General features: G+C 35.7%; 2 protein-coding genes and 1 non-coding gene across 3 annotated transcripts; 2 read left to right on the top strand and 1 right to left on the bottom strand.

Moving 5' to 3' along the window:
• Positions 1–31,075: 31,075 nt before the first annotated feature.
• On the top strand, positions 31,076–37,550 carry LOC104104547 (E3 ubiquitin-protein ligase MBR2-like). The gene is made up of 7 exons (XM_009612657.4): positions 31,076–31,277; positions 32,766–32,836; positions 34,027–35,154; positions 35,897–35,947; positions 36,738–36,812; positions 36,888–37,025; positions 37,111–37,550. The coding sequence occupies exons 3-7, from the start codon at positions 34,114–34,116 to the stop codon at positions 37,240–37,242; spliced, it is 1,437 nt and encodes a 478-aa protein (XP_009610952.1). The 5' UTR covers positions 31,076–31,277; positions 32,766–32,836; positions 34,027–34,113; the 3' UTR covers positions 37,243–37,550.
• A 4,948-nt stretch (positions 37,551–42,498) lies between these two features.
• On the top strand, positions 42,499–54,643 carry LOC104104548 (nicotinate phosphoribosyltransferase 2-like). Its single transcript, XM_070185689.1, has 15 exons — positions 42,499–43,059; positions 44,342–44,489; positions 45,060–45,179; positions 45,318–45,452; positions 45,545–45,606; positions 46,796–46,871; positions 47,843–47,944; positions 49,098–49,214; positions 49,570–49,628; positions 50,442–50,616; positions 52,801–52,935; positions 53,045–53,143; positions 53,231–53,339; positions 53,974–54,086; positions 54,386–54,643. Exons 1-15 carry the CDS (start codon positions 42,890–42,892, stop codon positions 54,461–54,463), a joined length of 1,698 nt encoding a protein of 565 aa, XP_070041790.1. The 5' UTR covers positions 42,499–42,889; the 3' UTR covers positions 54,464–54,643.
• A 422-nt stretch (positions 54,644–55,065) lies between these two features.
• TRNAR-UCU (transfer RNA arginine (anticodon UCU)) lies at positions 55,066–55,138 on the bottom strand. Its single transcript has one exon. It is a non-coding gene; the product is annotated as a tRNA-Arg (tRNA).
• Positions 55,139–72,089: the final 16,951 nt, after the last annotated feature.

The following is a 72,089-nucleotide window of genomic DNA, read 5'->3' as shown; positions in this document are numbered from 1 at the left end:
CAGTTAAAAGACTATGATATCACCATTTTGTATCATCCCGGGAAGGCCAATGTGGTGGCCAATACCTTGAGCAGAAAGGTTGTGAGCATATATTCCAGTTGGTGAGAGACTGCTAGCATAAGATGATCAGGATTTGGCCAATCAGTTCGTGAGGTTAGATGTTTCAAAGCCTAGCCGGGTTCTTGCTTGCGTGATTTCTTAGTCTTCTTTGTATGAGTGCATCAAAGCGCGTTAGTATGAGGACCCCCATTTGCTTGTCCAGGTGATGCTAAGGAGGTTTCTATTGGAGATGATAGGGTATTGCGGATGCCGAGTTGGATTTGTGTGCCCAATATGGATGGGTTGTGTGAGTCGATTCTTGATGAGGCCCATAGTTTGTGGTATTCCATTTATCCGGGTGCCGCTAAGATGTATCAGAACTTGAGGAAACACTATTAGTGGAGAAGAATGAAGATATATATAGTGTAGTATGTGGCTCGATGTTTGAACTATCAGCAGGTGAAGTATGAGTACCAGAGTCCGGTCGGTTTACTTAAGAGACTTGAGATTCGCGAGTGGAAGTGGAAGCGTATTACCATGGATTTTGTTGTTGGGCTCCCACAGACTTTGAAGAAATTCGACACAGTGTGTGTTATTGTGTATAGACTAACCAAGCCTGCACATTTAATTCTGGTTGTGACTACCTATTCTTCAGAGCGGCTGGCTCAAATCTATATTTGTGAGATTGTTCGTCTTCATGGTGTGCCGACGTCCATTATTTTTGACCGAGGCACGCAGTTCACATCGCAGTTTTGGAGAGTAGTGGAGTGAGAGTTGGGAACACGGGTCAAGTTGAGTACATCATTCCACCCCCAGGCGGACCGACATTCCGAGCGTACCATTCAGATCTTGGAGGATATGTTACACGACTGTGTTATGGATTTCGGGGATTCTTAGGATCAGTTTCTATCGCTTGCAGAGTTTGCCTACAATAACTTCTATGAATTGATTATTTAGATTGATCCTTTTGAGGTCTTATATGGGAGGCGGTATCGATCTCCAATTGGTTGGATTGAGCCGAGGGAGGCTAGGTTGTTGGGCGCTGATCTGGTTCGAGATGCCTTGGAGAAAGTCAAGTTGATTAAGGATCGACTTCGTACAACACAACCTAGACAGTAAAGTTATGCCGATAGGAAGGTTTGTGATGTTTCTTATATGGTGGGTGAGAAGTGTTACTCAGAGTTTCGCCCATAAAGGGTGTGATGAGGTTCGGGAGGAACAACAAGTAAAGCCCTCAATATATTGGCCCCTTTGAGGTGCTTAAGAGAGTTGGCGAGGTGGCCTACAAGCTTGCATTGCCACCTAGTCTATGAGGTGTTCACCTAGTGTTTCATGTTTCTATGCTCCGCAAGTATTATGGTGACTTGTCTCATGTTTTGGACTTCAGCACGGTACAACTAGATGGGGATTTGACTTATGATATGGAGCTGGTGGCCATTTTGGATCTGCAGGTTTGAAAATTGAGATAAAAGAATATAGCTTCAGTGAAAGTTCAGTGGAAGGGCCAGCCATTTGAGGAGGATACTTGGGAGATCGAGTGGGAGATGCAGAGAAGTTATCCACACTTACTTGAGACTCCACGTATGATTCTAGACCCGTTTGAGGATGAATATTTGTTTAAGAGGGGGAGAATGTAACGACCCGACCAGTCATTTTGTGTATTGTAGTCCCGTTTCCCTATTTATCGCTTCTTCTATGTTCATTTGTAGTTATGTGACTTGCCTAGGTGGTTGGATTGGGTTCGGGAAGGTTTTAGAGTGAATTTAGATACTTGGTTCCAAGGTTGGAAGCTTAAGTTGAAAGAGTTGGCCAAAGTTTGACTTTTATGTGGATGACACTAGAATGGTGTTTTGATGGTTCCAATGACTTTGTAGGATGATTTTAGAATTTAAGAATATGTGCGGACATTGATTTGGAGGTCCGTAGGTCTTTTTGGCTTAAATTGGCAAAAGTTAGAAAGTTGAAGGTTTGGAAGGTTAAGAGGTTTAACCGAGAGTTGACTTTGTTGATGCTAGACTCAGATATTGATTCCGGGAATTGAAATAGGTTCGTGGTGTCATTTGGGACTAATGTGCAAAATTTGAGGTCATTAGGAGTTGATTTGATATGGTTGGACATTAGTTTTAGAAGTTGAAAGTTCATTAGTTTTATTGGGCTTGAATTGGGGTGTGATTCATGATTTTGGTGTTGTTTGATGTGATTTGAGGCTTTGACTAAGTTTGTATCGTATTTTGGAGCTGTTGGTATGTTTGGATGGGGTCCTGAGGGCCTTGGTTGTGATTCAGATTGAAATCGGATTGAGGTTTGGGTTTATAGAAATGTTGTTGGTTTCAGTTCTGGTGTAATCGCACCTACGAGGTTTGGGCCGCAGGTGCGGAGCAGCAGAAGAGGCCATTTTGTGCGCAGGCGCGAGGAATTGGGGAGGCTTCCTAGGAGCGCATGTGTGAAAGGACTTCGGATCCGTGAGTCCGCAAAAACGGAAATAGGGCGTAGGAGAAGGGTCGCAGGTGCGACGTGGTATTCGCAGAAGCGGGTTTTATATTGGGCAGCAAGTTTCGCAGAAGCAAAGGATTTAGTGCAGGTGCACCTCCGCAGATGCGAAGTCATGTTTCGCAGATGCGGAAGGTCAGGACTTAAGTAAAGCTCGCAGGTGCGAGATTTTGACCGCAGAAGCGGTGATTCGATCACATGTGCGATTTCACTGGCAGTAATATATTTCGAAGGGTTTCGTGGTTTTTCTCATTTGGAGAGTTTTGAGACTAGGCTAGGGGCGATATTTGTGAGGTATTTTGCTAAAATTGAATAGGTAAGTGACGATTCATCATTTTTATTGATAAATATTGATTACCCATTGATTATTACACCTAGTTTATATGATTTTGAAGCAAAATTTGGGGATTTATGCTTTATGTATTGGAGAGTGAGAATTGAGGATTTGGAGGCCAATTTGTGGATGGAATTGGATGAATTTAGTATGGTTGGACTCGTAATTTAATGGATGATCAGATTTTGTGAATTTTGTCGGGTTCCGGGGTGCAAGCCCGAGGTTGACTTTTCGATTTTGATTAAAGACCTTAGTTTTATCTTTTGGAATTGTTCCTATAGCTATTATTGATGGAATTAAGTTGCTTTAGCCAGATTCGAGTCGCTCAGAGGCTGATTTGCGTGGCAATGGTTTGTTGGAGTATTGAGTTGTGCGCTTTGAGGTAAGTAACATTTCTAAACTTGGAATTGAGGGTAACTATCCCTGGAAAATAAGTTATTTGTCTTGTGTTGGGGTGACACACATGCTAGGTGACGGGTGTGTGGGCGTGCACCATGATAATCATGATTCCGGTTGATTTTTGTATCATGCTGCTATCTAGTCTTGCTTTATCTGTGTAATTCTCACTTGTTAGAGTAAGTGAATTGTGATTCATGCTAGAAATCATGCTTAGGCAATGTTCTTATTCAGTTGAGACCTATTGAGGCTATTTATGTTGTATTGAGTTACATGTTTTAACTATATTTATGCACTCTGTCATGGTTCTTCATTCGCATATCATATCTCAGTCTCTGTTCGTCATTCATGGTTGCATCGCATGATATCATTGTTCTTCCTTATGTGGAGTTGTTGGGCCGAGTGATATGAGATTGTGAGCCCTTGAGACTTGAGAGATTGATGACTGAGGTAGGCCTTATAACTATTTTGATAGTGGTATTGTGGATCGGGCTGCACGCCGCAACAAGTCATATTGGCTTTATAACTATTATGTGGATTGCCTGCAAGCCGCAACAGGCCTTATTGGCTTTATATTAGCTCTTGGGTAGGATCCGCCCATCCAGAGTCTGACATACCAGCAGTGAGCACAAACACATTGATATATATATATATATATATATATATATATATATATATATATATATATATATATATATATATATATATGTGCTTTGGTGAGGGGCAATGATGCCAGGCAACCGTATAGTGCTGAGTGATTGTGTGTGTGATGAGTGGGTAATTTGGCAGTCAGGTTGAGTATTTACGAAAGTGTGAGTACTTTGACATGCATATCTGACATGTAGGCATATGAATGTACCATTCCTCATGCTAGCTGTAATTGACATGTTCCTATCAGTGTTGGGCTTTAATCGTTGAACTTGAAAGCATACCTAAATTTTCTATAACATGAACGAGTTGATTATGATGATTTCTCTGAGTTGTTTATTGATTTTGTCATCATTAAACTCGTGTTGTCATTATATTGGACTCTGATTGTTTTCTTTTGAGCTCGTCACTGCTTCCAACCCAAGGTTAGTTCTGTTACTTATTGAATACATGGGGTCAGTTGTACTCATACTACACTCTGCACTTAGTGTGCACATCCAGGCACATCTAGACGTGGTGATTGCTAGATCTGTACTTGTACCTGCTTGGCGACTTCAAGGTAGCTGCTATGGTGTCCATAGACCTTGACTCTCTTTCCGTTATTTCCTTCAGTACCGCTCTATTGCTGTCACGACCCAAACTGATGGGTCGCGATGGGCACCCGGTACCTTACTCAATCGAGTACCAACATAATCGTATCTTTTTTATTACCTCATCATAGGTAAGTGGGCCAGAAGGAGAGTCATGATATAAAAAGAGTAAACATGGGGGAATACCAGACGTAAAATGACCCAACCTGATATAGAATCTCATACCTGTGACATGAGCCTATAAGGCCAATGTGATCCATTATATACTTAAGACATAGGCCGACAAGGCCATACAAGTATCCGTATACATGACATATGTATACAAGCCTCTAAGAGTACATATTTATCATAAAGGTCGGGACATGGCCCCGCCATACCAAACTATACATGTCTAAATCATACTGATCAACTAGTAACTCCGGAGCAAATGGAGCGCACCAACATCTTCCGCTGAGCTGATAGCCTACTTGGAGGACTCTCGACCGATGTATCGGGACCTGCGGGCATGAAACGCAGTGTCCCCAGGCAAAAGGGATGTCAGTACAAATAATGTACCGAGTATGTAAGGAATGAAAATCAGTAAATAATAGACCTGAGAGAAACATGGAGTAAAAGACTCAACATGTAAGTCTGAATAACTCTATGAATCATTAATATTTACAATGTCATGCATATGTGTATAAATGTCATACCATGCCTAGGTATATGCGTTCATAACATCATCAAGCCTCTGAGGGCATCCCATCATATCATCTCGACCACTGTGGGCAAATCATCAACTTATACCAGCTGATCAGGTGGTGGTGCGTATATAACGCCGTAATCTTTTTCCATATCCCATATACATATAATATATGCGTATATAACGCCATATAGTCATGGGTCAATGTACATGTATAAATGAATGAAATGCATTTGAAATACGTCAATAAATTCTCTCGGAACGTCATAGGACCATTATGCCTCTGATCAATGTCATGAAATAAACTTTATCAACTTACGTATTTTCTGAGACCCATGAACATATGATAGAATAATAAGACACATGGGGAATCAAGAATATAGACACCCCTAGTATTTCTATGAATAGAGTCATTTATGAAAGTTGCGTATTTTGCTCGTTTCATTTGTATCGTTTGGACCATGCCAACAGGAAAGAAGGGATAGCTTTAACATACCTGAATCGATTCTCTTGACAATCCCTCCAACACATGTCTTTTGCAAAAATATGTAACGACGGATCGAAGTAGGAAAATATTCGTGTGATATTCTTGAGAAAGATTGTACTGTGCTCCCTTACAATTTTCAAATCCCGATGCTATTACGCAGTATAACCTCGTATGAAATTCTTGGAGAAAATTTCGTTGTCAGAAACATTGTAAAGGATTCATTATGAATTCCTTGAATTCCATCTGTTACTACATGTAATCATAAGCCTTAATTTTGTGGTTTTGAGAGGCCTTTTATATAAGTGGGTGTGGAGCCCACACTTAAAATGACTAAGCCACACAATCCTTTAATCGTGACACCTTGCCATATGACTCAAGAGTCATTTAACTGACCAATCTTGCTGCCATGTTGGGGACTATTCCACCTTATCCAAATACACTAATTAATTAGTTAATCTTCCACTAAAATTACAAATTACCCAATTATCCACATAAATAAGAATTATCTCAAATTACTTAAAATACTACTCACTTTTAACACACTTTATATACCCTACTATCACAATCATGTGGTGCCTCTTATGGCACAAGTCCATAAATACCGGGTATTATAGTTTAGATCATATTTTATCCCAAGATGTCAAACTTCGACGAAATTCATTTTTTTCGATTTGCTTACTCTATTTCCTTCACGAATTTACTCATCACTTGTTTGGAATAGCATAATTCTTATAATCTCAAAATAATCTCATTCCCGAACTCACGTCGATTATCTTACGATGAAACTTTAACATACAGAAATGCGGAATGTAACATCTCATTTCCCAGCTGTCATCAATTTACTTATGTGTACTTTTACGTACGAAAATATGAGGTGTAACATCATTCCCCCCTTTGGAATATTCGTCCTCGAATGTTGACTGATGCACTTATCATTTTTATAACTTATGTCTTCCGAATATTTTAGTATTTTCCTTTCCATCTAGGCAACTGTTCTGTGAATAATTCCAAAGGCCAGGGCATTCCCCCCTTTAGGCCTCTTTCTCACACCATGACTTGTGGTCGGAATTCTTCCAATCTCGTAACTATTGCTACCTTCTGTTATGCAGTATGTACGTCTTTGTCCTTGTATGTGCGCCTATGCGACTCTTCTCTCCTTTTCCCTCAAGTTTTTAGCCAATCTCTAGGCCTCACTTTGTAAACATATACAAAGCTTGACAAGATGTCCCTTTGGGCATCTATAGGTATACTAAAGTTTTTCGCTCGGTACTTTGTTGAACTCACGGATATTGCTATATCTTATTTCATAGACCTGGTTATCCATCCGTATGACTTTACTGCATCTAGGTAGGTCATACTATACAATAACTCTTACTTCGATTTATCGTTGCTGAGGTCTGCTACCAAACTCCAGGTTACTCTCTTGCTGCTTATCATGTATGTATAAATCTAAGTTTTTTAATGCTTCCTAATTACTGTTTATCTTAAGAATGCCGGATCTCATCTCATACTGTTGAACTTTTATCCATCCATTGTTGATTCACCTCAATGTTGATCTACAATTTACCACTGATAACTTGACCTTTTATGTAACACTGCCGCTAGGGCTCACGTCGCATCGAGGAACATTTGAAATGATTAGACTGATCCACCTGGGGGCGATACCATGCTTCCATAACCATATTTCATAGCATCCCAATGTGATTCACCTTACGTGGGTATTTTAATCCTGTACAATTCATGAAATCCCTTCAAATCATCACTCAATCGAAGGCCCAAACGCCATCCTTCATTTATCACAATTATACCATCATTCTACTACCAGGGCAACATTACATATCTTTTAAATGCTATTAGTCTTAGATTCTTTTGAGTTCATTCAGGCTATACTGAGCTTTCTATAACTTAGAGAAACCATCAGCTCTCTTATTTTCATGGGCGTAATCCTAAGGACTTATCCATTCTCATCACCTTCTTACTCGCCCTTTCTTATCCTTACTCCTGTCTTCCTAAAACCTTGTCGCTTTACCATACATCATCTTGTGACCTACACATATTCATTTATACTACTCGCAACCTTCCTTCAACTTTCTTGCACCACAATTTTCCTTATGTTATTTTGGAACATCAACCGAGACATCACATCGTCTCAACTCCTCTTTACTCTTTTAACTAGACCTCTCGATACATAGAAACCATAGGTCGGGAGGTATGACACCAATGATACCGCTATCTATCCTGGATACTGAATCCCAATGCTTCTAGTCCTCTATCTGAAGTATGGATTATTCGCAACCTTCTGCATTTGAGTATCTCGTACGTTGTTCACCTTTACCTTACTTACCTTAAAATCTTACATCATATCTTCTATCTCTTCATGACCTCGCTTGAACACATGTATAATTCACATTCACAACTTGAAGCTCTATTATAATACTTGCACTTTTGGTGCATACACAATCCGGTGGAAAGTTCATACTGACTTCTTATGAGGCTGGTACTCTTCTAATTGGCTTTATCGTAGAGACTTTATAGAATATGGTTGTTGTACTATCTCTCTTGTACCTCTGATATTAGGGGTCATTCTGCAATATTCTAATCATGAGGTCTATGATTTTCTGGGTCCAACAATCAGACTCCTTATTTATTTAGTTAATGTAACTCTTTAGTTTCATCTTCCCTCTGATCAGCATATATGTAGGCTTAAGTTATCTTCCGATCTGCGGCTCATGGTATTAGTTATTACTTTAGCCTTTCATAAACGCTATGGAATATCCATGATACCATCATCTAACAATTCAATCCCTTGTCTATGACCTCGACTCAATTCTTTCTTTTAACTTATACTAGAGTCTTCTACGACTGTATGATTGTCAACTTATATGCTGCATGGATAATACTCCGAACTCTTAAGTGCATTCATAACGTAACTAACTCTGGATCTTTGCTCAAATAATTCCTTTCATTCCTTCTCAGCTTGCTGCCCCCTTGTTGCGTGCATACTTAGCTTATCTTAGTTAGCACTCATGCCGAAATTTTCGTACAACTCATATGATTTCGAATATTACTTTTGATTTTACTTCCCATTCACTAGCAACGGTAGGTGCCACTTTCTTATGGAGTGCATACAATGTTGTAGTGAGACTGATTTTACATGGCCATTTCTTCTTCAAGTTACTATGCTTAGGTTGAAGCCATATTTCTTATTTTCTTAGCTAGTCTTTCATTGTAATACTTAGGGAGGACCTTCTGACTCTTGTAAAGCTGTGAGATTTATTACATGGTATACTCAACGGAATTTTTGATGTCTTTCCTCGTCTATAATTATCTGTAGTGACTTATTTCTACGCCCTTGTGCTTGTAGGGTTGCTTCTGAACTGATATTTTGACTGTCTTCCCAGTGGCACTCTCTTTTATTTCCATAACACTTATACGTTACCTTTAACTACCCCAACTCCTATTTGAATATTTCTCAAGGGTCACGATTTCATTATCTGCGAGACTGAATTCCCCATGTTGGGATTCAGTATGTTCATCTTGCACAATTTGTTGATTTGTCTGTATCCTCTTGTCTAGCCATAACTAGGCTCTTCCTGGATCAACTACTAACTACTCGTTGGCCCACTCTCATATCAATATTTCGTGTAATATTTCTTGGGTTATTTCCTTTGTCTTAACTTACGTCTCGCACAAGCTCCTTCTATGTCAATAACATCTTGGGAAGGAACCCTTATTTTCTCTCCTTGACGTCGTGTTTGCATAATGTTTTGGAATCGTAGAATATCTGTAGGATTTGAATAAGTGTAGTCTCATCCCTTTTCTCATTCTTATTATATTCTCCCTTTACCATTCCATAGTTACTAGGATCACTAAATTCTTACTTAATGTCACATCACTCCATATTCCCCCCTTTAGGGGAGTACTAAGATTTAGTGCTACGATGATCTACGTATAGACGTTTTACCTCTTCATCTTTGGCATTTTTTCACATCATCGATGATTCTTACTCACCTCGCGGTAATTCTTCTATACCAAGGATAACAAATTTCCTTACTCACGAGGGTGACACTTAGTATAACTGGTACATACAGTCCCTTAAGCTTAACTTTGCTCACATTGCTTGCTTTAGGGAAGCGTCTTCCTGAATGACCATTCTCTGAATTTCTCATGAATCTTATTCTGTTGTCCATTCTATTATCGCCGGAACGAAGTCTGAAATTCTCATGATGTCGACCATTATCAAATCACTCCATCCCTAATTCATGTTTAGTTTATCTTGTTCACCCCATACTGATTTCTATTACTCTGGGGTCTAACTTTTCCTTCTGGTATTAGCGTTAGAGTCACGAAATTATTTCTTGAAATGAGGATATGACTTTATGGCCTATACTCTTTTGTTGTCTCAAGGCTTGTCACCTCTCGTCTTTTCCCTCACTTGACTATAGACTCTGTAATACTGTCATCTTTTTTATCTACCGTTGTCATCCATGTATCACATCTTACTCATAATGTTTCATTAACTCTCTTCTTATTTCCCGCTAACATTTATGTCTATCACTTTATTCTAAAAACTCGAACAAGACATTCTTTTGCTTTTAGTTCCCCTTGCTCCATCTACTGGCTCTTCGGTTTGCCTAACATTCTTTCTCTACTAGGGACGGGAGCTACACTAAGGTAATATTTATCCCTTCAAGGCTTCCAGTGCCTACCTTTTTAGTACTCATATTTAGCTGTACTATTCTAGATTGCACCATCTGGGTGTCTCACAAGGAGATCTATTATCACATTTGCGCTATCCTTCGAAAGTATCAACTAACACAAACAATCCATTCACCATTTTGGGTTACTCTAACCCCAGCCGGATCGTGATATCTCGTCCTTCTCTTAAACTACACCTGTCAGCCCCCATAGGGCATAGCTGAAATGGGTGTGATCAATTGTATATACCTCTGTTACTGTTGATGGTAACTCAAAATGCTTATATTCCTTTACGATAATCTTCATTAGCTGGGTAGCTCGTACCCTTTTTTATTTTGCTTCCTTTACTAGCTGAAACTTGTGTCTACCTTCCGATTATATTATTTATTTTTACCGTAAGAGTGGATAGACATTCTTGCCTTAGGGATCCTTATCAAGAAGCTTACACATCTTAGTACACACATGATCTGTTGAATACCTCATATTTATCCATCATAAGCATAATATAAAATTTGAGTTCCTCTGACTCAACTCTTCCACAGCTATATCTCTTACCAATCGTCTTTCTAGATGTATGCATCATCATATTATGAATAAGATAGAGTTTAGGAAATTGAGTTCTTACAACCGAGTTCTACCACACGATCTAGAGTAAGAAGAAAGAGTGACCGTCCTAAATGACATGTAGCCTCTTGCTTATAAGTATGGTGCACAACACACCCATAAACAAGACTCTACTAGACACGACTTGTAGACTCCCTAGGATATAACTGCTCTGATACCACTTTTGTCATGACCCAAACTGATGGGTCGCGACGGGCACCCGGTTCCTTACTCAACCGAGTACCAACGTAATCGTATCATTCTTATTACATCATCATAGGCAAATGGGATAGAAGGGGCGTCATGATATAAACAGATTAAACATGAGGGAATACCCGGCATAGAATGACCCAACCTGATATAGAAACTCATACCTGTGACATACGGGCCTATAAGGCCAATGTGATCCATTATATACTTAAAACATAGGCCGACAAGGCGATACAAGTATCCGTATATATGACATATGTATACAAGCCTCTAAGAGTACATATTTATCATAAAGGTCGGGACATGGCCCCGCCATACCAAACTATACATGCCTAAATCATACTGATCAACTAGCAACTCCGGGAGCAAATGGAGCGCACCAACATCTTCCGCTGAGCTGATAGCCTACTTGGAGGACTCTCGACCGATGTATCGGGACCTGCGGGCATGAAACGCAGTGTCCCCAGGCAAAAGGGATGTCAGTACAAATAATGTACCGAGTATGTAAGGAATGAAAATCAGTAAATAATAGACCTGAGAGAAACATGGAGTAAAAGACTCAACATGTAAGTCTGAATAACTCTGTGAATCATTAATATTTACAATGTCATGCATATGTGTATAAATGTCATACCATGCCTAGGTATATGCGTTCATAACATCATCAAGCCTCTGAGGGCATCCCATCATATCATCTCGACCACTGTGGGCAAATCATCAACTTATACCAGCTGATCAGGTGGTGGTGCGTATATAACGCCGTAATCTTTTTTCATATCCCATATACATATAATATATGCGTATATAATGCCATATAGTCATGGGTCAATGTACATGTATAAATGAATGAAATGCATTTGAAATACGTCAATAAATTCTCTCGGAACGTCATAGGACCATTATGCCTCTGATCAATGTCATGAAATAAACTTTATCAACTTACGTATTTTCTGAGACCCATGAACATATGATAGAATAATAAGACACATGGGGAATCAAGAATATAGACACCCCTAGTATTTCTATGAATAGAGTCATTTATAAAAGTTGCATATTTTGCTCGTTTCATTTGTATCGTTTGGACCATGCCAACAGGAAATAAGGGATAGCCTTAACATACATGAATCGATTCTCTTGACAATCCCTCTAACACATGTCTTTTGCAAAAATATGTAACGACGGATCGAAGTAGGGAAATATACATGTGATATTCTTGAGAAAGATTGTACTGTGCTCCCTTACAATTTTCAAATTCCGTTGCTACTACGCAGTATAACCTCGTATGAAATTCTTGGAGCAAATTTCGTTGTCAGAAACATTGTAAAGGATTCATTATGAATTCCTTGAATTCCATCTGTTACTACATGTAGTCATAAGCCTTAATTTTGTGGTTTTGAGAGGCCTTTTATATAAGTAGGTGTGGAGCCCACACTTAAAATGACTAAGCCACATAATTCTTTAATTGTGACACCTTGCCATATGACTCAAGAGTCATTTAATTGACCAATCTTGCTGCCATGTTGGGGACTATTCCACCTTATCCAAATACACTAATTAATTAGTTAATCTTCCACTAAAATTACTAATTACCCAATTATCTATATAAATAAGAATTATCTCAAATTACTTAAAATACTACTCTCTTTTAACACACTTTATATACCCTACTATCACAATCATGTGGTACCTTGTATAGCACAAGTCCATAAATACCGGGTATTATAGCTTAGATCATATTTTATCCCAAGATGTCAAACTTCGACGAAATTCATTTTTCTTCGATTTGCTTACTCTATTTCCTTCACGAATTTACTCATCACTTGTTTGGAATAGCATAATTCTTATAATCTCAAAATAATCTCATTCCCGAACTCACGTCGATTATCTTACGATGAAACTTTAACATACAAAAATGCGGAATGTAACATCTCATTTCCCAGCTGTCATCAATTTACTTATGTGTACTTTTACGTACGAAAATATGAGGTGTAACATCATTTCTCCCTTGGGAACATTCGTCCTCGAATGTTGACTGATGCACTTATCATTTTTATAACTTATGTCTTCCGAATATTTTAGTATTTTCCTTTCCATCTAGGCAACTGTTTTGTGAATAATTCAAAAGGCCAGGGCATTCCCCCATTTAGGCCTCTTTCTCACACCATGACTTGTGGTCGGAATTCTTCCAATCTCGTAACTATTGCTATCTTCTGTTATGCAGTATCTACGTCTTTGTCCTTGTATGTGCGCCTATGCGACTCTTCTCTCCTTTTCCCTCAAGTTTTTAGCCAATCTCTAGGCCTCACTTTGTAAACATATACAAAGCTTGACAAGATGTCCCTCTGGGCATCTATAGGTATACTGAAGTTTTTCGCTCGGTACTTTGTTGAACTCACGGATATTGCTATATCTTATTACATAGACCCGGTTATCCATCCGTATGACTTTACTGCATCTAGGTAGGTCATACTATACAATAACTCTTACTTCGATTTGTCGTTGCTGAGGTCTGCTACCAAACTCCAGGTTACTCTCTCGCTGCTTATCATGTATTAGGGGTGGCAAGTTGGCCGGGCCCGGTCCTAAGTGGGCTTCGCGGGCCCGGTTCTAAGTGGACCGGTCCTATACGGTCCGGTCCTAAACGGTCCTGGGCCTCGCGGGCTTATTGCTGGAACCGGCTCGGGACCGGGACCATGAACTAACGGGCCCGGGTTTAGTGGGCCGGTCCCGGTCCGGTTTCCGGGCCCAAACGGGCCCAACAGAAACTTTCTATTTTTAATTTTGTTTTATAGAAGTTAGAGAAAAAAATAGTAATAAAGATATATAAGCTATATTTGATTTATATACTATATATACATCTTAAAATATATATATATATACTATATTATATATACATAGTATACATCTTATAAAATATACTATATATACATCTTAAGATATATTATAGTATAGTATATCTTATATATATATATATATATATATATATATATATATATATATATATATATATAGTAAGATGTATATATAGTATATCTTAAGATGTATACTATCGAATATGACTTATAAAGTATGTATATATATATATATATTATAGTGTATATATACATTTTAAGATATATATATAGTTATATAGTTATATACACACTATACCATATATACATAGTATATATATATATATATATAAGTTATATTCTATAGTATACATCTTAAGATATACTATATATACATCTTAAGATATATATATATATATATACACACACACACTATACTATATATACATCTTAAGATATATACATATATACATGTATATCTACTACATATATCTAGTATATCTAGTATACTATGTATATGTAGTATATCTTAAGATGTATATGTAGTATAGTATATATAGTATATCTTAAGATGTATATATAGTATAGTATATATAGTATATCTTAAGACGTATATATAGTATATCGAATATAGTTTATATATCTTATGAGATGTATATATATAGTATAGACTATAGTATAGTATAAATATAAGCTTATATGTATACTAAACTATACTATAATATATATACATCTTACTATATATAAGCTATATTCGATTTATATACTATATATACATCTTAAGATATACTATATATACATGTATATCTAGTATACTATGTATATATAGTATATCTTAAGATGTATATGTAGTGTAGTATATATAGTATATCTTAATATGTATTTATAGTATAGTATATATAGTATATCTTAAGATGTATATATAGTATAGTATATATAGTATATCTTAAGATGTATATATAGTATATCGAATATAGTTTATATATCTTATGAGATGTATATATAGTATAGACTATAGTATAGTATAAATATAAGCTTATATGTATACTATAATATATATACATCTTACTATATATATATATATATATATATATATATATATATATATATATATGTATGTATACTATACTATATTATACTATATGTATAGCTTAAGATATACTATATATACATGTATATCTACTATATATATCTAGTATATCTAGTATACTATGTATATATAGTATATCTTAAGATGTATATGTAGTATAGTATATATAGTATATCTTAAGATGTATATATAGTATAGTATATATAGTATATCTTAAGATGTATATATAGTATATCGAATATAGTTTATATATCTTATTAGATGTATATATAGTATATACTATAGTATAGTATAAATATAAGCTTATATATATATATATATATATATATATATATATATATATATATATATATATATATATATATATATATATATATATATATATATATATATATGTATGTATACTATACTATATTATACTATATGTATAGCTTAAGATATACTATATATACATGTATATCTACTATATATATCTAGTATACTATATATATATATAGTATATCTTAAGATGTATATATAGTATATCGAATATAGTTTATATATCTTATGAGATGTATATATAGTATAGACTATAGTATAGTATAAATATAAGCTTATATGTATACTATACTATAATATAATATATATACATCTTACTATATATAAGCTATATTCGATTTATATACTATATATACATGTATATCTACTATATATATCTTGTATATCTAGTATACTATGTATATATAGTATATCTTAAGATATATTTGACAGCCCAACGCCTATTTTTGACAGTCCAACGTTTTTTTTTAAAAAAAAAAAAAAATTAAAAAAAAGGCCGTTGGGCCCGCTAGGCCCGCTAAGGGGACCGGGCCGGTCCCGGGCCCTGGCGGGCCAAACGGTCCCGGGCCTGGCGGGCCCAATCATAGGACCGGCCCACGAGACCGGACCAGGCCCGCTAAAACCGGACCAAACGGTCCTGGCCCGTTTAGCCGTTTGGCCCGTCTGGCCCGCGGTCCTGGGCCGGTCCCGGGCCTGGACCGGCCCACTTGCCAGGCCTATCATGTATGTATAAATCTAAGTCCTTTAATGCTTCCTAGTTACTGTTTATCTTAAGAATGCCGGATCTCATCTCATACTGTTGAACTTTTATCCATCCATTGTTGATTCACCTCAATGTTGATCTACAATTTACCACTGATAACTTGACCTTTTATGTAACACTGCCGCTAGGGCTCACGTCGCATCGAGGAACATTTGAAATGATTAGACTGATCCACCTGGGGGCGATACCATGCTTCCATAACCATATTTCATAGCATCCCAATGTGATTCACCTTACGTGGGTATTTTAATCCTGTACAATTCATGAAATCCCTTCAAATCATCACTCAATCGAAGGCCCAAACGCCATCCTTCATTTATCACAATTATACCCTCATTCTACTACCAGGGCAACATTACATATCTTTTAAATGCTATTAGTCTTAGATTCTTTTGAGTTCATTCAGGCTATACTGAGCTTTCTATAATTTAGAGAAACCATCAGCTCTCTTATTTTCATGGGCTTAATCCTAAGGACTTATCCATTCTCATCACCTTCTTACTCGCCCTTTCTTATCCTTACTCCTGTCTTCCTAAAACCTTATCGCTTTACCATACATTAGCTTGTGACCTACACATATTCATTTGTACTACTTGCAACCTTCCTTCAACTTTCTTGCACCACAATTTTCCTTATGTTATTTTGGAACATCAAGCGAGACATCACATCGTCTCAACTCCTCTTTACTCTTTTAACTAGACCTCTCGATACATAGAAACCATAGGCCGGGAGGTATGACACCAATGATACCGCTATCTATCCTGGATACTGAATCCCAATGCTTCTAGTCCTCTATCTGAAGTATGGATTATTCGCAACCTTCTGCATTTGAGTATCTCGTACGTTGTTCACCTTTACCTTACTTACCTTAAAATCTTACATCATATCTTCTATCTCTTTCATGACCTCTCTTTAACACATGTATAATTCACATTCACAACTTGAAGCTCTATTATAATACTTGCACTTTTGGTGCATACACAATCCGGTGGAAAGTTCATACTGACTTCTTATGAGGCTGGTACTCTTCTAATTGGCTTTATCGTAGAGCCTTTATTGAATATGGCTGTTGTACTATCTCTCTTGTACCTCTGATATTAAGGGTGATTCTGCAATATTCTAATCATGAGGTCTATGATTTTTTGGGTCCAACAATCAGATTCTTGATTTATTTAGTTAATGTAACTCTTTAGTTTCATCTTCCCTCTGATCAGCATATATGTAGGCTTAAGCTATCTTCCGATCTGCGGCTCATGGTATTAGTTATCACTTTAGCCTTTCATAAACGCTATGGAATATCCATGATACCATCATCTAATAATTCAATCCCTTGTCTATGACCTCGACTCAATTCTTTCTTTTAACTTATACTAGAGTCTTCTACGACTGTATGATTGTCAATATATATGCTGCATGGATAATACAATCTTCGCCAACAAGTCCCAATACCTTATCCAAACTTATCCAAAGGCTCGAAATGCCACGAATAACATCAAAATCACGAATCGACGATCAAAATCCTTCTCTTAACTTTCAAACATTCAATCTTCGCCGAATGCGTCCGAATCACAGCCAAACTTCACGTACAAGTTCTAATTAATAACATGAACCTTTCCAAGGTCCCGGAGCACCGCCCAGAGCCCAATAACACTATAATCCATTCCATGTCAAACTTAGCAAATTTTAAAACCTTCAAAATACCAACTTTCGATATTAAGCGCTGAAGCGCTCCCAAACCATCTGATACTCAACCCGAACATGCGCCTAAGTACGAAATCACCTTACAAACCTATAGGAACCTTCAAATTCTGATTCTGAGGTCGTTTAGTCAATAGTCGAACCTTGGTCAACTCTTTCAACTTAAAGCTTCCTAATTGAGATATCCTTCCAAATCAACTCCGAACTTCCCAAATACAAAATCAACTACACATGTAAGTTATAATATATGAAGTGAAGCTACTCAAGATCTCGAATCGCCGAACGACATACTAGAATTCAAAACGACCGCTCGGTTCGTTACATATTCTAAATAATAAAATATTACTTAGAAAATATATTTTATATATTAAGTTTTTTTTATATATATATATAGTATATTCATGACTTGGTGGGATTTGCATTATTTTTTAATAAATTTCGCACTTTTGCTTCTTGGTTATATGATTATCTTTTATTATGGGTTATACTTGTATTTGATGGTTTACCTAGCGGGTTAGTTTATGTGTCATGAACCGGATCATAGGCCCATGACCTACTAAAATCCCGGCGCGGATGTGAAATCTGCCAGGGCCAGCTCAGTGCAGGTGCCTCACCCTGCTCCTCAATGACATGATCCCCCACTAGATCCGCTGGTGGCATGACGGGAGCAACTCTAGGACACCCTATTAAGTTTTTTTTATATATATATATATAGTATATTCATGACTTGGTGGGATTTGCATTATTTTTTAATAAATTTCGCACTTTTGCTTCTTGGTTATATGATTATCTTTTATTATGGGTTATACTTGTATTTGATGGTTTACCTAGCGGGTTAGTTTATGTGTCATGAACCGGATCATAGGCCCATGACCTACTAAAATCCCGGCGCGGATGTGAAATCTGCCAGGGCCAGCTCAGTGCAGGTGCCTCACCCTGCTCCTCAATGACATGATCCCCCACTAGATCCGCTGGTGGCATGACGGGAGCAACTCTAGGACACCCTATTCCTCTAGAAGGAGTTGGAGCTCTCCTTCGGCCTCTAGCAACAGGGGGAGCAGCTCCTCCACTGCTGGGTACATCTGCCGCGCGCGTTCTCACCATATGTTAGAGAGTAAGAGAAACATACTTAGCACAACATCAACTGCACGATGGGAGATGAAGAAAGAGAAGTTTCCTAACACCCTATAGCCTCTCGAAGATAAGTACGAACGTCTCTGCACCGATCCGCAAGACTCTATAAGGCTTGTTCATGGCTTGTGAGACCTATGTGAACCTAGAGCTCTGATACCAAGTTATCACGACCCAATTCCTACTATAGGCCGTGATGGCGCCCAACATCGCCGCTAGGCAAGCCAACGATGAACTATGCATGAAAATGTTCATTTTGAATATTTTAGAGTAATTGATTTTATTTCATAAGAGAACGATTAATAGGTGATTGTAATAATATAAAGTATAAATTAACGAAAGAGTAAAGTAGTGAATTTTGACCGTCCCTTTTTAAATTAATTTATTTATACTTAATAATTTACAATAATTATTTTCAAAGTGTTTCCTAGTAACAAATATGTATTTTTTAATAATTAATCAAGTATTAGTTTTAAAATTAATCGCATAGTATTAACATTATGTAATTACAAATATATTTACAGTTTTTAAGATTATTACAATAATTTTTATATATATATTACATAGATTCTATAGTTAATTTGATAAATTACTCTTTAATTTCAAGTTAATTAGATTATTGTGTGAAATTCGAAAATTAGTGTTACAATTTAGGAAAACAATGCATTTTTATAGCTAATTAATTAAAGTAATTAGTAGTATATATAATAATTATAATTTTTACCACATTTATTAAAAACTATTAAGTTTATTTAAACTAAATTAAAAAGGGGTTAAAAGACAAAAGGGCCACAATTGTAATTCCTAAATCAAAGACAAAATGGCCATTTTTAAAATTATTTTTGGCCCAATTTCTCAAGCCCAGTCCGAAATTACCCAACCCAAACACTCATCTCTTTTCATGTTGGCAATCCAAGCCATCCTATTTGCACCAACCATGGCACGCCGTGTCACCCTCCCTCACCATTCACATAAGAAGCACAAACGTATTGGGACGTTGATCCATTTAATCGACGACTCACATTTATTCTCTGCTTCCTCTTTTAATTTTAATACCCGTCCCCCAGAGACCTAATCTTAACCATACATATTCTTTTGATCTAACGGCCACTGATTTTCCCACTTGAAAATATTTCTAAAAAATCCAATCGCCAAATAATCAGAGTCGTTGATCAACAGATCCAACGGCTCCCGTTCCGTATCTCACCTTTAAGCCTAAAGACTAAACCAATCCCCCCAGAAACCCTAATCATTTCCCCCTCACTCGACCACCCTAATTTCCCAAAATGCTCTCTACTCTCCTCATGCCCTAACCCATCAGTCTCCAAAACCTTGCACAAAATTGTGCAAGGTCATCTCAATCAAAGCCTGAAATTCCTATATGTCCCCTACTATCCGCGAATCCTGCTATTCTTTCCCATTTCGCCGAAAGAATTTAAAAACCAAATCAATCCTAATACCCTAAATTATTGTTACTCAGCTCGTATGTTCTTTCCTATGTGTTTTCAAATCCATGGCATGCATGGTTGAATTTCTTCAGCACCGTCATCATTATTCTTGTCCAGAGGTTAAACGCAGTGACCTCTGGACATTAGGGTTTGATCGTTAGTTCTTTGCCTTTAATGGTCGATCCCTCCTCTCAGGTAAAATGGACCCTGTTTTCCCCCTTTGTTTCTTTCTGATTTTCACTCGATTTGCTATCATCATCTACTATGCATCACTCTCCACAACTTATTTGAATTTGTGAAGTCCTAAGAGCCTTCAATGGAACTATAAATAGAAATCTTTAATGTTCTCACCAACACGACCTAACACTAAAATCATCTACACAATCACTTAAGAGCAATTTTGAGATAAAAAAACCTAGGGTTCCTTACTATTCTTTGCCTTTTCGTTTCTAAGTACTATTGCTGCTTCGACCTTGAAGTTTTTGAGGTCTTAAGCAACTAAGAGATCCTCGTTTGGTCTACTGCCCTCGAAAAGGTCAGTGTACTCCTTATTTCTCTCTTTTAATATGTTGTTGATTTTTCTGTGAACTATAGTTACTTATGATGCTTACTATTAACATGGAAATGTTTATCTTTTGTTTGTGACAATATGTTGTCTATCTATGATCATGTCCTGCATCTTGAATTTTTAATTAGTAATTAATCAAATTATTATGTGATTCCATGTGACTTTCATTTCTGAGTCTAAATAATCTGCACAACTAAAGTAGTAATGTGCCTTGAATGATTGTTCATGCTCACATAAACTTCATAGCCTTTCATTGATGATTTTGCAGTGACCTTTACCTTTATATGTTACTTCTCTATATTATGTTAGTCTTGTGGTTGAGTTTATTGTTTGATAATCATAACAGAGATGAATATGAAGGTTCCTAAGTTCATATTATCTACCATGAGCATGCAAATCTAAGTGCTTAGGTGCTTTTCTTCTCTATACTTGTGTCTGTTAACTTTGAAAGCAACTTATGGGTTGTCACTATGGTATTCTCATGATCTCATCTAATTATTGGTTGAATCTATTGACCTAGTCTTGTTTGAGTTGAACTTTCTTCTTTTCAAGAATACCAATTGCTCTACTGTGCACATTCTGTTAGGATTAAATTATCCTCCCTTCATAAAATAAGTCATGATCATGTTTTGTTATAGTTAACTGGTGGTTGTTTAGTTGTCTCATGATTAGTTAATGTCTTCAGATACATGTTTAATTCAAAACTTACTTGGTGTAGTACTTCCCTGTCTTTAATCTCTTTGAACTACTGCTGGTTTTGTGAAGCTTACATACATCTATCATTAAATTGTCTTCCATAAAAGTAGGACTTAGTTATTCTGTTATAATCAAGTGATAATTGTTAGAAGCTGAAGCATGACCACTTCATACTTAGATACTAAGTTAGACTTATGTTTGAGTTAAACTTGTTTTGATGAGTTACTTCCTTTATTTGTAACTCTCTCTCTTCATGACATGTTTAACTTGATCTTGTAATGTGAAAATCTCCCTTGTCTATATGAAGTCATAACCTCACTTGAAGTGTTGATGTAACTAACTGAATTCTGTATGTTCCTGTTTGATTCCCGATTTCATTCTCTAACCTGAACCACCCCAGTCTTTTCCCTATTGTATTTGAAACTAAACCTAGTCCTTAAACCTTATAAGGTCCTTTGTTGATACTGTCTGAACATGATGACTTGTGTAAGGTTAATATTGTTAGGAGTATGACTCTATTGAGTCCTTAGGAATCCCATATTTAAACCTGTGAACTTGTAGTTATGTTGAGAGTTTAATCATGTTTCTGATATCTTATGTAAGAGTAGCCAATCATAACTGTTTTGCCTGAATCTTTATTGATGAACTTTAAAGTGTTAAGTATTATTATCAACCCATGTATGTGCTAGAATCAAACCAATCAGTTCACAATTAGTTTTCCAGAGACAAGAGCAACTGTCTCTTTGTGTTGTTGCATATATGAACCTTGTATAGCCGGCCTTCCCTTTGAGTGTGCTCTCCTCTAATGTTCAGACCTTTACAATATGCTTGTGATATTTCTACTCCTCTCATGTGTGCATTCGAAAGTCGGGCCTTTATATTCACTTGACATGTATTTTTTTATTTGGTATCAAATGTAGACTGTGTGTTCTTATGTTAGGAAGGAAAGTATATTTTTGTGGTAGGTAATGCTATAGCATTTAGTTTACATTGAAAGGGCCTCATTGGCATTTAAACCTATAAGGAAAATATGTTATTAGTGTTTAAGGGTATTTGGGAGTGAAGTTTAACTCTAGGTTGGGCTGCCCTCCTCAGCACAAGCATTGCCCTAGGTCTTGAGTCCTTTGGAAACTTTGAAGTGTCGGTGGATTCAAAGGGTGCATCGACCTTGAGTAGAACTTCCTCCTTAGCCCTTAATTCATTGACACATTAGGTTCTTTAGGGGTTTAGTGTTTAATGACAACGAAAAATTTTCAGTGTAAATTATTTGCCATGTATAACTGTCACATTAGTATATTTTCCCATAGTATTTGAATATTGATAATTTCTTGTTCCAGTCATCTGTTGATATATGTTTCCTGCATGTTTGAATGTGCTAAAAATATGGAGTATACATCTAATGACTTTTCTTTATTTTTGGGCATGTACATCATTTGGGCCTGCTGAGTTCCTAAAGAACTCAGGCTCAAGCCAACCTTGTTGCATTTTTTCTGGAGGGTTCAGTCAGCTGTAGCTGTATCTTTTAATGCTGGGCCTACCTTCTTGTGGTCCAACCATCAGAGTCCACTCTTCTTTCCCCCATTTCCTTTGTTATTATTTATTGCTTCCTTAATCTAGTTTACTGCTTCATTACTTTTACCTACTGCCCTTGTCGTTTTATCGTATTTTGTTATCATGTATTTAACACTCATATATTAGATCATGTACTTTACCTTCATGCTTTAATATCAAATGAAACATATGCAAGCTTTAAATAATATAGGATTTAAAGGAAATTAGTTAGTAATTAATTATTACTTCGCTAATTATAATTTATTCATATCATTACCATGATCTCGCTCGCTTGCTTTTTCTTTAAGATTTTTGAAGCCCAGAATTTAATCAAAACAGCTCCCCCGTTTTCAGAAAGGAAGATTAGAAAAGAATCGCGGGTTTTACTAACAAGAGGTAAATCAGATTTTTATAAAAAAAACAGTGAAACACTATCGTCCAAAGAATGGATTTCCAAAAGACTGCCTCTTTTCAGATTTTTAAAATCAAGGTACATTTAGATTCACTTTCTTACAAATATCTATTAGAGTTATATAAACACCATATTTCCTTAAATCGACCGCTTCCATAACTTAATCTCATTTTGCAAGCCTTATAAATAAAGGACTACTTTCAAAACTCGTTTAACCTATCTCTAGACTATTTTATAATTTCACAATCCCTCTTAAGTCTTACATACCTTTATATACCCTCCCTTAGATATATATAGTAAGCCGTGTTTTTAATAGTACTTAGGCATAATATAAATAACTGATTCCTTAAAATTAGTCTAAGTCCTATGGAGCTACCTCAGGTAGATTTTAAGGGGTGCCTAACACCTTTCCCTTAGAAGAACAAGAACCCTTAACCATAATCTCACTGGTTAGCAGACCAATAAAAATGTAACTTAGTAATTAAATAGGTACCGTAATATACCTCTAAATATTAGGTGGTGACTCTCTTTCATCAAACAACAGAGAAACCACAAGTTGAATCCTATCTTGACTAGTAAAAAATAGGGTGCAACAAATTTAATACTCAAAACCATATAATATCTACTAGAATATTCCCAAAACCCAGTGTCACAAGTGCATGAGCAAACTAGTAGAATATACAAACTTTTTAAGAACTACTGTCTGAAACAAAATAGACAGAAATGATAAAACATAATAAGAGAGGGCTCCGGGTGCTGCGGAACAAAGCATGGGAAAGCAACTCACCACTAAGCCTCCGGGTAATGCGTTTACGCAACCGGACGAACTCCAGATGCACCTGCCTCAGAACCTGCACAATATGTGCAGAAGTGTAGCATGAGTAGATAAACAATATGTACCCAATAAGTATCTAGTCTAACCTCGAAGAAGTAGTAACGAGGGGTCGATTTCGACACTTACTAGTGGACAATATACATAATGTACAAGATTATTTAATAGGCATAAAATACAACATCAATGATGGAATAAAATGCAATAATTAAATGCCATTTATCAAATAACAATCAAATGTCCCCAGATATCACATACTAATCTCAACAAGTAAAGCTCAACATGTATTTATAGATCCTCAAGTCATGAAAGACATATCAAGTGTAATCGGACTTCGGGTGACAACACGCATGAGTTATGTCGAGGTGGTACGACCCCATCCATAATAATTGTGTACATACACTATCAAGGTCGTACGGCCCTATCCATGGATGCATACCTATATATATATATATATATATATATATATATATATATATATATATATATATATATATATATATATATATTTACTAATCTCAACAAGTAAAGCTCAACATGTATTTATAGATCCTCAAGTCATGAAAGACATATCAAGTGTAATCGGACTCCGGGTGACAACACGAACGAGTTATGCCGAGGTCGTACGACCCCATCCATAATAATCGTGTACATACACTATCGAGGTAGTACGACCCTATCCATGGATGCATATATATATATATATATATATATATATATATATATATATATATTGCTGAGGCGTTCGGCTCGATCCACAGGAATAGGGATACTCTTCGGATTTCGAATTTCATATTTACAACTTCGAGGTAAGCCCATGAAAAAATATAATTTCCATCAATAATTAAACATCCCGCCAAATCTCTAGTAATGAAGCTCGATTTAACATAATCTTTAACCAAGTTTACTTATTAATACAAGCAATTAAACTAGCAAGCTGAGTCCAAATAGTGCAAGTAATAGCATAATAAAGGCCTATGTCTACCCGGACATAACATGAATTTTAGCTACGCACAGACTCTAGTCACTTGGTGCGTACGTAGTACCCACAATTTGTAGCAAATAACAATTTAAATACCTATGGGGTTAAATCCCTCTTACAAGGTTAGCCAAGAGACTTACCTCGTTCCAAGTCCACTTCCGGTCCACAATCACTCTAAAAGCCTCGAGCCGGTGCCGAACAATCCAGAACTAGCTAAAGGTTGTACAAACTAATCAATAATAGCTCAAAAGTTCATAATTTAACTATTAGAGTGATTACCCAACCCAACTTGGAAGGTTCCTAAAATTCACCACATGGCCCACGTGCCCGGATTCCGAAAACTTTCGTAAATAAGTATTACCCATAACCTCACGAACACAAATATATAATATTTACCCAATTCTATAATCATTTTCATGGTCCAATCTCATTTTTATCAAAATCTAGGTTTTTCAACCAAAATCCTAATATTTCCACAATTTACATGTTAAAATCTACCAATAATTTATGTATTAAGCTCACATTATATATAAATCACTTATCTCCAATAGCTAGGTAAAAATAACTCTCTACAAAGCTCCAAAATCGGCTAACAAATGAGAGAAGTGAAGGAAATAAGCCAAGTCCCGATTTTTAAATGACACACTGCCCAAGTCTGCCTTCTTAGCTATCGCGGACAAGCCATCACGATCGCGAACCCAGAAAAAGTCCTCTTCGTGATTGCGAGAAGCCACTCGCGAATGCAATGCACTGAGCCGCCCACTCACCGTAAACATGTGCCTCCACTCACGAATGCGAAAGGCAACGGAGCTGCCCAGGCCCAGGTCTTCTACGCGAACGCGAGGAGTCGACCGAGAACAGGAAGGCCACTGGTTCCAAGACTTCACGAACGTGACCATTTCTTCGTGAACGCGAGGGACCTTCTGCGTTCACGAAGCACACCAGCAGTTTTGGACTTAGCTCTGGGCGGTCCGAAATGCACCCGAGCCCCCGGGACCCCGTCCAAATACACCAAAAAGTCTATAAACATAATACAGATCTGCTTAAACCCTCGGAATACGTAAAATAACATCGAAACTAAGAATCGCATCCCAAAACCAAATTGAATCAACTTATGAACTTCAAACTTCTTAACTAGCTCCGAATGCGCTGAATCATACTTAGAATACTCGGAATGACACCAAATTTTTTGTACAAGTCAAAAATTACCATACGGACCTATTCCTAGGCTCGAAATTCCAAACGGACCTCGATTACACTAAAGTCTACTCCAAACTATATTTAAAGAACTTGCAAACTTTCAATGAACTATGTTTCAACATTAAGCGCCGAAATACTCCTGGATCACCCGAAACCCGATCCGAACACATGCCCAAGTCTAAAATTATCATACAAACCTATTGGAACCATCAAATCCTGGTTCTAAGGTCATCTACTCAAAATCTTGACTCAAGTCAAACTTGGCCATCATAGGCTACTATTAAGGAACTGTGCTTCCAAGTTGTTGATTTTCTCCATAAAAGCAGACTCACGCGCTCTCCCACCGCAGTTACAGTATCATGCAGTTCAGCCTATTTGGCCTTCGCCTCCTTAAGATCTTCATGTAATTAAGCTGTTTCTTGGCTGTGGGCCATTCTATCTTGCTCGGATTGCTCTAATCGAGCTTTAAGCTCGCTCATTTGAGCAATTTTAGCTTTCAGCACCGAGAGGCACTAAGCAAGTTGATTCCTTTCGGCCAAAAGTTGATTTCATTCTGCAGTAAGTTCTCTTTATCCAAAATCAACTTTTGTATGCCCTCGGAAGCAATGAGGTTAAACTAAAAAGGGTTAAAGCTAAGGTTTTGAAGGCAAAGTTTAACAAATAAAAGGAAGAGAAGAATGTTAGATAGATACCTTAGTCGAACAGTGCATATTGTTGTTTAGCAGACAATCAGCAGAAAGGGAGTCCATTTTTCTCCAATCTTTTTCCGTGGCCAGCGGTTTTAGGTAGTTGACAACCTCCACCGGCTTGGAAAGTATGTGTCACTCATTTAAAATTGTGAGTATGACACTTCGTTTACCATTAAGGTTTTGAGTGGGTGCCGGGAAAGTGTTCCGTAAATTCCAATGATCAGATGACCGTGGGGAAGGAACGTCTTTTGTCTATTCGGTTGGGGCCGATGGAGAGGTAGTAGCTGGGGTAGAAGGATATGGAGTTGAAGTTGGCTTAGAAGTTGATGGAGGAGGTACCTTAGGGGTGGAATTCCTTTGAGTGAAAACGTCAACAGGATCTCGAAAGTGAGACTCGACGTTTTTAACGATTTCCATTTCCGTGAAGAGTCCTTGAACTTCTTCCGGTTGTGGTGTGTGAAGCTCTCCCGGCTGAACACACGGTTGAGCCAATGAAGATCTCTTTCTTCTTTGAAGAGGAACTAGTTCATTGTCAGTTCCTTCATCAACAAGGACCACAATGGCTGGTCTGGCTGGAGTTTCGTTTGTTGAAGGCTTCTCTCGAGTCCCAGTCGTTGTAGTAAATTTCCTCTTTGGTTTGTTTTTGGGCTGGGGACTCCGAGAGGAGGCACCTTCACCGGAAGCGAGAGTGGCTTCACAAGCTCTCTTCCAGTCAAGAACATTTTGCAATACTCATTGGGCTTCCTCTGGGTCATCGAGAACCTCAATGGCGGGGCAAACGGAAGATCCTCTCGACAGACCTATTTATTGCGAAAAAGAGTGAGTAAATTGATTATAAGTCATGTTGAAAGGTTGAAAGATTGAAAGAATGAAGGAAGAACTTTTCTTACCATGGTTTTTGGCTTTCCAATTAAATCTGGGAGCCATTTCTTTTCATCTTCGAGATTCCGGTGTATAAATGTCTAAAATTTTCTGTATCCATTAGGCCAGTTTATTAGCCTGTGGTGGTTCCTAATTAGTAGTTGAAATAAGGAAAATACAAAGTTAACGAAGGAGGGATGTCTTTTTTAAACACGGAAAGGAAAAGATATCCGAAGACTTACGAAAAAGGTTCCAAGATTCAGGAATAGCAGGTGCTGTTCTCGGGAGGATATCTCTGGTAGCAATGACAACGAACTGTTCCATCCATCAACGGTCGTTATCATCATCAATGCTGGTAAGGATAGCATGGTAGCCGCGTTTGCTGAGTTTTAGCACAATTCCACAGAAAATCTTTGGGGAATAGAGGTTGATCAAGTGTGCGAGAGTTAGGGTTTCCCCGATCTCGGAACACAACTTCCGAAGGCAAGCCACCATATTCTAAACTTATGGGGTCGACTCCTTGACCCAATCTCAAAGTGAAAGTGTATGTATAAACATACATAAACCCTGGTTTGGAGAAGGTGATCCTTTCCCCCGTATTGGGGGCGAAGATTTCAATGTTATTCCATTCGCAATATTCCTTCACGACGGGAATGCTAGAAGGACAAAGGGAAGAAGGATATCTGCGAACAGGCCAGTGTCTGTCATTTTTGGGATTAACAGGTTCTTTTTGGACTTGAAAGTCTGATTGGATATTAAGTTGAAGAGGTATGATGGAGTTAACGGTAGGAGGTTCAGATTCGACATCAACTTCCTTTTCTTTGTTCTTTTTAGGGCAACCTCCGTAGAGAAGGCCAGTGTTTTCGAGGACAACGGTGTTAGAAGACATGATAGTAAGAAATTTGAGTAGGGAGATTTTACTGAGAAAGATGAATTTTGCAATAGGGTTTGAGAAAATTGGAAGAAGAATAAGAGTTTGTAAAAGTGAAAAGTAGGGGAGAAGTTTACAAGCAACATAATTCATTGTCATGATTGCCTTGAAAATTGACGAAAATATTTGCCAAATCAAGGAGTAACACGTGTTCGGGTTATTAAATACGAAGAGACGTGCGTCCTTTCAAATGTGAGAAACTATTCAGAAACATACTCGCTAAGGAAAGAAGTTTTATCTACTTCCTGAGTAACACTAAAGTATTATCACCGAAAAGTAGGGGGACTATCCGTATATGGTAAAATTGGTCAGCGATAAGTAGATGAATTACGAGGTAACATGTGTAACTGGAGACAACAAATAAATGAGTCAGCAAATAGTTGGCATCGGATACAAACATGAGCTCGGTGTTGTGTAAATTTTGAAGGCATGGGAACCGATAACAAATGTTTGAAAGGGAGATATCGGTTGAGAAAGACAACATTTAATGAGTAGTCGTTACAAAGAATATCTATATTTATAGCCAACCGTTATGCATCCATCAATGACGATTTTTTTTTCATTTAAGAAGAGCTTGATTTGAGGATCTTATCTCCCTAAATAGAGCTATAAATAGGAGAATTAGTATCCATTGTAGATACGAAAAAATCATCTGTACTCAAAGGCTATAGTTTGTTCTCCTTTGTTCTTAACATTGTTCATATTATTGCTTCCGGAGAGGCTAATCGTACAATTCCTTTTATAATCTTGACTCTATTCTTACTTATTTCATATTTTTAAATCAAATTAATTCACATGTATATAAACCACGTTACAAATTCAACCGTACCGTTTTACGGATAAACATTATTAGTTGAAAAAGACGTACGAACCATAATAGTAATGACAAAATCATCTTTTTATTTTAGAGAGCAACGATATCTTTTGGAGTTCAGTACAACACAAGAGTCAGGATTGTGCCTAAAATCTAAACAAAAAGAGTAATTTAATAAATAAATTTTCCTATAAGTTTATCATCCAATACATGTTATCCCAATTAGTTTAATCAATAAACTTCCCTATAATTTAATAAATGCTATCCATGTAATCTTAACTAAATTTTCCTGACAGTAATGACAGGTCATCTTGTAATTCTGGGTCAACAATATTTTTCGATTTTTCAAATTTAGTACACAAGAGTCAAGACTTGCGCCAAACCCTTAAACAAAAAGAATAGACTGGTTTATTATGTTCTATATTAAATTCCACATAATTAAATTAAGATGCAAATTTCCTCATAAGTTAGATGTACACTATTTGTGCAGAAACAAAAATGATAAAATGATCTTAGTTAGTTAAATACATAGAGTGATCTAGTATTATTTTTTCTTGGGTTAGAAAATCAGTCGGAGATGATTTTATGATATATTATAAATATTCTTTTAATTATATGACCATTTTAACGAGAAATCGTTAAAATAAAAGAATAATCACGTGTTACCATTTACAATATTAACAGGCGAAAATGATCTTACAAAAAGTTCCAATATTTTAATTAGTGATATTATGTGTTATCGATCCCTGCGGAGAAGACCTTATAACTGAAGGAAAATTACATTGATCTCCTGCGACAATAAAAATTTATAATGAGTCTTAAAACCGTCATTCCCAACAAATATATAAGGAGATGGGTTAATTAAATACATGAGATCTTTTATTAAACTTTGTTCTCTTGAGCCCTACTGTTAATGACGAAATAATTTTTTTAATTATAGAGCAACTTTAATAATTTTTTGTCAACTTTAATTAATTGTTTTTTTTTAAATAAAAATAAAAATTTAGAGTCAACTTAAATAAATTGATGGAGTATTCATTTATTTACTGGACAAAAGAGCAAAGACCAATGAGCCCAGCAAAAGCCAAACAAAGGAAAGTGAATCGTTAAGCAAAAGACAAATGGTTAACAGCATTTTAAGTAATAACATATTTCATGTAATCTGATAAATGTAATCTAGATGGTGGCTGATGAGGAAGAAAATGGCAGTTTCACTACTCTGCTTCATCAGCATACAGCTGGTGATACACAAGGCTCCTCTCTGGTTTGTTACACTCTTGAAAAGGTTGTAATTATTTTCTTGCCACTCTCTAAATTTGAGAAATTTAATCACAACAATCACTTGCTTAAATTTTTGTATAAATTCACCCCCTCCCTTTGGCCTTTCATTTTTCACACATTTCTCCTTTTTTGCTTTCTTGTAAGAAATGGTGAGTCTTGTTTATGGTTTTCATTGGTTCTTTGTCTTTTTTTTTTTGGGTCAGTAGAATGATCTTGTTGGTTTATCTTGATGATTGGTTAGCACCAGTTTTTTTGGTTTTCATGCATGTGTACATACCCTGCTTGTTTATGATTATTTTTTTTATAATGGTGGTGTCCGGGCTAGTTTTTGCGCACCTCGATTATTCCATCGGATACCTGCTACCTCCCATCCAAAGGTATCGGGTTTGTTTATGATGAGTTTTTGTGGATTTAATTTATTTCCTGTTTCATCTCTTTTTGGAACAAGAATTGGTTTTCTGATGATGTCTCAAGTCATGAATGTTCTGTCATTCATCCCCAGATCATTTTTATACCTTGAGTTGGCAAGTTTTTGGGTGTGTGTGTGTGTGTGTGTGGGGGGGGGGGGGGGTAGAGAGGATGTAAGTCCAAACAACACCAGGTTTTCTCGACTCCACCTTTGCCTAAATGCTTGAGCTATGGTAGAATCTCCCTTCCAGAAAAAAGATTAAGAGTTTTCAAGTTGAATACGAATTTTTGGTTTCTTTCGTGTTTTTTTGGCAACATATGTGTCGCGCAGCGTGTGTGCATCTTGACTAATCCACTGGCTTGTCAATTATCATCATGTGCCTTAAGGCTTTGATAGATGATTTGGTTTTCAAAATTCAATTCTTTGGCCACCTCGTCTTTTGAGAGAAATCATGTTTTAATCAGATGCTCTCATCGTCTGATCTCTGAAAAAGTATTCTCATAAAACATGTAACCAGATTTGGTCGTGACACTGCTCGATGTGCTCATTAAGTTGTATGAACTTGCTTGTTTGAATCTAAAATTTTAAGCCGAGACCACATGTTGGTTTTAATACCACTAGATCCATAAGTTTTAGTCTATGCTTCTAAGAGGCAAATCATGGTTGTTCCTTACACTCCTGCCCTCGAGAGGTTAAGTGTACCACTTAAATAAGCCGGAAGAGAAAAGGTCCATACATTCCTTTTAGCTGTATAAGGCTTGTGGATCATTCTTTTCTTTTCCATTTGTTATCAAAATGATATCATTCGTATCATGTGGTAATTAGTCTACTGCTTATTTTTAGTGTTACTGTTCTTCCTTTGGTCTTAATTTTTCACGTTTTAAACTTCTCAAATATGATTGTTTCTGATATTTCATGTGTGAAATTTTATGTGTTTTTTGCCTTGTTTTCTTTAATTCCTTCTCCATTTTTATTTGTTTTAGAAATGTTTTCATATCTTTGTTTTGTTCTAGCATATTGTGTGGAGACTCAATTATAAAACTTATTGAATAGAGGCTAAAGTTGCTTATTTTTTTCTTGCAGCACACCAGCCACAAAGGCAAGACCCGTTGATTCTCAGACGCTCCTGCAACAAAGGTGTTGGCTGATTTGTGGTATATCCAGTCTTAGCTTACTAAAAAATTTCAACTTCAGTTCTCTGCTTAATTCAGTGTTTTGATTTATTTGCCATGGTCAATTTTATGTGGTTTGCGGATTACTGAGAAGTTTTGTTCAATGTCTCTATATGGTGTGTTTGCTACAATCATCCTAAAATTTGTTTGCTCTTTATTTGGCAAGTGGTTTTCTTGTGAACTTTTACATGGCATGTGTTTTACAGTTTTCGTAAATTCTTCAAGTTTAATTTGGAAATTAATATCCTAACTGATCTTTGGTCAACTTGATAATCAATAGCCTCAATGTGACACTATAGGCACACCGCTTTTACTTTTATATCTTTTCCTTTTTGGTGTGGAGTTGGGTAAGGCTGCGTACATCTGTGGGAATTCACTGGTTTTGTTGTTTTTGTTTTTGTTGTTGTTGTTTTGTGGAGTTGGAGGTGGGGGGAAGCTGACCTAGATGGTAGTAGAAATGTGAGCGTGTGTTTTGGCTTGTAACTATAAGCTCTGAAGATGTTGCGGTTAACGTTTTAATTTCCTGTAACGCAAGATTATTTATTGCTGAGTTTCCAAAACTATATCATTCTTTTGAAGTCAATGTCATGTCTCAAACAAATGGAAGGTTATATCCTGCTGACAACGTACTCGTAAGGGCATTCTGAAAATAGTTATGTTGTTCTTGTGCATAAAAAATAAGAAAACTTGAGGATGTCTAATGCTTAAGACTTGATATTTGGCAATGGTGCAGCGCGCAGCAACTCATATTGATTCTTCTTCTTAGTTCTACAAACAACTTATACCCATCTTATCCCCTCCCTCTATTGTACTACTATTAGAAATGATAATACGAGATTGTTCGTCGTTTTACTTTTGGAATTTATAAGAGCTTATGTGTGCTCTAGAATCCTTGTTAACTCAAACTTACATCGAACTTGTTCTTACATCATTGCAAATGACATACATAGAAGTGATGTACGTTTGAGTTTTACTTATAGATTTCACATATTTTAGAGCTTTTTCTATGTTTTTCCTTTTCCTTTTCGACTTTTATTTCTCTCTTTGTGCGCGTACCTTCTATATATTCTTGTTTACTATGGTATGACGAAATGTAATTAATTTCATTTTTCAAAGTCGTGTTTGAGCCAGTTTTATAGACATTTACACTGTATTTCGTGGTAAAATTTCAGGTGCGGCGAGAAATTTCAGTAAATTATCTGTGATAGAGTGGTTTAGCCCTTTTGAAGTAATCCACATAACTTCTTACGCATTCTCAGATGGGGAGATACAATTCCAATGCGGGAAATACAGCCTTTAACGGAACTCCTAATGGTAGCAATGATTTTGCTACAGCCCCGCCAGTCGCTCTTGGCGTTGGTACTGGTTTGGCTGCAAATGGGACTACATCAGTTGATTCAGAAAGCTCTTCTTCTGATTCTATCCGTATTATGATAGATCTGAATGTTCCATATGTTCCTGACAGCGGTGACTCTGAGATAGATGGGCCAGTTGGATTTGATCTAAATGAGGTGATGCATAATCAGCAGTGCATTTGCGGAAGAAAGAGAAAAGCACGTGACAGCACTTCCAGCAGCTCAAGCTCAAGCAATTGCCCAAGAAATCGTCATGTTCCTATTCAGTCAAACCAGATCGCTCCTAGGGGCACAACAGGAGGAATTTCCATGTCTGGAACTTCTCGTACTATGAGTGACTTCGCAAGAAATACCAGCCTCGGTCTTCCGGAGCGTCAGCTAAGCATAGACCTACATGGAATATCTGCTGGAAATACTCAGCGCTATTCACCAACTCCGTCGTGCAGGATGTCCTCTCTGCTAAATGCGACATCAGCTGGACTCCAGCCTTTGATTCAGACACGTAGTTCACCTGTACGCCGGATGACTAACTCAAGCTTTGCAGAGACATCTTCAGTTCCTCGTGTCCCTAGAGCAAATAATGCCGGGAGCTCTCTTCAAATGCAAGGCTTATGGCATGCTCCAACAGCTCCACCTTTTCAGAGTACACACTTTCCTGGAGCTTCAAGGATAGCTCTGGTGGAAAACACTACAGATTTGATGTTCACTGAGCAACATACAAACTTCCATAGTGATATTCCATCTGCTTCAAGATATCAATCTAATGCTGTTATTCAGCCTTCAAGTGGTGCAATGACAGATTTGACAGCAAATGGAGTGAGGACAAGAAGAATTGCTGATTTTCTGAGAAGACGCTCAGAGTTCAATGACATTCATCCTCCACCACTTCCCCTTGTAATTGGGGAAACTGTTGCTGCTGATAACAGAGATAGGCTGGTGTCTGCGGTTAGTTCTTCAATCATAACTTAATGCTGTTCAGTTTCTTAATTTCCTGATCTTTCAATCCATTCTCTTTCCTACATGGATTTTCTCGTTTATTTAGCCATCCATCTTTTGGTGCTGAAAAGTTTTCCCTTAAAATATTCCCTCAATCCGCCCTCTCCTTCTAAGTACACACTGCATTCAATATTTCCGAGATACTTCATCTCGTTGATGTGTTTATATCTGAAGTTCTTATGCATCAAAGTATACTTCACTTTATGATTAGGTTACCTGCTTTTAGTACACGTCCTTTTTTTTTTTTTTTAGAAAGATTAATTATTATGCTTTTAGTAAACTTATAGATTCTTTAAGATGTTGAATATCATGCAGTCTACAAGTTATGATTTTTTTCTCCTATTATTCCATCTGATGCTTTAGAGAGAGTATATATATACATATAGCATGAGCCCCTTTCGGTACATATTACCTTCTTATCTGGTTGAATTTTCTACAATGAATTTCCTAGATATTGTGTTGTATGTGGCTTGGTTTATGAAGTGTTTGCTTGTGCATAGGCTGTTAACATGCATTTACTGCACGTAAATAGGTTTGTGTTCATAATATCTACGTGTTGTTGACTGTTTTTGAAATATTAATTAATACTCACTTCGATTATCATTGTTCTTTTCCTTTGGCATATCTGAAGCATACTTTTTGTTTTCTTATAATTATTGGTGACTCTCACCCAATTAACTTCAACACATAGGCTGGTGCTGTGAGGGAGCCGGGGCGCAGAGATCAACCCATTGTTATCGAGGTCAGCATTCTGCATACTTTACCTAGTATGATTTTAAGGAAGGAGTGTGATCTCACTTGCCAATTCAACCTCTTTTCATTTTAGTGTTATTTGGCGAAAATAAGATTTTGTGAATTAAGACTTGGAGATATCATCTACACTTGTTGCCAGCATGATTGATGCTTGCATGAGTAACTTGTAACGGCTTAGCCTAACTATGTTAGTAATACTATTTTCATTTCCAATTGGCGATTTAAGAACATTAAAAGCTTGTGGTTCATAAAAATAGGGTTGCCAATAGTAATCTTCTCATGTTAGATATGCTCTTCTGTTACCATATTACATTGTTGTTGCTATTGTTTGTTGCTTTATTTTCACAGTTCCTTGAGGCGAGGGTCTATCAGAAACAACCTCTCTACCTTTATAGGGTAGGGGTAAGGTCTGCCTACACACTACCCTCAGTGGCGGAGCCAGAAATTTCATTGAGTGTCAAAATATATAAAAGTAAATATACCAAAAAAATTAAGGGGAGTCAATACATAGTATATCTACATATAAAAAAAATTACCTACCTACACAGTGTATTTTTTCCCTTCTTGTAAGGTGGCTCCGCCACTGACTACCCTCCCTAGTCCCCACTTATGGGATTACACTGGGTTTGTTGTCGTAGTTGTTGCATGTTAGATATGCTACTTCATACTTTGGTGTAAGACAAAGTGAAATGTAGAACTTCCATTCATATGTTTTCATGCAATTTTGTGTAAGACGGTATGCAAAATGAGTCATTGCTACTGAGAGCTCAAAATTACAGGAAGATGAAGAAGATGAACACGAGGCAGCTCAACAGGGTGCCATTCATGTTAATACTGAGAATCTATCTTATGAGGTAATGATTCGCAATACATGAATGTGTGATATGGTTTAAAGTAGTCAATCAAATAACGGGTGGTTTGTATTTTAGGAATTGCTGGCACTTGAAGAGCATATGGGAGATGCAAGCACCGGATTGAAGAAGAAAGTTATTTCTACACTTCTGAAGCAGCACAAGTATCAATCGACCAACATGAACGATAGCAATGACTCCTGCTGTGTATGCTTGGTAAGGAGCACCAGACTTTTTCAGCTGTCCTCCTCAGTTTTAAGCTTGCTTGCAACCTGATTCTTTCCTCTTTGGATGTGTATAGGATACTTTTGGCGACGGGGACAATGTTGGACAACTTGATTGTGGCCATGAATTCCATTATGATTGCATCAGAAAGTGGCTGAGGGGCAAGAATTGTTGTCCTATTTGCAAAAGGACTGCTTTGACACCATGAGATAGTATTTCATGGTTCTTGTTTTGACCAACCGTTTCTAGTATGCTCAAGAACAATTTTCTTTAAGTCCTGTTTTCAGTTGATTGGCTTGGCGGACAAGACGGGGGAGTAAAATTATCCAATTTTTATTCAGTTTGGTGTCTTTTGTTGTTTTTCAGTATTAATCAGATTGTAACTGGGGATATCTCAGTTCTAGCTTGAACAATGGTGTTTTGGGCTTTTCCAGTTTGCTGTTTTTGTGGATTTTCAGTATTAAGTTGGTGCTAGCTGGGACCTTTGAGATGCCAGTTTTTGCTTAAGTATTAATATTAAATACTTATGGGGATTTCAGTTGCTTTAATTTACTTGCCAATCTTTTTGCATTAAAGAATGTGTGCTTGAATTGAATGAATATGTGAATATGGATATTTGTCTTTATAAGTATATACATGCATGCAAAAGAGACTAATAAAAATGTATATATACATACAAGTAAACCACATAGATTTTCTTGTTTTGTCCCTTAAACCTATTTGACCATTTTTCACTCTATCTTGCTCTCCTCCCTCCCTTCCTGCTAATCTTTTGCAAATAACCATGCATGTAAATTAAACTAAAAGAATAGATTGTGCCAGTAAGGAATCAAGTTATATACACTACTACCAGTATAAAGGTGTTTTTTACATTACCAGTATATTTTGTAGTTTAATCAAACTATAACAGGTTTTTATTCTATCTTCCAGACTAGCATATGTATCAGACTTGTGAGTTTTTTCTCAAATCTGATCACTGAGTCCTACGGAATATAGAAAGTATTTTCTTTTTCAGGGTTGAAAAGAACTTTATTTCACAAGCATTTGAAGAAATAGTCATTTTGGTAGATGCATTGATGAACTCTATTAACTTAAGTGAATTGGGCAGATCTATGTTGTACTATGAGACTAGTGGTACTAGATATTCAATTTAGAGTAGTTTATTTTCCCCCTTAAAAAGCAACAAAAGTCTCCTTCCTTTATATAGAGAAGAGTAAACGTCTAGTATTAACTCTTCATTTAATAGCTTGTTAGGCCTAAGTTATAAAAATAGAAGTGTTTTTTCTCAAAAGTGTTATTTTCAAAAGTATTTTTGATGAGAATCAGTTTGTGTTTGGCTAATTAATTTGAAAAGCACTTCTGAGCAGCAATTAGTATTTGACCAATCTTTTTAAAACCGCTTCTAAGTGTATTTTTCTCAAAAGTATTTTTGGAGAGAAACTAATTTTTGATGCTTCTCCAAAACTGCTTCTGATTCTGCTCAAAAATATATATTTTTTCAAAAAGTTTGGCCAAATACTTCAACTTTGAAAAAAGTACTTTTTTTTTTAAAAAAAAAGGTGCTTTTGGATTTGGATAAGTTAATTGTTATTCGTTGATTACACAATGTCATTTGTACGGTTCTTCTTCCGGTACTAGTACGATAAATAGGATAAATTTACTATCAACTAAAAATATCCATTCTATTTATGCGATAACTCACACATAATGTAGTGCATCTCATATAAAATTTATTTTAAAATGGAGTTTAAGTTATACACACTTATCTATACTATATTAAAAGCACGAAGGCTCTATCGAACTGTTGTTCGGCTTTTATACCCTTCAAAACTTGATTTCACAAATAGTAATTTAATTATTTCTTTAATATTTAGAAATAAATATTTAATAAATCCTAATATTTAGTACTTCTTTCTATTCTTCTAGGTTTAGGAGACCTTTTTTTTCATAATTTGAAACCTACTAAACTTTAAATTCACATGGAGACTTCTCTTTGTTCCTTTTCGATTTAGAAGTCGTTTTTCTCTCTCTCATAATTTGGAACCTATTAAACTCTAGTTTGAAAACTGCAAGACATATATGTAAGTAATGAATTATTGCTGCAAATGTGCATAAGTTGCAGATTAACAGCTTGACGCAACAGGTTAGTAATATTTCATAAAAATAATAATTCCATAATTTATTTTTGAGGTTGATTTATTTAGATAGCAGTTCTTCTTTAATTGCGGTTCGTAGTTTTCTAACACTATTTTCTTCTTTATGTTGGTGTTTAATCCTATCTATCAATAGGGTTTTGGAGAATTTTGTTGCATTGACGGGAGTTGGAACACTGACTCGCTTATACTTTAAGATACAGATATTGAAAAGCAAATAAGGGTAGGAAGAAGCAAGCAGTGTCCTTATGAAAAATAACTTGAAGGATTTTAAACTTTTGATACGATTTTGAACTACATTTTTCTAACTTTTGATAGGGTTTAGAACTACATTAATTCGTTGGTGGCCTTTTAGATTAGATTTCAATTACCACCCTTGATAGCTGGTCGATTGATATAATTTTTACTAAGAAGAAGAGACAAAAAAAAATGATAAGAGACTAGAAATGAAAAGAAAATTGAAAAATCTTGAGACCGGGGACATAACCATTAAACTATAATTTCTATAAATTTATCATATAGTTTTAGTTATCTTCGGTGATTTTTCAAGGAGTAGTTATTGGCAAAATTCAGTGATGAAAATTTAGTTTTTAGACAATACTATTGCAAGTTAATAGAAGTTTATTGTAAATACACCTTTTGAGTAAAAAATGCTAATATGATTTCACTCATTATCCTCGTAGCACCATAGCAACGTATTCAATATGTGATTCTCTTTTGCTTTTGCTTTATTCTTATTTTTTTTGTTACTAGAATTTTGATATCCCAAATCATCTAAGAGATTGCCTAGCAAAGATTACCGAGAAAAAAAATTGTTAAGATCTCTTATCTATGGACACGAGGATCTAAGTAGAATTGATGCTTATGTAAAGACTATGTTGTGCGATGATGGGTTTAGGACTTTCAGTAATGGAGATATTTTCTTCAAGTACTATGATTATTAAGATAGTAAAAAGAGGAAAATACTTAGGTAGGGCTTAAAACAATAGCCAGTAAAGAGGAAAAAACTAACTGCATATGCAAACTAATGGGGCCTGAAAAACTATAACCAAAATAAAGCCAAGAAGCTTGGAGAAAAAGAAGATACTACATTAAAGAATAATAACCGCAATTTGAATTAATTTAATATAGCTCATGATTATTTTTGCGTTGATAGCTCATTGTTTCTTTCATAACTTTCCGTATTCTTGTGTATGATGTGGAGAAAGTAGGTATATATATATATATATATTACTATTTTAATGCATACAAGTGTTATATCACTACCTTAATTAATCGAAGTATTGACGTTTGCATATTTAGAAGATATTTAACATATTTGGATTTACTTATTACATCAATGTTTTACACTTATTTTTTCATTGCAATTGTGTGTTGAATCTATTTGAACATTAATTGCTATTAGACATAGTTTATTCTCATCGTATATCATTTTCTCGCTAACAGACGCTATTTACACGTGTAAAGCCCGTTCTTTAAAACTAGTAGTATAAAAAAGTTCTTTGTTATCAAGTGATCTTAAAGATATTAATATTTAAAAAGGTTACTTGCTGAGTATACTACTTAAACTTTTTAAAAAATTTCATTGTGTGAATATTGTTTTGACTGTTATTCCAAAACATATAGTAGTACATGTAATCTTTAACAGTAGCCCCACAAAAGGAGATAAGAAGAGACTTTTTCACAGCCAAAAAGGAAAACCAAATTTTATTGTACTTTGTTTAGTCATAGTTATCAACTAAACCTTGTGCATGTTGTTGGCTACTAGCGTACTGGAAGGGCAACCGTCCATTTCTCCTTGGCCTCTTATTGCACATTACAGACGCAAAACACACACACACACACAAAAGAAAAAAGGAAAAAAAGAAGAAAGAATAATTGGTGTTAGTTGAATTAAGAAATGTCCAGTGGCAATTGGAAGAAGTAGATCCACGAGTCTCGATCGGTCATTAGTGAAAGGGACAGGCTTTGGTCTTTCTTTATTCTCCAAACAAATAACAATATCCACTAATCCCTCGGACCCCGAGATTAACATTGGACTGAATCACTGAATCCATGACCATCTCCTATTTAAAATTCAATTAATCTAGATTTTTGTGGAATAAATTTCATTGGTATGGGATACCTATAATATAGGTCCATGGAATGTTTTCCATCCATTTTATCTCTAATTAAAGGCGGAGCGATTTAATTATTTTACTATTCTATATGATTTTTTTTATTTATATTCAATTTTGGTTGGTGATTAGGCAGGACATGACGCTACTTCAGCTTACTGAGGACATGACCCAGGATAGAAGGGTGTGGAGGTCGAGGATTAGAGTAAAATGCTAGTAGGTAATCGAGAGTTCCCCATTCTTTTTTAGTATTATTATTATTTTTTTTCGTATTCTTTGACCCGTAGTATTTGCTTATTGTTTTGTTTGCTCAGTGTATCGTATTTTCCAGTTTGTTACTATTTGATGATACTTTTTCTTTTACTTGTTATTTTTTTTGTTGTTGTTGTCGTTGTTGTCCTTTTCTCCTTTTCCTTATCGTTCTTTGTCCCCCTATTCTTTCTTTCTTCTTCCTCTTTCTTCTTCGTCTTCCCTTCTCTCTCTTTTCACCTTATATTGAGCCGAGGGTCTATCGGAAATAGCCTCTCTATCTCGCCAGGTAGGGGTAAGGTCTGTGCGTATACTATCCTTCCCAAACCCCACTTATGAAATTATACTGGTATGTTATTATTAATCTTGGTAAGCTTTCATCCCTAGCCACAAGTTATACCCATATTTTATCACATAAAGTGTTTAATCCTCCGAGACTAGTTAGAGCTCAACTGATACATTATTTCCATTTGAACTATGTCTATAGTTGAAAATTATCACTCCATCTGTCTCGATGTGATCCAATTTGGCTAGCATAAAGTTCAAAAAAATAAAGAAAGAGTTTTAAAACTTGTAATATAAAACAAGTCATAAATTTTTGTGTAATTATAAATTATTTCATTAAGAGTAAAATAAAAAATTTTAAATAAAATTATTTCGAAATATAAAAAAAATACAACAATAACAAAACTATTGTATCCCACAAATAGGGGGTCTGAGGAGGGTAATACGCAGTCTTATCCCTACCTTATGCAGGTAGAGAGATTGTTTTGATACACTCTCGTCTCCAAGTAATGCAAATAACAACAATATAGAAAAAAATACAGTAAGAGATATTAAAAAAAAAAAAATACTAGCACACAAATTAAGACTATCGTGTCTAACTGTCTATTGTTACCCAAAAAGAAAAAGAAAAATCTTACGTTCACTTGTTTAAAATTGTAGATCCGTCACTTACGTGAAAATAACCCAAACAGTTAGATAGGAGCCAGAAGCGAGAAGTGTAGCATTTGGTGACATCAAAGGCCGAAAACTGAAACTTATATCAAACAGCTGGGCCTCCATCTTCCTCTCTTCCTCTGTTTCTTGCAGCAGGGAAGAAGCGGCAGGCACCGGCACCTGCACCTGCACGGAATTGTTTGGTGACATTTAAAGGCCAAAAGATTAACTCTCATCGATCGTAAGTTTACAAAATAATCTCCACTTAGTTGTTAACGTTGTACCAGAGAACAATTTTGTTTTTATTCCATCGAAACCGTGTTCTACAAGGTTGTCCCTTTTCGCTTCCTTCGTCTATAAATTACTAATCGTAGGACTCCGTAGAGGAGATTCAATCATGGCGGCTGCAGTAGCTAATGGGGTGAAGAAAGAACAAACACAGCCTAATAAGTGTGCGGTTATTAGTGGGCCGACCAATCCAATGGTGACACCTCTTTTAACAGATCTTTATCAGTTTACTATGGCCTATTCTTATTGGAAAGCTGGAAAACACGATGAACGAGCCGTGTGAGTGCCTGCATTTCCCATTTTCACATAAATGCCTCTTAATTTATGTTGCATTTCTTTATTTACCATGCATTTGATGTGTTTGATATAATGAATTAATGACAATTATCCACGAGGTTCGAACCATGCGCCACTGGCGCAGTGGCGGAACCACATGCATGGAAGGGGTTCGGTTGAATCCCCTTAATCAGAAAGTTATACAGAGCAATATGGTAAAAAATATTCTTTTTATGTGTATATAAAATTTTTAATCCCTGAAGATAAGAGAAATGCAGGTTCAGATCCTAGGTGTGGTATATCTGGATTTTTCTGAATCCCCTTGTCAGAGTTTTTGGCTCTGCCTCAGCGCAATTGGCCCTCAAGAATTTCTTGGTGTTCAAAAAAAAAATGAATTAATGACAATTATTGAGTTTCAATTCTGGCATTAAATTATTGATTTGGATTGTTGATCAAACTGTAAAATTGTTATTGATCATTGTCTCGATTGAAGATGACACCTCATAAATGTTTCTATGAGTTCTTTTTTTCAGTTAGATGACACCTCTAACTGTTTATTTATCTCAATGCCTTATTGAAAAGAAAAAAACAGGAAACATTTATTTATTAATTTTATGTGGGCAACATGCCTTCTTACGTATGGTCTAATTCTTGCTTCTCCCTAACATGTGAAAGCGTTTGGAGTAATGGATGATATTCAGATTCGAACTCAGGATCTCTGCTTGCTCCACCATATTTATATGAGTGAAGTCGTGAACAACACTGTTAGAAGAGGGACACCATTATTTGCTTATTTTTAATTTCTACCAGTGTTGTCAAAGGCGCGCTTAAGCCCTGAAGCAAGGCTCAAAACACGTTTAGCGCTTCGCCTCGCTTTGTGGGCGCTTTAGTGTCGCATCAAGGCTCTAAGGCATACTTGTCTTTGCCAATGAATATAATCCTGAAAAGGCGACATTAAACAACTGATATTTTGCTTTATCGTAATTGTTTTTCAATTTCTTTGTCCATATATTTGTTATTCATACTTATAATTATTAGTCTTGGACTACATATACATATTTTTACATTTTCTTCGGTTGTGCCTTTTTCCATTAAAGCTCACGCTTTAGTTGCGCTTTGCGCTTAAAGCCCCAACGGACCTTAGAGCTTTTTTGCACTTTTCGCCTTTGATAACACTGATTTCTACAACACTAACATTCTTATTTTTTTTGTCGAGCAAATGTCTTTTCATCTAAGAACAACTGAGCTACAAAATGACTTATTCCCATCTGATTGAATATTTCAGGTTTGACTTGTATTTTCGGAAGAATCCGTTTGGTGGTGAATACACAATTTTCGCTGGGTTAGAAGAATGCATAAAGTTTATTGCTCATTTCAAATTAGCTGAGGACGAGATAACTTTTATCAGGTCATCATTGCCCCCAACGTGTGAGGTAGGTTCATTATTGACAAAGTAAATAAGCAGCTTTAATGTGTGTAAAAGTTATTTTTGACTAGTGACATAAATATGCCTGTATCCTTTTTTCCTTTTAGGGTTAATAGTTGTTTTTATTTTTTTTATATGTCATTATTGGAAACTTGTGCATGAATTCCGGAGGATTAATGATTTTCCTGCTTCATGATACCTTAGTGAAATATGTTTATCTCCATTCGTGTAAAACCCGGGTGATTAATGAGATTACTATAAGCATGAATGGCTATGAGTGAACTGGTGGCCCATTCGAATTGTTACTTCTATTCCAGATGTTGTTTTGGAAACATATCGAAGTGTATCTCGATAGTTTTGGCAAAAACAGTCTTACTTATAATCTTGCATTTGCTCTTTTGATGTTGTTTAATCTGTGCATTACAATCACTGTATTACTAATCCCTGCATTATTAATGCCCTGTATTACAATCCACACATAACTTATTTCTAAACCAAAAGACCTCTTAAAGAATAATTTGACATACCTATAGTTTTAAGTGCATGAGTAATAAGCATCTGTGATTGGCTTTTGTAGGATGCCTTCTATGACTACCTTCGAGGAATTAACTGTTCAGATGTTGAGATATATTCTATACCTGAAGGATCAGTTGTCTTTCCCAAGGTACCGCTGATGAGGATTGAAGGGCCAATTGCTGTGAGTATTGATTAAATTATCCTTTTATTCATGCTTGAATGTGAAGGATGCATTGTTCTCAGTAATTATGTTCCATACATTTTCTCAAATTTATGTCCAATTTTAATGTGCCTGGTGATTGCTTTTGAATCTCAAAAGGTGGTTCAACTACTGGAAACTGCTTTTGTCAACCTCATAAACTATGCATCGCTAGTCACTACTAATGCTGCAAGACATCGTTTTGTTGCTGGAAAGTCCAAGCTGCTGCTGGAATTTGGGCTTCGAAGAGCACAGGTCTTTTTATTTTTGATATTTCTTTCTGATAACTTGAAATTGGAAGGTCTCTCTTACAAATTTTGCTGTGATCTTTGCTTCTTCATAAGTAGGGTCCTGATGGTGGTATATCAGCTTCGAAATATTGCTACATGGGAGGATTTGATGCAACAAGGTGATTCCGTACACAAGTCTCCTGTTGTAATCTGCTTTCATGAAATAGTGCCACTATCTATTCTTCTTTCTAAGTGAGATGCAGTTTTTGAATTCATTCTGGACATCCTTTTTTTTTTTTTTTAAATTTTAATTTTGAATAAAAAATTTAAGAATCTTACAACCAGTCATAACATTGCAAATGTGCCACTGTAACTGGTATAATTGAGAACGCTCTCGACTGCCAGATTTCTGAAAAAGCAGTTCATAGGAAGTCACCATCAGCAACAACAACAGCAACAACTAGGTCTCAACCCCAAGCAAGTTGGGCTCGGCTATATGAATCCTCATTGTCTTTGTCGCTCATTTAAGCTCATATGTATAGTGAGGATCCATCATAAATTGACTTGTTATAAGGTGACTGCTAGCCTACTGTAACCCTCCTTTTTTATTGGGGTAATGAACCAGCAAGAGAGCAAGCTCACACAATATATAAGAAGTCAGCATCCTCGTTAATTTTTTTTATTAGAAAAAAATCGAAAGCTATTAAGTTCCAAAATTTATTTTAATAGGTAAAGGAATTGTGTTAGCTCTTCCAGAAATAAAATTGAACATTTTCTAAAAAAGGATGACAAGAGTGGGTTGCTCTAGTGGTGAGCACCCTCCACTTCCAACCAAGATGTTGTGAGTTCGAGTCACCCCAAGAGCAAGGTTGGGAGTTCTTGGAGGGAGGGAGCCGAGGGTCTATCGGAAATAACCTCTCTATCCTAGGGTAGGGGTAAGGTCTGCGTACACACTACCCTCCCCAGACCCCACTAGTGGGATTATACTGGGTTGTTGTTGTTGTTGTACACCGGAGAGTCAAGTGCAAAAGGAACATCATGTTAGCTCTTGTTATGGGTGGATGACATTAGTTGAGATCATTCTAACATAAGTTTTCATTTACCTTTTGCTTTCACGATGTGCTTTGATTAATAAGATGAATAAATTCTCTTGATAAGCACTCTAACTGCTGAGATTATCTTCAACTGTTGTATTTGCTGCAATTTAATGTTCTTTTTTTTAGCTTTTTAAAAAAAAATGTTTTAATAGGAAGAATGTGAAACCCAGAACATTGTGATACTTGTTTCCTTTTTTTTTGAGATTTAAATTTTTTATCATATAAATTTAGCCATGAAGATCATATCTCCCTTGGAAACTTTGTTTGACAGCAATGTGGCAGCTGGGAAGTTATTTGGAATCCCACTGCGTGGAACACATTCCCATGCCTTCGTTAGCTCATTTCTGGTAGGTGGAACCTTTGCGACAACTTTGCCTTCTGTGTAATATAAATGGTATGTTTAGTGTGTAAGTGTTTCGTAAGTTTGTTTGTCACACACAACTCACAATGATATTTGCTTAGAGACTTGGCCTTTTATAAGGAGCATAACTGAAAGGTGTTTTAGAACATTAAATCTTTTACTTTCATCTTTGTCCTTTTCCATGAATGCTAGTTTGCCTTCATTCCACATCTTAAATTATTATTATCATCACCGTTACTGTTATTTCCGTAGATGCAGGTCATCATCTAGATTCTTCCTAGTTAATTTAGATGCACACAATACCATTTATTCTGTAACACTTCTGGGATAGTCGTAGGAGAAGTCTGATTTGGATATTGGGAAATAATTGATTTTGGTTGCTAAAATTTCTTTTTCTTGAAAACTGTAATAGAGGCTTGGGATTGACGTATAATTGATTTTGATGTGAACTCTGTAATAGTGCCCTTGATTGTTGGAAGGGGCTGCCAGACAAAGATTTCTCGGGGAACAAGTATACTTACAGTGACATATACTTGCATCACTTGATAATCTTAGTCATGGATTGTTGCTTGACAATGAGATATTCGAGCATCTTTACATTAAGTTGAAGTGAAATCTGTTTTATGTGAATTAGAATTCCCACGTATGTGCTTCTTGTTTTCCATATGGTAAAGCAATCTTCATTTCTGGCTTTAGCACTTCTTGGCAAGTGAGTTGTTAGCTGTCGACTAGTGAGGCCAGGTTTTCGACATACGTGGTTTCTAATTTCAAGGTTTGGTTCTTTCAATTGATTGGTTATGTCTGGTTCGTCTTGTTCATAATGAAGATAAACACAACTAAAATACAGACTATATGGATTATAATGGTCTCTAGATGCTCAATACTTATAATATTTTGCTCTATATCTCACCCTGGCTAGAAGTTATCTGTTATCTAATTTAATCTGATATTATGCAGAGCCCAGACGAGATCACAGATAAATCACTTAAACATCATGTTGGCTCTAGTGTTTGTAAGGATTTTGTTAGTCTGGTAAAGACGTGGCTAAATAAATTAAAGGTATTATTTCACCCACTTAATTTAACTGCTATGTCCCTGTTGGCTTATTGTTATCTTCCATCTTCAGTCATCAGATTTTGTTCTAAATTTTCCATTTCATTCTGCTTTTGCGTTTTGACATGTGTCCCTTACTATCAAGTATCCTTTATTTTGGCTTCACCTTTTTACTTTGCATTTTAATCTACTCTGGGGCTTCTATCTTCTATGATCACTCAAAATTTGATTAATATAAGAAGTGTCGCGGGTTTATCCAATTCAGATGGTTGTTTGGCTGTAAATGCTTTTCACTCATTATCGGTGTAGGCCCGCCGCGCAAGGGTAATAAGTTGTCTTTTCTGATCTTGTGAAGTGAATGCACCTTAACCTAAGTGGTAGCTTGAAGTGGGGAGCAGTTGATTAAATAAGTGGCTAATTGCTAACTTGTGATCCCCAATGTGTGATTCCCATTTGAAAGAAACTTTTTGGAGAAATTACTGTTGAACTTGAGTGAGTTTAGTCCACATGCCATTTCAAGTGTCTGTACAATAAGTGGTAGCACATCGTTCTAGGTCGTGCCCCTTCATCCCTCTCATTCTCATTCGAATTATCTACTTTCAAAACAAGTTAGGTATCAGAATTAATAACAAAACTCAATAAATATTATTATAATATGAGTGATTACATGGAGACAATTTCATCCATTGCAGATTTCTCTTGTCACTCCCATAATGAAGCTGAAAAACAAAACAAAACAAAACAAAATCTTCTGAGTATTAAGTTAGGTATCAGAATTAATAACAAAACTCAATAAATATTATTATAATATGAGTGATTACATGGAGACAATTTCATCCATTGCAGATTTCTCTTGTCGCTCCCATAATGAAGCTGAAAAACAAAACAAAACAAAACAAAATCTTCTGAGTATTATCTGGGCATTTTCGTTGTTCCTGAACAGATCTTTATTTAAATCCTTCTAATATAGTTGAACGTACTCCCTTATTTTCCTGTTCCCTTCCTCTATCAGAGGTTGCAAGCGATTGATACTCTATCAAAATTGAGCAACTCTCAAATCTTGATAATCATCAAAATTTAAGTTGATGAAGGTGGTTGATGCTTCTTCTCTTCCTCTTGAGCTTGGATGTGATTGTTATGATGACTGTGTTATCTTCAGGGGTCACGCTTATTAGGTGGAATTTTCAGTGAGACAAACCAAAGTGAATTAGCAGCTTTCACCTCATATGGGCTTGCCTTTCCTGGAAGTTTTTTGGCCCTTGTAGACACTTATGATGTAAGTGCACCTTTAAATTTCTTATGCCACTGCTTTACTTTGTTTTTTGTTTGGGATTTGGCCTTCTTATCTATAAACTAAGGATGTGTAGTTGAAAGAGCACAAGTTCTTGGTAAAGCACAAATTTAAGTTGCGTCAGTATCTTAAACTAAGGAAACTTACTTGGAAGAGAACAGTATATTCATGGTACCCAGTTATCAGCTGAGGCCTAAACTTCAGCTTATAGGATTATTTTGAATTAATTTTATAATTTGTATTATGGTGCATTTCCACTCTGTTCTTGGATTACATTCTGCTTTGGCATCCTATCAACTTTCTTGTTGATGTTGACCTTCTATAACATGTACTTTAACAGGTCATGAGAAGTGGTGTTCCAAATTTTTGTGCAGTTGCGCTTGCACTAAATGATTTGGGGTAAGTGCTTCACTTGATAAGTTCTATTTAATTTACACATTTGGCCTTTCATGCATGTCCGCTGCTTCATATGATGCTTAATATATTGAAAGGTGTGCTATTGAAAGTTTTGTAATATTGTACCTATGGAAGAGGAAATGGCAGCTAGAACTCCTAGTGCTATTTTTAATCTGATTTCCTCATGCTTTGTATTGTTTATCTTTGCAGTTAATGATTTAGCTACAATATAAAGAACAGTTTTTCTAGAAATAGATCTCACATATTTCTGAAGATGTAGATTCCCCCCCCCCCCCCCCCCAAAACAACAACAACAAAAAACCTAGTTTGATCCCATAAATGGGGTCTGGGAGGGTAGTGTGTACGTAGACCTTACCCCTCCCTCCCCCTCCCCCCCAAAAAAAAAGGGAAAAAGAGAAAGAGAAAGAGCTGAAAAACAGAAAGGAGTTGCGAATCTCCTTAGAGATCCAAGGTCATTCTTTCCCTTTAGCACATTTTTTTTAGGTTATGGAAAATTCTTTCCCTTTAGCACATTGTGTTTAGGAAAATTGTCCACTTTGCTTGGTCGACAAAGCACACAGTTTTCTTTCTTAATTATAAGGGCTATGCCAATTATAAGAACTCAGCATGATTACCTCCTTTTGCTGTCCTAATCAATTGTTCTCTCCTCTGAGGATTTATTGTTTTAGTTGAAACCATAGTTTGTTTGACCAAGTCTTTCTTATTGTTGCATTTGTATTTCTACTGTGGTCATTGGAACACGGCCATGCCTTATATATATATTCTTTTTATGTTGTTTTTACGTTATATTTGCAGGTATAGAGCAGTTGGCATTAGATTAGACTCTGGTGATCTTGCTTATCAGTCATGTGAAGCCAGGAAATTCTTTCAAACTATTGAAAAGGTGTTTGGAGTGTCTGGTTTTGGAAAGATGAGCATCACGGCTAGCAATGACCTTAATGAGGAAACACTGGATGCACTAAATAAACAGGTTAGAGCATCAGGAATATAATACAGGCATAATAACAGAATCTTGTCCTATGTTATTCGATCTTTATCATGTCTCCTGTTCCCGTAAAGGCCAATGCGTGAAGGGCAGCAAGCGGCATCTTTCTTGATTTTGGGTTTTTGGGGGGGGTGGGGGGAGCGTTTTGGATGGTAAACATTGCAACTAGAGCAGTGAGGGGTGAGCTAGGTATTAAGTAGGAATGGCAGGCGGTGCGGGTTCTGTCTGAACCCGCGCAATTTAAACCCGCCCCGCAAATTTGTTTTTATAAAAATTCTTTCTTTTTTATAAAGCTAGACTTAAATCTGATTTTTTTAACAAAACAATTAATTATATCCAAATTGTTCTTAAATTCCCATCTTTTGCCTCTAAATCCAGTGGTTTTCCCTATAGAACAATTTGCATTACAAAAGGGGTTTTATTGAGTCCCACAATTTTTATATTCAAAACCCCTTTCTTTCCTTACTTCCACTAGAAGGAAAATGCACATGCTCTTATTTTACTTTGTACATATCCTAGAAAATGACTCATCATTGATTTTACTTTTCCAAATAAGGCCAAAGGATCCTAACATTAAAAGATTAACAGTAGAAACAAACTGATTCACTTGGATTCTGTAGCATTCATCGTGATTAAGCTGAAAAGAAGGAAAAAAGGCAATAGTACCATTTGTTTTTGAACTAAAGAGAATAGGCCAATCACAACATTATATTTTTGAAACAAGCTGAGTAGTAATAAAGACACCTCAGTTAGTTAACTACTGGAGTAGGAATCCTATATACAAACATATTATTGATTAATATTGTGTCAATTAAGCTACAAAGGAAATATAGCAAATGCGTTGGAACACTAGAGGTTGAACTTGAAAACTTAATATTGCCAGAACCAACAAGGCTGATCCTCAATTTTGAATCCAGTGTTGAAGCAAAAACACATCTCAAAAGGCATAGGAGCAGTAGCTTTATTGAGTTCAACTGATTCAGATATTTCAGATCATCCATTGCCCCTTTCCATTGCAATGATCATAAACCATTGCATCAACAAACTACAGTAAGCCACAAAATCTGAACTGCTCAGCAAGACAGCAAGGTCTATACTCAACAAAATCTATCAAATTCAAATTACAAAACCACAAGAAATTGTATCAACAAACTACAGTAAGCCAACTTGAATCAAAAAGAAATTGTATCAACAAATGACATTCTCTTCCTCTTCTATCGACCAGTAAGCCAACTTGAATCCGGCTCTTCCTCTTCGTCAAGTAATGTTGGACATGAAACTTTGTCGACCGTTGAAGCCAAACTTAAAAAGAAACATATATAGTATTAAAAATTGAAAATCACTATTAATATTACAAGTCATTGAAAAAATCACTTACCATTTATTTCGTTCCATAACCAAGTGCGAGCACACATTAAAGCCTCCAAAGTAGTAGGATGAAGTCTACTACGATGCGGACTAGGAGAAATTCAGTGGGGGCGTCGAATTGGGTCTAGAAATTCAGTGTGGACGAGGGACGAGTACCTATTCACTAAGAAGCTGCTCCATATAGACTGCGAGAGGACTAAGGAGCGTCTCTGCGTCTGAGAGAGATGACCCGTTTTAAGTCTGAGTGAAATTGGGACTAGTGTTTTAATATTTAGCCTTTTATTTTTGTTAGTTCAAAAAATTAAATCCCCATCCGCTCCCCGCCCCGCTCCGCGTTATTTCTTTATTTAAAAATTGAACCCGCCCCGCAACCGCAAACTCTCAAACCCGCCCCGCCCCGCTAACGTTCAAACTCGCCCCGCCCCGCACCCGCACCGCCTCATTGCCATCCCTAGTATTAAGTAACATACACACTGTTAAGTAATTAAAGATATGGCGGTTCACGTCCATTTTAGTTTCGCTTACATGATTAGCACTTAAGAGTCGACCGGGGAAAAATGATGCAAGAATATATCGGTAAAATATGCTAATAAAATCTTCTATTTCTTTTTGCATTACCTCCTAGTGTATGTTCATTGTTTTAAAAATTCTGAGGCATGAGTACAAACTCCCAACTGGACACCTTTTCATTTTTATAACCTTTAATTCTTGAGCTATAGCTTGAATTCATGCATTTATATGCACTGCCTTCCGATTTTGCCCTTGATTAAAGGAAGATAATTTGACTTACTTCCTAAACAGGGGCACGAGGTTGATTCTTTTGGTATTGGAACACATTTGGTTACCTGTTACGCACAGCCCGCTCTAGGTGTTGTTTTCAAGTTGGTTGAGATAAATAATCAACCAAGGATCAAACTTTCTGAAGATGTTACAAAGGTTTGCTGAAGCTATGCTACACTCTGTAGGCATTTGAGATCCAATATGGATTTCATTCTATTTCCTCTCTATTCCATGAATATGGAGGTTCATTCTATTTCCTTTCTAGGTCTCTATTCCATGTAAAAAGCGATGTTTCAGATTGTATGGAAAGGAAGGCTACCCCCTTGTCGACATAATGGCCGGTGAAAATGAACCACTTCCCAAGGTACTTTATTTTTATTTATTTTTTCAATGCGGTCCTTAAGATTTATCTGGTGTATACAATGGTTAACAAAGAAAGAAATATTGACAGGTAGGTGAACGAATTTTGTGCCGTCATCCATTTAGTGAATCTAAAAGGGCATATGTTGTACCCCAGCGTGTTGAGGAGCTTTTAAAGTGTTTTTGGCCTGGAAGTTCAGGTGAGACTTGTTTTCTCTAGAGTTATAGTAACTTTTAAGCTGGAAAATTTTCTGAGAAAAAATGTGACCCTACAGTTGTCAATTTCAAAATACATTGGATGCTGTGTTAATGAGTTACATGTTGTTAGTTTTGCAAGTTATTGCTATGCCACCAAAAAGAAGACTGTATACTTTTTTTCTTGTCTCATTTCCACAATAAAAAAGGGGGAAAACTGTTGTTGAAATATTAAATTTCTGTAGCATTTGCTGGCAATTCTGCTTCATGTAATGGTACTTGTGTCAAATTCTTAAAATATTTGTGCTATTCTTTTATTTTCTGGTGGTGTCTAGACCAACTTCCGAACACCTCGACTATTCCACTGAATAGTTGCTACCTCCCACTAGTACAAGTACTAGGTAACTCTACTCATCAAGACTTAGGCATATGAGAAAAAAATCCCCTAATGTTTTTTTTTCTCTGCTAGGATTTGGACTCATAGCACTCTTTACCGTTCTAGTTTTAAAGTTTACAAAAAGTATACTTCAGTTTTCTCAATGGTGAAAATGGTCCGAAGAGCCATGCCTCCAAATCAACTGCTCTTATAAAAATTTATCCAATATGGAAAAATTGATGTTGTTTTTATCATTTCTGAAGATAAAACACGAGAAGACCTACCTCCCTTGAGGGAGATCAGGGAACGGTGTATTAAACAACTGGAGCAAATGCGACCGGATCACATGAGAAAGCTGAACCCAACACCATACAAGGTATTGCTGATGAGAAATACAATATTCAAATTCTTGTACAACTTGTAATTTTGATGGATTCAACCTTTAATGTTCTTACCATTGATCTCATCACATTTTTGAAATTATGGGTTCAAAATTTAAGGATTTCTCTCTCACACACACGTATATGTTTGTATAGTATATAATTGTGTGTGTGTATGCTCCATGTCGAAAATGTGGGGTTCAGTTAAACAGATTGATTATGTACTCCATATGCCCCCTGGCTGAAGCATTCTTTTGCAAAAAAATTTGTTGGTTTTGGTTGAATTACTGAGCAGGTTAGTGTGAGCGCAAAGTTGTATGATTTCATCCATTTCCTCTGGCTGAATGAAGCACCTGTTGGGGAATTGCAGTGATCAGCAAAAGAAAGAATAGCATTTTTGAAAGATTTTTTTATAGTGGAGTATAGTTTGTTCAGAAAAGGATCTTCCAATAACATGTACACCATTTTCCTTTCTTTTTTTTTCTTCTTTTTCCAAGTGGAATGTATAAGATCCCTTGGATATTTAAGAAGTGAATAAACGTCAGTTCTCTCTCTTCGTTTTTGTTTATTTCCTACCATTATTTCTTTCGTTCCTCAACTAGCTACTTTAGTTCTTGGCAATGGAACCGAAATGTATATTTCATAGAGACAACGAGAATCTAACAATTAATATTACACAAAAGTCATCAATTATAAACACTAATACAATTATTATCTGCTCTTTATAGACATATTTGGGATAGGAAGGGTTATAGTACAAAATATACTTGTAAAATTGCCCCATCAATTTTATATCTATTTGTATAAAGAAATTATATAATGAAGGGGATTCTTATTTACATAAATAGTATATCGAGCTTGGTACTAATTGGGTGAGAGTATCTTACTTGCTTACACCGTAAGTTAATATATAAATTTTAAATTCCTTTTGTTAAAAGCCAGCACTTGGATTATAGTATTATTAAAAAATGAGCACACGCCCAGTGGGACTCGAACCCACAATCGCTTGATTAGAAGTCAAGCGCCTTATCCATTAGGCCATGGGCGCCTTTATTGTTTACTCTTGTAAATATAAATACTTAGACTTCTGAAATAAGATCTCTCTAAATTCAACTTTAAACCCTTCACGATGTTACCTACTTTACCGTTAAAATTGGTTTTCCTGTTAAAACATTTGAACAATTCAATTTGCATTAACAAGTCGAGTTAAATTCGACAGATTAAAACTGATTGTAACAATAAGAGAGTTGAGTCATAATTTGTCCAAAGATTCGATGTGTTGGATAATCTAAGCTAAATAAAGGTTCATAATCAAGCTCGCCTAACTCAAAATTGTTGTTGATTCGTTTATTTATTTGTTCTTAATAATTTATTTAATTATCAAATCAAACTAAAATAATACATGTTTTAATCGTAGTTGTGTCTAACAAACCATCCCAAATTTTCTTGTCCCATAGTCATTTTGGACAGAATATGTAATCCAAATTGACAAAAAGATTAGATGTGTTAATTTGAGTCGCCATATATGACCAGTCCAACTCGCTTAAACTTAAACAAATCGATCGAGTTATATTTTTATGGGATAAATTTGACATCCTTACTTTATATGCAAGAGAATTGGTGTAAAATTTGATGGCAAACCTCTATTACAATCAAATTCTTGACGATTAGTCCAGTTCCTCGCAATTAATGTATTATAAGATTTTATAATATGTTAACCCTTAGCAGTTCTTTGGTTTTGTTGAGTCTCAAGTTAAAAAAGGTCATGAGTTCAATTCTATTTAATCATAATTTTTAATCACAGAGATTCTCTCAAATATTTGCAAAAAAAAAAAAAAAATACTAGTTGAGGTTTGAAACTCCGACCTCTTAGAGCAAAATCAAGCACATAACCAACGCGTCAGGAGATAATTCGTGTCAAGTGGTGTCATTCTTTTCTACTTATCCGTTTACTCACAATATTAATACATATATTTAGTAAAATTTTCCGATGAAACGATATCGCGTGACATCGCTTCATTGAACGTGCGTCCGCCCTACGGCTATCCCTACACTAATCGAAATAATACAAATTATTTTTGCTTTGAAGATGGAGAAATTATATTTTGGTATCTTCACAAAATAGATCTTTAACTCACGTGTCTTGAGCTTCCACGGATAAATGACTTTTGAGAAAAAAATTATTCTTTGAAAGTAGCCAAGGGTCGTTGCCCATACTAATATTTTCACTATTTTCTACTCTTCACCTAATACCATTTTGTAATAGCTCCTTAGAATGCAATATGCTCTTTCATACATAATTAGAATTGTGGCCTAATTTAACCGATAAAAAAGTCCCTGAATGAAAATATTTAGTTTTGAAGATGAGGAAGGAATATCCGTCTTTCTACTAAACATGAGGCACTGAACATATAATTCATTAGATACTTTTTATGAATGTCAACTAAGTATCATAAGTAAATTGCTCTCGATTGTTTAATCATTTGATAATCAGAGTCATTCTTTGATAAATAATCACTATGAGTCAAGACTCAATAGAATTGATCAATCCTATTTTCTATTACTTAGGCGGAGAACTGAACCAAAAATATCTTTCTTCATCATCAATCGAATCACTGTTCATGACCCATGATTCTATTTTATATCAATTCAATTCATGTTCAGTGAGAAATCTCGAACCCTACTCCCAAACATAGCAGTATTAAGATAATACTGTTACAAAAACTCGTACCTTCAATATCTTTGTTCACAAAGGCGTCGCCATGAAAGCCAATGCATCTTTATTTGCTCTTTAATGGCAAAATATATAAGTAGCCACATGACCTATGACCCAAATTCCTGTTATATACTTTCTGGGAACGAATATTACTTTACACACCCAACTTTTTCAAAGTGTATCTAAGACACACTACTTTTGCTACGTGGCACGTGCGTGCGTAACAACAGAGATAAGAGCGTGAACCTTTGAAAAAGCATTCCCAAATATGTTTAAATTTCACGTGTCAAAATTTTATATATTTTCTTTTTTTTTTTAATTAGTGGGTCCCCATAACCCCACCCTCTCCCTCTCTTCTTCTTCCTCGTGACATACCCCCTCTCCTCGTTTTCCTCTTTGTTTTCTCCCAATACCTTCCCCTTTTTTCATCTTCTTAACATGTAATTTACTAATCTATTAAACTCATCATAAAGAATTAATCAAATAACTTGTAAATTTTCTTTAAGAGTGGCTATAAAAATTCTTTTGGTTCTTTTTCTACCATTAAGACCCATTTTACATAAATCGAAAAAAGAATTATATTTCTTAAAAATGGCTGAAATTATATAATTCTTCAGTTCTATTTCCTTCATCTTCAAGATTCGTTACTATTATGACATGTTAAACATGGAGGAAAGATTTTGGTTGGCGATGGAGGAAAACGAGAAGGGTTCAGGGGGTAGAGATTGTGTTTATTATTGGTGGTGGAGTGGTTCTGAAGGGGTGGTTGGGACATGAGGGGGTTCAAGATTTGATGAAGAAGAGAAGAAACGAGGGAAAGTGGATTTGGTTTTGGGGCGTAGATGGAGGAATCTTATGGTGGCTGCCATTGTTGTGGTAGCTTCTTATTTATGGTGGCTGCCATTGTTGTAGCACTGGTTGTACACCTTGCAAAAGAGAAAGAGACGAGAGAAGGTGCTATGTGTATAATTATAAATTTAAGTATTTTATTGTTTAAATTTTTTTTAACACGTGTCATGACTTTATTGGTTGCATGACATTACACATATTCTGAAAAACTAATTAAGAAAAAAGTAGTGTATTTTAGTGGGCATTTGGACATAAGAATTGTAAAATTTCAAAATAGGGGGAAATTATTTTTCAAGTGAAAATGGTATTTGAAATTTAGAGTTGTGTTTGGACATGAATATAATTTTGGGTTGTTTTTGAAGTTTTGTGAGTAATTTGAGTGAAAATATTGAAAAACGGATTTTTGGAGTTTTTAAAATTTTCGAAAATTTTCAAAATGCATCTTCAAGTGAAAATTGAAAATTTTATGAACAAACGCTAATTTCGAAAAAAATTAATTTTTTTTTGAAAAAAAGGAAAAAATTTCTTATGTCTAAACGGGCTCTTAGATACACTTTGGAAAGGTTGGATATGTAAAGTAATATTCATTCCCAAAAAATGTGTAACAGAGATTTAGACCATAGGTCAGATGACAACTTATATATTTTGCCCTCCTTAATCTTTGAACCTTCCCGAATGAGTTCATCAGTTTCTCCATGTCAACACATAAAGAATGCAAAATAAGGAACACAACTATATAGTCAGTGTCAAAGCTATTAAAATTCAATAAGCGTGTTCAAATTTTGAATATCTTTTTTCGACGGGCTATGCAAGGATGTTTAAAGTCTATTTTTTTTTTATCAATAGCAAGTAATATGTTTTTTTATACATAATATAATTTTTCGACGAAAGGTGTTTAGTTAACATTCCTTGGCCGCACATAACTTCGCCCTTGCATACAGTGTGAAGGGATAGCTTGAGCCACTAACTTAATTAAAACTTACTTCCCTGCTCTAGATAAAAATTTCTTACCCTAGCCAAAAAGCTTATTCCTCACCTTGTCTTTAGAAAAGTAAAAATTTGAGTATTATTTTCGCCAATTAATGAAGATAAGCTTAAATAACTGTAAGATCAATGGGTTATAAACCCCTAATTCAGTAGATAAAGTAAGTTGTGCATCTTCCGCTACATTAGTGCTGAAAAAACTCTAGACATATCAAAATTAACTGCTTGACCTAATAAGCCCCACTAATAATAACTCACAGAAGTCACACACATCATAATTCATCTATGTAATGAATTACTTCAGAAGGTATTAACACATTATTAGTAATCGACCGTCTAGGCACAAAAGCTTACTGAGCTGGCGAGGTAATTCTTGACTACAAAGACTTCAGCCTATTATAAAGAACTTTGGTAATGATTTTATATAGAAAATTATATAAAGCAATATGGCGCAAGTCTTTAAGAGTAGAAGGATTTTTCTTTTTGGTATAAGGACAAAATGAATTTACTTAATGAGTTAGAAAAATATTTATTTTCTAAGCAGTACCAGAAAGCCACCGTAATGTTATGCCCAATCATATACCAAATTTCGTGTTCTTCCAAAAACGGCTGCTACAGTTGCAATTTAAAGGATTCACGACTATTGCAACAATTAATAAAAGTAACTGCTACTTTGAAAGGATACACGGCAGTTAATAAAATCCAATTCATAAAGCTTTACAGCGGTGAATACTGTGTACTCTCAAACAAAATCTAAAGTAGCTAATGGGAAGGTCTAATAGGAAGGTCTATAAGGCTCTATTGAATATCGTCATTTTCTTCCCCTCCCTAAAATAAAGATGTGATTGTTTAATTTAATCTATTGTTCTCTTGATTCATTAGGGTTGGATATGGTGAGATGTCAATTATTTTTTTTAACATACCTTTGTTTCATTAAATGGGAATAGTATATGATATTTGATATTATTCTGTTTTGTTTGATATTTGAACTTTGCATATATGTGTTTCTGTAAATGTTACAGTATTTGATGTTTGATGCTTTTTATAGTACCTTAGAACACCATCATTTTATGGCGGTGAGGAGAGGAGCTACAACATATTTCTTGATAAGTACATCTACCGAGGAGAACAAGAAGCCACATGGTCAAATCCTAAGAGATTTGGCAGGGATTGAAAATATTGAGTTTGAAGATTTTATTCATCTACTACAGGTGCTTCGTTTTTCTTTTATATATACATATTAAATTCTTGGTCTCTTTGATGGCACATGTTGTTAGTGCTGTTGAAAATTAAAATATATTACAGTTTCTTCATTGAATTTATATACTATGGTGACTATTTTAAAATGTAAGAGCATTGTATAGCAAGACAAAGAAAATAAGCCTGCGAATTTACAGAAAATCTGGAAGAATAAAATACTTTGGCCTATCAAATGGAAAGAGGAGCGGAACGCCAATTAGAACCAAGAGAAAAAGATAAAGGAGAGAAAGGAAAAGAAAATGGGGAGAAAGAAAAGAAGAAAAAGAAAAATAAGGAAAGAAAACGAGGGGGTGGGGGGTGGGGGGAAGGGGGGAGGAACGAAAATGTATGGTATAAAATATTTCCTCATCAATTTCTCTATCTTTTTTTCACCACTTCCCTCAAAAAATTCTTCAGTCAGAGTTTATTAGTATATTCACCAATGTCGTCTTCTTTTCAATTACTCACAATTTTATCACTTCTTTCACTTTCATTTTAAACCAATTCACATAGCTTGACATGCGGCAATTCATCAAGCCAATACAGGTAAGGCTTTAATTTTCATAAAGCGATGAACGAGTCAACTATCCAGAATTGTTTTTAATATTTTCATGCGAGATTAAATATGCTGAGACTCGACAATATCAGTAGGTCAACTTTTTTGGACTATTTTCTGTAATTTATATTTGATTTTGTATTTTTATATTTGACATTTTTTTCTGAAAAATAAATGGTTACGAAAGCAATAAAGAAAATAAGAAGAAAAAAAAAAAAAAAAAGGTAAAAGTTGAGAAATAGGTATAGCATCACGTATATACGTTTAGGTTATTAAGAAAAAGGATTAACTATCTAACAATAAAACCCCAATAAGAAAAAAGCTAGAAAAAATATAAGATCGATAATAATAAAATTGATTAGAACTTGAACTCTAATACATTTAGATTCGATGACTAATATAATTTTAATATTCAGATATTAAAAAAATTATTTAAGTTCTTTATTAATCGCGCGTAAATTCACTAGTTCTGAAATAAAGTAAAATTCACATAGTCAGCCCCTGGTGACTTATCTGGATGCATATGAAATACAGCTTTGCGTAACTCTTCATTCAGAAAATGAAGCCAATAACAAACTGTTATTATCATATGAAACCCTTCTATTTACTTTGCTAATAATTGGAGCATAATCTCTGGAGCTTTGCTAAAATAAATTAGAGTAATAATTAAAGAATTAATATTATCTTCTGAGTTTACCTAGTACTGACCTTCATCTTTTAATGTCTCTATTTGATTTTTCCTTCTAAGCTCCGATGCCTGGGTATGAAAGAATTTAGTATTATCATCACTAAATTGTAGCTAAATTTTTTAGGTCTCTACTTCTAAAAGATTTTTTCTTGTAGCAAGACATCATTAAAATTAATCTTCTACTTACTAATCGCATCAACACTATCCAAATCACGCCTTCTGCGAATAATCAAAGCTGAGCAAAGAATTCATTTGGTTTTTTTCAAAAATCAATATTCATCCTTTTGCTACAATTCGAGAGGACTTGAGCACTAATGAGAAGAAGAAGAATCAATACACCAACCTTTGTCACAACATGTGTAATATCAAAATGCATAAGCCACGAGTTCTCGAACCAAGATGTATACGGTCAAAATTGATTTTTCTCTTCGTATAATTAGTCAAAATTAGAACATGATGGACCAAGGGTCGTCTTCATAATATCGAGATGAGATCCGAAGCCAGGTTATCAAACTCAAGATTCAGGGACCGATCAATACCGAGCTCAAAGTCAATATCGAGTTCGAGTCAATACCGAGCCCAAGGCAATACCAAGCCCGAGTCAATATCGAGCTCGAGTCGATATCGAGCTCGAGATCCGGAGATCAGTCAGTACCAAAACCAACCAAGATCGAGCTACGAGACAAAGAGCCATTGTAGCCGTACTTAGGGAGAGAATCTCGGCGGGAATTAAGGAAAAACTAATTAATTAATCTATCATGAGATCTTCACTATGTATTTTTTATTATATCCAAAGCAGGATTTTTCCATTATATTAAGAGTTGGTATCATTTCTGTAAGGGCACATTGAACATCCAGAGATGAAAACATTGATACACTTACGTTCAAAAGATTACTACATTGATATATAGTTGAAATTATCTTTTTTTGAGCTTGGTCATTGATTCATCTTGCTTGTTTATAAATCATTCTCTACTCAATATGGTTTGTATTTCATTCCTTTATACAGTCAATATTCAATATATTTCTACTTACTTTTCAGATTTATACCAAGCTATATCACGTATGCTTAGAACTACGTATAATTTCAAACTCTATCCGTTTTTCGGATAAACACAAGATTCTCTCCTTCTATACTGTGGTAGCCGAGAAATAGAACTCAAATGAATTAGAATAGCCCAAGAGTCTCTCCTTCTATGCCGTTTAGGAAGGCCATAGAAACCCATTAATCTCCACTTCTCTTCGATCATAGGAGAAATAATAAGGTCTATCAAAATTATTAGAATATGTTTATATGCTCACAAGATTATTGTTATTATTATTCAAAAATACAGTCAAACCACCACTCCTAATAATTTTATTTACAATAAAAGAATAAATGAAACTAATTTTATTGAGAACTTCTTTAACTTTAATTTTGCAACATCCACAAGAGTTTCAATCAAGAAAATTACATCTAGCTTATTCCTTCTAACTAGCTCCTTTAAGAGCAGGAACTGCACGTGAATTGTCCATATTTTTTCAATAAGCATTAGGCTCACTCAACTAAAACAGCCGCGTAAGACCCTACACCCTTTACTAACTTTATATTTTTCCCTACTTTTATATTTTCCACGTAGGTCTTCCCTCTTAGAAATATCTTTGCAGATTTACAATTACTATCTGTATCATCTTCATCTAACCATGGCACCTCGCCTGCACTCTCTGCTTTGTTACTGCCCTCAGCCAAGGCCCTCAAATTTTAACGATATAGTCTTGTGATAACACGAATTTAGTCTCGCAAGTATAATCCTCATGTTCCAAAAAACCACAGATGAAGCAAAATTGTCAGACGTGGCCAACAATTTGGCCTTCTATATTTAGACTTTGTTGGCCAATAAATGGCCTTGTATTTTGAGAGGATTGGCCAAGCATTTCTTTCCAGTTCTCTTATATAATGAGCACTCCCTGCTCATTTCAAAATGCACCAACAAGATTTGAGTTATTCATATTTCTTGTTTCTTTTCCTCTTCCTTTAATAATTGAGAGTATTTTGTAAGAGAGTTGAATGTCGTGAAACACTTGTATGAACCCTTCTTTGGAGTGATCTTGTGAGGTTATTCTCTTGGGATATTTTGGGTTGATTAGAGTATTGACTCTAATTTTGTACTCGCTTTTGTACTCTTGCTACTATAGTGAAATTGCTCTTCTTCACTTGTGGACGTAGGTCACACTGACCGAACCTGTCACGACCCGGAATTTCCACCTTCGGGACCGTGATAACGCCTAACATTTCACTCGCTAGGTAAGCCAACGTTAGAGTAAATCGTATGCCATTTAAACAATTCAAGTAATAAAAACTCATTTAAACTGAAATACAACTAGAATGATGTACGAAAAGGTAAAATAACCAAAAATATCTAAGTACAATCTCTGATCCGGAGTCACAAGTGCACGAGCTATTAGAAATTCTACAAATAGAGTCTGAAATAAATACAATTGTTTCGAATGAAATGAACAGTAAATGAGGAAAGAGGAAGGGGACTTCAAGGTCTGCGGACGCCAGCAGATCTACCTCGAGTCTCAAGAAGTGATAATCCGAGATGATGCACCTCACGTACAGCTGGGACCAGTACCAAAATCTGCACAAGAAGTGTAGAGTGTAGTATGAATATAACCGACCCAATGTACTCTGTAAGTACCGAGCCTAACCTCGACGAGGTAGTGACGAGGCTATGACAGGACACTCACGTAATTAAACTTGTACAAACGAGGATATATGTGCAACATAATAACAAATAGAGATTTAATATGTACGATTTGGAAGGGGACATGTGAAAGGGGAACATGATACGATAGCTACAATATGAATGACGACATAAGACAGTCAAATAAATCATCAACCAATGAAAACGGATAAACATAATGAATGAAGACGGCACGACATCACCCATCGTGCTTTTATTCTCAACCTCACCATGAAACAATAATAATGGCACGGCATCATCCTTCGTGCTTTTACTCTCAACCTCTCCATGAAACGATAAATACGACACGACATCACCCTTCGTGCTTTTACTCTCTTTCTCACTATGTATTAATCAATAAATAAAGCAATAAGCGACACGATATCACCCTTCGTGCTTTAACACTCTCCCTTACCATGTAGTAATGAATATAAAAATTTGGGAGATAGATAATGCAAGAATAAACCTTACGTCAATAATGGTTACAAGATGCCAAACCTCAACTTCCAAAAATACTCAATAATCACAATTAATTCATAAATGCGGAAAGAACAATCAAGTAAGTAATAAACTAATCTAAGCATGGATGTCATAATTAAATAAGGCAATAAATTACAAGAAAACAAGTCCCACCTGCATGCTTTACCCAAAAATAACGCATAAGTACTTGTCACCTCACATATACGTTGTACTCAAACATTTAAACACGTAGCAAATAAGAAAACAAGTCTTAATCCCTCATGTCAAGGTTAACCACGACACTTACCTCACTTCGCAATCAACTCTGAGCTCTACCGGGGTCTTTCCTCTAGAATCCGCCTCCAAACTAATCATATCTAACCAAAATCGACTAGATAACGTCAAATAATGCTAAAGGAATCAATTTCAATACATAAAGTTAGGATTTTTACACTTTTCCCAAAAAGTCAAAAAATGTCAACCCTAGGCTCACTTGGTCAAAACCCCAGATTAGGACCAAAACCCATTCATCCATTCATCCCCGAGCCCGATTATATAAATAGTTTCGAAAGCCGACCCCAAATTAAGGTCTAAATCCCAAATTTGCAAAAAACCTTAATTCTTCCCAAATCCCTAATTTTCTACCATGGATGAACAACGATTAAGGCTAGAAATTAATGGATGATGTTAGAAATGGAAGTAAAAGAGTTAAAGTATACTAACCTATGAATTGATGATAAATGTTTTCTTCAAAATCGCCTCTAGGCCGAGCTCAAATGGAAAGATGGTGAAAAATGGGTTAAATCCCGCCTTTGAAACATTTTAAATCACTAGCGTCAGGCCTTCGCGTTCGCGAAGGGCCTGTCGCGTTGGCGATGCACAGTGGCCCAAATAGCATTCGCGTTCGCGAAAGGTTCCTCGCGTTCGCGATGGTTTCTCCCCCCTGACCATCGCGTTCGCGATCCAGTGGCCGCGTTCGCAAAAAACATTAGCCCAGCCTTCCCAGTGCCCCACAAACCTTCGCGTTCGCGTGTGGGTGGTCATGTTCGCGAAGGTTAAACCCCCTAAGCCTTCGCGTTCGCGACGTATTCCCCGCGTTCGCGTAAGGTAAATCCCCTCCCCAGCCCAGTTTGCTCTTCGCGATCGCGATGAAGAAATAGAAGCCCAAAAAAACCTAAAAATATAGTAATGAACCTATACCAAGTTTCGGCACCGAAATCCGGACCCGGTAGCATCAAAGTGAAACATCGGTTAAACTTGAAATTTCTTTAAACATCTAATTTTCAACAAATTACGATAAATCAAGCTAGGGACTTCCGAATTTGATTTCGGGCATATACCCAAGTCTCAAATCATGATACGGACCCATCTGGACCGTCAAAATACGGATCCGGGTCCGTTTGCTCAAAACGTTGACCAAAGTCAACTCAAATGAGTTTTAATGTACGATTTTACATTTTAATCAATTTTTCACATAAAAACCTTCCGAAAAATGATACGGACTGCGCACACAAATTGAGGAAGGCTAAAAGGAGCTATTTGAGATTTTAAAACACAGAATTATAGGTTAAAGCTCTAGATGGTCTATCGGGAAATCACAGAACCACGTTAAAATATTGGTGCCTTATTTATATGCTTTAATTACCGTCATTATCAGCTTGCATAGTCTTTTTTCTTGTCATTATAATATTGTTTGGCTAAATTCCGTACTAACCGGGTTCCCGATCTTAACAAAAATAATAATAGCCTTTCATTATAAAAATTAATAGTAGCAATATTTTCTCCACGTCTGGCAGTATTCTTAGAATGTTTTAATGGCTCTCAAATATCAATCTCGACCCTTATACGCATAAAAACATTAGGTTTTTCAATAATTTTCGAGCATTACAACTAAAGGACCCAATAAAATTGCCAATTTGTTTAGCCAGTGCCTCAGACATGTAACCCGGAGGAAGAACATGCACTTGAACCTAGAACTCAACAAAATAATTTCACTTGCTTCTGACGCTCTCTCTTTTATAGCCCATGTAATAACAGTTGCTCAAAGTATTTTTTATTGCATGAACATTGATAGAGCTGTTCGTCAGCAATATGCCTACAGTTATGATACTAAGTACTAAGGGTTAGTTGCAATTTTTTGACAAGTATGAGTTCAAAATCTGTAATCTATTGTTGGTTCACAATAAAACAGCTTAAATGTAAATTTTATATGATCATACAAAAATGAGGTACTTTCATAAGGACCTAGAGTCAGTTCACATTTCATAGAATCCTCGCAAAAAATAAGTGTATAACTGAAAATATGCGGACAAGTCTAAAATATTTTTATACCTTTCTCCGAAATAAAAAGGGAAAAACAAAGTTATCTTGTAACCACTAGCAGAGAAATATTATAATTTTGTACATGTTATCTAATATACTGATTAAAGGATTTAAAATCTTTAAATGTAGGTCCTACCCAGTATTTCATATGACATGCTATTAGGATTGTAGGGCAGTACCGATTGTCTAATATTGTTGCACTATACAAAGAAATCATATAGAACACTAGAACCAATAACTACGGGTGTATATAGGTCGGGTTGGTTCAGATTTTTTAATTACCAAACCAAATCAATTGTCTCGGATTTTTAAATCTATAAACCAAACCAAACCAAACCAACAAAAGTCGAATTTTTCAATCTCGATTTTTCTTTGATTTTTCGGATTTTTTTTCGATAAAATCTTCATAGCATAAAATATATAATATGTGCTCTAATATTTCTTAGGTCCTAGTAGGATAAAACTATATAAGATATTTTCCTAGAAAATAATACAACATAATGTGAGATGAGTCATAATTATACTAAAATACTCAACAAGCCGTATAAAATAAATATTGTTAATTAATAAGACATAATGAAAATAAATATAATCTAAAATCACTAAGTCATGCTAAAATAAGTACTAAGTATTAATTACATGACTAAAAAATGATAAAAATAAGTTATGCATTTTCACTATCTAAACTAATGCAAAACTAAAAGAATAAATATACAATACTATTATCATTCCTACTTCCTAGTATTGATTGATTTTTTTTAGCATTAGTATTGATTTATTTTGCTTTGGGCTTTATTTAAATTACTAACTTTTATGGACTATAAAACATATTTGACCATTCAAAAATTATAAGTCCTAGTTTGAAATAATACATTAAAAGAGTGAATTATGAAAAAGTTTAAAGAATATTTATAAATTACATTCCAATAGTTATTTTTATGTATAAAATATTTTTAAAACTTGTATACATGTAATGTCAGGTTGGCTTGGTTTCGGTTTGACTTTTTCTAATTAAAACCAAACCAAACCAATTATGATCGAGTTTTTTTTTTTCTAATACCAAACCAAATCAAACCAAACCACAATCGGGTTTTTTTCTCGGTTTGACTCGAATTATCGATTTGGTGCGGTTCATCGGTTTACTTTGTACACCCCTACCAACAACAACGGGTTGAAACTTTTAAATTTCCTTTTGTCATGTTGATCAAATTATTGACTGCTACTCTGCTACATTAAGATATTGCAGAGGTCATCTGGATAGAGTTATTTACCCTATTATATATATATCCAAATCAAAGAGCCCAGGCTCCATTTTGATTTTGTTGCTACTATTACTGCATATATTCTCCAAGCATCCGAGAAAAGGGATTATTTATGGTTAAACTCTTCACAACTTATCAACAGATATAATCCTTTTGGTATGAATAGTTTATCGGTTTGGGCATGGATGTTCTTATGTGGACCTTAATCCTAACTAAACTTCAAAAGTTAGATCATGAAATGAGAGTTCCTCGAAACAATATAACGAGACAACAATAATTTCTTTAACCAATATGAGATGAACGCTCCGCGTATTCATAACTAGACATTTGGTGCGTTGATCATGACACAATATAACTCATGGTCCAACATTAGATATATCAAGATTAAGAATAGGTCTGACTCTAACATCATTTGAAAAACTAGATCTTAAGACGAATTAACCTAAAATTTAGTTCATGTTGTGAAGATTGCTAAAATCATATGAGGAAACAATAGTTTATGGATATTATAACTGAACAACTCAGGCGTGTAGTAATAAATATTTTTTAATGTGTGCACCAACAGGCAACAATAAGACTTTCATGATTGACTTTAACCTCTAATCACTGATATTGTACGAGAATGTTTACATTAACAAATTACTAAGAAGATAACTACAACAAACTTTGCATAATAACTAAAATTAATTGTCTGTAAAATAGGATAAACAATTAATGTTAACGAATTTTTACGTTATCAGATACTTACATGTAACCGTTTATAAAAAGTGAGACCAAGAATATTAAAAAATAAGACAAGTTACATGCAGTGGCATAGCTATAAAGAGTGCCCTTCGTCGGAAAAATTATATTGAATATATAGAAAATTATATTATGCACTTAGGTCAAAAATTATTTTTATAGATATACATTAAACTTTAAACGTCCTTTGCAAAATTTTTGAGTTCGCCGCTAGTTAAAGTTACGTGGTGCAACATGATACAATATACTGTGTTAGTGTAAATATTCTTTACCTTATTAAATTTATATCCAAAACTAGAAATACTCTTTACTTTACAGGTAAGTCGCTCTTTCATTTGCTACCCCACTTCTGAAACCAAAGTTGTTATCCTTCTGACATATGTCATGTGATTGGTGGGGTTACCTTTCGAGTTTTTCTCAAGTTAATTTTCATGGCAAAGCTATAGCTTTTCACTCGGGACCATAACTGGTTTAACTCTTTGAGTGATGGGTTGATTTTGGTTCATGCACCCTATTCATTTGCATTCTCCTTCTTTGATCTGATCTGGGCGCTTCTCAATTTATGCAAGGAATTATATCCCTATAATTTCATATATGTTTATGGAATTCCAGTCCTCATTCATTCATTTTGATCTTAAGCTATTGGAAGTTATTCTTACTTTGGAATTATCATCAAATTGAACTTCTTGGTTATAACTCCTCATACACACACACACACACATATATATATATATTGGTTCCAAATGCAAATAAATGAGAAGAGTTGTGGTAGGTTGACGTACAACTAGTGTAAAATTAGTCAATTACTAATGAAACCTCACAACGCTGTATACTTTGTGACGGGCTCACCTAGATATGCGTGTTACATCATATGTAATATTGGACTAAGTTTGTCATGATCCGGAATTCCTACTCGGGACAGTGATGGCGCCTAACATTTCACTTGCTAGGCAAGTCAACCTTAGAATAGTTTTTAGCCATTTTTAAACAACTCAAATTAAATGATAACCAAGAAACTGAATAAACTAAAATAGAGCGAGTAAACCAAAATAACAGCGATATCTATATACAATCCCAGAACTTGTGTCACAAGTACACGAGCGACTAGAGTGCTACAAATAAAAGTCCGAACGAAAGCATAACTGTCTGAAATAAAGTAAATAGATAGAATGATGAAGAAGGAGACTTCAGAGCTACGAACATTGTGCAGCTGTACCTCAAGTCTTTGCCAAGCAATCTACTGACCGCCGCTAGAATCGACTCCAAAATATGTACAAGAAGTGCAGAGTGTAGTATGAGTACAACCGACCACATGTACTTTGTAAGTGTCGAGCCTAACCTCGATGAAGTAGTGACGAGGCTAAGGCGGGTCACTTACAATAACCTGTGCGCAGTATAATAATAATAACAATAGGAAAGGAACACATGAAATAACGACAAAGCAGTTAACTGATGAAAGCAAACTCAATCCTCGAAATCAGTGAAACCAGAAAATCTAGTCCTCAGAATCTCAGATGAAAATACTGAAAATTAACACAATCCAACAATGAGTACAACACACACAATCCGTTGCGACGCACAACCCGATCCCACCGTACAAACACAATCCTCCCTTATTTCACCATATCAATATCAAGAATAACATATAAAATCCGTTGCGGAGCGCAATCGATCCCACGGTATCAATATCAAATCCTCCCTTATTTCACCATATCAAAATCACATATAATATCTGTTGCGATGTGCAACCCGATCCCACCATACTAATATAATATCCTCCCTTATTCCACCATATCACAACCGTTGCAGTGTGCAACCCGATCCATAAACAAAATCAATAAATATAATCAATTCAACAACTCAATTCATAAGAATCTCTACGATTAAAGAATATGAAAACAAAGCAATAAGGAACCCCCATATCAAATCAAGAAATACTACAATTAATACAAAGCAACAAGACAAGCCAAATATAAGACAGTTAAAGGGTACAAGTAAGGCAATTAAGGCAAACAATAATTAATTATGGAATTACGGAGGAAACGAACATTTCAATACAAGAGTAATTAATGACAAGTAGCAAGTTACAACATAAAAAGCAATTAAATCATGTAGCAGTTAAGACATGGAATAAGATAATTAATGAAATATGGGAAAACATGGAAACAATTATTTTTATAGCATATATACACTCATCACCTCGTATATACGCCATTACACATGCAATTCAAATAACATATAGCTCAATGGTTCCTAATTCCTTCAAATCAAAATTAGACCCAACACTTGCCTCGTTCTGCAAGCAAATCAAAGCTCAATCGGGGCCTTCCCTCTAAAATTTGCCTCCAAACCAATCGAATCTAACCAAAATCGACTTAATATCAACAAACAATGCTAGGAAAATCAATTTCAATACATAAAGTTAAGATCTTTACACTTTTCCCAAAAAGTCAACAAAAGTCAACCCCGGACTCGCTTGGTCAAAACCCGAGATTCGAATAAAAACCCAATTACACTTTTACCCCCGAGCCCGATTATGCAATTATTTCAAAATCTGGTCTCTATTTGAGGTATAAATCTCAATTTTACAAAAATCCTCAATTCTACCTAAACCCCTAATTTTCTACCATGAAATAGCTTAAATTAAGGCTAGAAATCAATGGGTGTTGATGGAAATGAAAGAAAACGAGTTAATGTATACTAACCTACGAAATAGTGATGAAATTTCTCTTCAAAATCACCACTAGGCCGAGCTCTAATGTGAAGATGGTGAAAAATGAGTGAAATCCCGATTTTTAGAAGTTTTAAAGTGTGGCGTCAGGTGTTCTTCTCTTTGCGAAGCACCTCACGCGTTCGCGAAGAGCACTGGCCAAAAGGGCCATCGCGATCGCGAAGGCTTAGCCTCCCCTTGCCTTCGCGTTCGCGATCCTGGGCTCGCGTTCGCATAGAGTGACCTACCCAGCTCCCTAGAACCCCACAAACCTCCGTGTTCGCGTTCGCGAAGGGTAAGCCCCCCAAAGTTTCGCGTTCACGACCTGTTTCCCGTGTTCGCATAGAGTAAAACCACCCCAACCCCAAGTCCCCCTTCGCGATCGCGAGAGTGGATTTGCTATCACAAAGCAGAAAACACCTGACACCAGCATACTCAAAACCAGCAATAGCCTAAGTCCAAAAATCACTTCGTAACCTATTCGAAACTCACCCGAGTCCCTCAGGCTCCAAACTAAACATGCACAGAAGTGTAATAACATCATACAAATTTGCTCGCATGATCAAAATACCAAAATAATACCTAGAACTATGAATTAGACATCAAAATGAATGATATTTTTAAAGAAACTCAAGAAAATGCAATTTTCCAACCTAACATTCGAATCACGTCAAATCAACTTCGTTTTGCACCAAATGTTGTAGACAAGTCATAAATACTAAAATGAACGTATATCAAGTTCCAGAA

This window comes from Nicotiana tomentosiformis, chromosome 9 (assembly GCF_000390325.3).
Source record: "Nicotiana tomentosiformis chromosome 9, ASM39032v3, whole genome shotgun sequence".
Classification (NCBI taxonomy): domain Eukaryota; kingdom Viridiplantae; phylum Streptophyta; class Magnoliopsida; order Solanales; family Solanaceae; genus Nicotiana; species Nicotiana tomentosiformis.
This window is presented reverse-complemented; position numbering and strand designations above follow the sequence as displayed.

Coding starts and splice junctions, on each gene's coding strand:
- LOC104104548 (XM_070185689.1), top strand. CDS start 42,890: ATGGCGGCTGCAGTAGCTAATGGGGTGAAGAAAGAACAAACACAGCCT. Junction 44,490..45,059: donor CATTGCCCCCAACGTGTGAG/GTAGGTTCATTA, acceptor TGGCTTTTGTAG/GATGCCTTCTATGACTACCT. Junction 52,936..53,044: donor TTTCTGAAGATGTTACAAAG/GTTTGCTGAAGC, acceptor TTTCCTTTCTAG/GTCTCTATTCCATGTAAAAA.
- LOC104104547 (XM_009612657.4), top strand. CDS start 34,114: ATGGGGAGATACAATTCCAATGCGGGAAATACAGCCTTTAACGGAACT. Junction 35,155..35,896: donor GAGATAGGCTGGTGTCTGCG/GTTAGTTCTTCA, acceptor TTCAACACATAG/GCTGGTGCTGTGAGGGAGCC. Junction 36,813..36,887: donor CTGAGAATCTATCTTATGAG/GTAATGATTCGC, acceptor TTTGTATTTTAG/GAATTGCTGGCACTTGAAGA.